Below are 71037 nucleotides of genomic sequence, written 5' to 3' on the forward strand. Positions count from 1 at the left end.
AGGAATCAAAATTCAATATTAGTCTAAGGGATGAATTGATTTGATTTAAAAAAAAAAAAATGCTACAGTGCAATTTCAACTATTTAGTGAACTTTAATGTAATTAAATAGAACCTTGCTAAAAGTTATAGAGAAAACTATGTCACATGCCTATTAAGATAGTTTTATTTTTTCATTTACGTCCCTCACCAAGCTAATATAAATTAACCAAGTACATCCTTTTAACTATTTGGGCTTGAGGAATTTAATTCCTGACAGACAGGAAAATTAGCATTGAGCTAAGGATAAAACCTAAAACCAAGCATTAGGCTAAGTGGAATTGGACCAGGGTCAAAGCCTTAGTCCAAGACGCATGGGGAGAATATTTTCTCCCCAAGGTCGTGTGGTACGAGGGGATTAATTCCCCTCATGGCCGAATCCTAATAGTACTAGGATTCTGTTTTCATACTTCTACCGCTACTCTGAATCCCTATAACACCCCAATGAAATTAACTTCATGGTTCGCTTCCCCGTCTTATTTTAATAAGACCACAGGGATTTCATCATCTCTAAAAAGAGAGTCTTCATCGAAAGATTTTTACTTAACATAAAGATGGCAATTAAAACCCACAATCACATAACAACCAGCGCGAAACGAAAGCATCATAATATAGATAGTCACCAAATGTCATGGGTCAAAAGACCAAACTAGAAATCACTTAAATATTAAAACTTAAAACTAGAAGTCATGAAAACAACATCAAAAGAATCAAGGCCTAGTCTTGATAAGATAAAGCGCATAAATGATCTCCATCATGCTATCTTGGGTTTTCCCATCCGCGTCCCACATAAGCTGAGTTAGGTCCAGCTCCTAGAAAATAACATGGATGAAGTCCTCCAAGCGAACCATTCGTTTCAATGATATGGACATCGAGGTAACTAGCTATAAAACATCACATGTTTCATAGGTGGAGAAGCTACAACTGTAAGTCGACGACTTAATGAGCAATAATACACATGATGCACATGTTATCATGAAGTGAACTAATATATTAAGATGTGAGCCACACACATAAATGCACAATTACAATACTTCCTTTGACAAATGATCATGAATGCAATATAGTATAGTATATGTTGTAGCAAGAGTATCATGTCATAGTTCACTTCTGTTGCGGCTACCCCCAATGGCCTTGGGAGTGATTCAGCCACCCCATTGGCCCAAAGAGCCACCTCTTTTGATTTATTTTTTTTTTTAGTTGTTTATATATTTTTTTTAATATTTTAATATTTTTCTTGATTTTTAAATTTAACTTTTTAAAAACTGAATTTTATTATTTTTTTAATGAAAAATATGGCATGCGACAAGGGTATTATAAGAATGTCATAAAAAGTGGCATTTTTGGCACACTTTGGTAGTTTGATAAGTCACTTTAACACACTTGAAAATTCAGATGGCTATTCTAAAATCGGCTGTTAATTTAGGTGGCTTTTTAATATTAATCCCTTTAAAATATTTTAAAACATAACAAATAGTGAAGTGATAACTACTGAGTTGATAAAAGTAATAAACCATTTAATTTGAAAAATAATGATATTATTTAAAAAATTCTACATGATTTTTATACGTTAAAAATTTCATAGAATTCTGACTCATAATTGGTATGTCAAAATCAATCCAAAGAGAAAGTGAGTCATTTAAGACGGGTTTCTACAAAGCCACCTCAATGTGGTTGGGGTATCCAAGCGGTCACCTCTGTCTTGGTCATGGTTGCTGCGTAGCTAGGGCTGTACACTGCACTATATGGACATATAATACCTATATTTCGCATCTGCACTTTGCAAAGAGTGAATTTTAGTATCCGCATCCGCACTTTGCGAAATCTGCACATAACCGCACATGTGCGGGGTTTTTTTTTTATACTAACTATCTGCATCCGCTTTGTATTTTGGGCTCTTTTTTAGACTTCTTTTGGGCTTATTTAGGTTTTTTTATTATTATTATTAACTATGAACTTAATTTATTGTGACCCTTTTGTTAAAAAAAAAAAAAAAAAAAAAAAAAAAAAAAAAAAAAAAAGCACTTTTTATGGGCTTTTTTAGATGAGGTTAATCCAATTTTTGAACTAATTACACTAGTAAATTGTAATATGAAAATGCAAATTGAATTGTGAAGAGGCAATACAAATATTTATAAATTGAATTCTAATCTGGAAAAAAAAAAAAAAAAATCTATTTTTAAACTTTTGACAATACAAGTAAATTAAAAAATAAAATTATAACACCTCTAGGTTCTACACATGTAGTTTCAATTTGTTAATAAAACTCAGTTGGTACCTTACTCCATTCTCTAAAATGACGTCTTAGTTTAATAAACCAAATTTTTTTTTTTAATATATATGGGTATGCTGAGGTGAATATTTATCCATTTACCCATGTGCGGATTGTGAATATAGTATCCACCCGCTTGGAATTAGAGCCTGAAAATTCGTCCTTAACTCATGCAGACATGCAGATAGTAAAGAGGTGGAATAGAATCACCCGATTGAAGCGTAATAATCATACGTTTTTAATGTATTGTATGTCCGATAATAGGTCTCATTCTTCTACCATTTCCTGGGAGTTAATGACTACTCAATTAACTTGACAACAAAAAAGAGTTCGAACCAATACTTTATTTATGTCCTAGTTGATCCCGATTTGACATTATAAGTATATTGATTTTTAACCAATAACCGAATACTTTTGTTTATAAATACTATATCTTTGATTCTATTTATAAATATATTTACTTTTCTATGAATTTTAGTCTCAATAAGAATGTTAATTCCTACTATTCATATGTTACGGTATGAATATACCACACTAATTCGTTATATATGGATGATAAGATTTTATTGATACAGAGCCAATTTTAATAAACTTATTGGAGGGTCTCATTGGAGTAGGAATTAAACCAACAAATTTGCCAATTATGAGTTAGGTCCTTTAACCATTCAGCCATGTGAAATGATTTTTAATCGCTTATATGAACACACCTCTATGCACAGTTAACTATTATTTGCCGTGGCTTATTTACTCTTATTATTTTTATTTTATTTGGATGAATTATTATCTCTTCAAAAAAAAAAAAAAATGGGTAATTACCTTTTCCCCCATGAACTACCAAAAAATGCGTGATGCCCCCACAAACTACCAACTCGACCAAAATAGAGCATTCAACTACCAAAGATAACCCTTTTCCCCCCTTCCGTCGGTCAAAGGGGTTAAAACAAACGGTCAACGGGTCACATGACCGTCACACGCCGTTTTACCTTCATGTTCTTCCTCTTTTCCCCCCATGAACTACCACCATCTTCCTCTTTTCTCCCCATAAACTACCACCATCTTCCAATATGCCCCCATGTAAAATGGCACATGACCCGTTGACTGTTTCTTTTAACTCCTCTAACTGACAGAATGGGGGAAAATGGTTGTCTTTGGTAGTTGAATGCTCTATTTTGGTCGAGTTGATAGTTCATGGAGGCATCGCGTATTTTTTGGTAGTTCATGGGGGGAAAAGGTAATTACCAAAAAAAAAAAAAAAGAAAATGATGTAAGAGCATTCCTAGTAGCCTCATCAAAATAGTTTTTTAGCTATTTTGGTGAGCCAATTTAATGAAAATCCTGAAAAATCACTCCCAACAGCCTCACCATTTTAACCAAAAAAATTTGATGACTGAAATTACTAACCAAATTAGATGAGGCATTTTCACTCAACAACTCATTCACCAAATTTTGTTTCACCTTTCTCTCTCACATAATTAGCACACTTTTTTCTTTTTTTCTCTCATTTTCTTCTCCTATCTCCCATATCTCACACGATAATGTCTTTATTTTATGGATATGAATGATTTTTTGTAAAAAGATTATATAGAGAAAAAATAAATAAATATGAAAAAATTATTATTTAAATGGAGTAGTGAATATTGACTAGTTAAAATGGTGAGGTTGCTGAGAGAATTTTAATAAAGTGGTTCACCAGAATAGAAAAAAATGATTTTTAGTTATTTTGGTGAGTAAAATTTGGTGAAACTATTAGGAATGCTCTAAAAGACCTGATTCCGCTCCATATAGAATTTAAACTCTTCAAAGTATTTTGATTCTTAACTTTTAAAGCAATCCAAATAGAGAGTGGGCCATTGAAGATTGGTGAGGATTGGGCCTTCTAAGACCCGACCCAGGCCCAGTTGTCGCACCATGCTTACGTGTAAATAGTAAAAAGGTATTGGTGAAAACGTCAACAGAAAACGAAAAAGGAATTATTAACAAACGAAGAGTTTCTTTCCGTGTTCTCGTTGTACTTTCTCTCTCTCTCTCTCTCTCTCTCTCTGTCTGCTCATCATCAGCTGGTGGTGGAGAGATTGGAGCTCTCCGCTCAAAACCAGAAAATCCCAACACCAATAACGTACTTGACCCACAAAACGCTGAAAAGAAGCAAGTGTTTGTTACAATCCCAAAAACCGTGCTCAATTGGGTTCTTCCTTGGCAACACTTAGGTGAGTTTTTTTTATTTTTTTGGTTTCTTTGATCCCATTTTCTGTCTCTGAATCTCAAGAAGTGGGATTCGTTTAGTTTTTCAAAATGGGAAGACTTTGTATTTGGGTGTTCTTTTGGAAACTGAATTTAGAACCGAAGGTTGGGACCGAAATTGTTGTGTTGGGATGGAATTTTGGAATGTTTTGAAACGAAGACTTGGGATTTAAGTGCTTTGACATTTATTTCTTTTTTAGACTTGTTGGGCAATTTTTGTTAAGTGCTGTGAGTGTTACTGTTTGAAGTTACAACGTGTATGTGGAAGCATTTGCGTATTGTTATTGCTTCGGTCAGAGACTTGAATATACTTATGTCTTGATTTTTAAAGCAAAATTTGCTTCGAATTTTGTGTTTTTTGGTAAAATGTATGAAAATTGAAAAGCAGAAAATTTTACCTTTGGAAACTCTGCTGAAAGTATTTGTTAGAGAGTAATAAGAATGAATATTTATATGGAGTTTATGGTTCTGATTCCGTAGGTGTAGAATGCAACCAAATTGGTGGACTTTAAATTGGTTCTGCCAATTTGAATATCAGGATCCCAATAACATGAATGTTATGCAGATTTGAGTGTTTGTCCGTGAATCTATTTTTCTTTGTTCAATAGTTTTCTTTAGAATAATATTGTGCTTTGCCAATGACTTATAGAGGTACATAACGCAGGATGTTTCAACTTTTAGCTATGTATTAACTTTTTCCTCGAGTGGGGTCACCATGGGGAACTATTTGTAGTCCTCCAGAAGACACCGCAACGGTGCTTATATCGTACGGTCAATTGGAATGGATGTTGAAGTAGTAGATGTTGAAGGAGACAGTAGGGAAGATCGTGTTCCTGGAAATGCTGAACCCGACAATGTTGAAAAACAGAATGAAACTGAGAATTCTACAGGGAGAGAAGTAATAAATCAGGAGGATGATGCAACTGCTAAACCACATGTGAGCATGGAGTTTGAGTCCGAAGATGCGGCAAAGACTTTCTATGATGCATATGCCAGGCGTGTGGGTTTTAGCACCCATGTTGGCCAGTTCAGCCGTACAAAGCCTGATGGGCCAATTGTAACTTGGGAATTTGCATGTACCAGAGAGGTTTTTAAAAGGAAGAATGTAGAAAGCTGCAATGCTATGGTTAGGATCGAGAGGAAGGATTCAAACAGTTGGGTTGTGACAAAATTTGTTGAGGACCATAATCATTCCATGGTGTCTCCTAGTAAGTTCCATCACCTTCGACCCCGTAGGCATTTTGCTGGTACTACCAAGAATGTGGTTGAAACGTTGGATGGTACTAGTGATGTTTATGTTTCCATGGATGGCAATAGTGTATCTTATGAACCAAATCGTGTGGTTAGGAGTGCCTCCCCTGTAGAGCCAAATCACCCAGTCAGAAGTATTGGGCATGTGAATTACATTAGACCTTCGAGCAGAAAGAGGACCCTTGGTAGAGATGCTCAAAATCTTCTAAACTATTTCAAGAAGATGCAGGCTGAAAACCCTGGCTTCTATTACGCAATACAGCTTGATGATGATAACCGCATGACTAATGTCTTTTGGGCTGATGCAAGATCAAGGAATGCTTATAACTACTTTGGTGATGCAGTAACTTTTGACACAATGTATAGACCAAATCAGTACCAGGTCCCATTTGCTCCCTTTACAGGTGTAAATCATCATGGTCAGATGGTGTTGTTTGGTTGCTCTTTACTTCTAGATGAATCTGAGTCTTCCTTTACTTGGCTGTTCAAAACATGGCTATCCGCAATGAATGATAGGCCTCCTGTTTCTATAACCACAGACCAAGATAGAGCCATACAAGCAGCGGTTGCTCAGGTTTTTCCAGAAACTCGTCACTGTATTTGCAAATGGCACATCTTAAGAGAAGGCCAAGAAAGATTGGCTCATGTATACCTTGCTCATCCTTCCTTCTATGGTGAGCTGTATAGCTGCATCAACTTTTCTGAGACAATTGAGGATTTTGAGTCATCTTGGGCCATTCTCCTTGATAGATATGATCTACAAAAAAATGAGTGGCTTCAGGCAGTGTATCATGCTCGCAAGCAGTGGGCCCCGGTATATTTTCGTGGCACTTGCTTTGCTGCACTTTCTTCAAACCAAGGTGTTAGCTCCTTTTTTGATGGTTATGTGAATCAGCAGACAACCATACCTCTGTTCTTTAAGCAGTACGAAAGAGCCCTGGAACATTCATTAGAAAAAGAAATAGAAGCAGATTACGATACCATTTGCACTACACCAGTACTGAAGACTCCATCACCAATGGAACAACAAGCAGCAAACCTCTATACCAGAAAAGTTTTTGCAAAGTTTCAGGATGAGTTAGTTGAGACTTTTGTGTACACTGCAAATAATATTGAGGGTGATGGGGTTGTCAGTAAATACAGGGTTGCAAAATATGAACATGATCACAAGGCTTACATAGTCAATTTAGATGTTTCTGAGATGAAAGCCTCCTGCAGCTGTCAGATGTTTGAATACTCTGGCGTACTTTGTAGACATATATTGACTGTCTTCACTGTAACAAATGTTCTTACCCTTCCATCGCATTACATATTGAAGCGATGGACAAGGAATGCCAAAGCTGGGGTTGGACTTGATGAACAAAATGCAGATTCACAAGGTATTGAGACTCTCACCTTGCGCTTCAACAGTTTATGTCAGGAAGCCATTAAATACGCGGAAGAAGGGTCAATTTCTATTGAGACTTATAATGCAGCATTGAGTGCTCTAAGTGAGGGTGGGAGAAAACTTGCTGTTGTGAAGAAAAATGTTGCTAAAGTCACACCTCCTAGTTCTCAGGCTAGCAGAAATGGTCAGGAAGACAGCAACAGGAAAACCTCTACATTAATTCCTGAGATGGGTCCATCATTATGGCCTTGGCAAGAAGCAATTCCACATCACTTTAATCTTAATGACAAGGGAGTTCCTGTTGCTGATTTGAACCAGCCGAGCTTGGCTCCTGTGTCTATTCAACGTGATGGTGGCAATCCTGATAACACGGTATGAATCACTCAAGATCTACCAAATTCTTGTTGATTGGAAGTTTTGAATATACTTTGATGATGGCTCAATTATTTATTTAGGTGGTTATGACTTGTTTCAAGTCCATGACTTGGGTGATAGAAAGTAAGAATTCTACACCACCTGGTAAAGTAGCTGTCATTAATTTGAAGGTATGCATCTGTATTCTCTATATTCTGACAACTTTTGTTTATTTATCTCTCTCACTAGTGGTCTTCAATGTTTTTTGACCAATTTATTTCTGTTTAATATTGAATATCGGAGTTGGGGTAGGTGAACTAGGTCTTAGGTTGAAATCTTACCACATAAAGGAAACGTAGTGAAATATGATGAACTGAAAAGTGGAAATGAATGTATCCTATAGCAAAGAAAGGATTAGTCCTATCCTTGAAGAAACCGTTTAATATTTTTTGCAGTCTCTGTCAGACCTTTAACCTTGTAATAATATTTCATTGTCTTGTTCTCTGTATTCCAAATACATAATAGCTGAGAAAGATTACTAAAATACATTGATCTTAATGTTGTCATCATTCTTTTTGTAATTTCCTTTAACTACACTTTAGCTGCAAGATTATGGCAAGAACCCTTCCGGAGAGACAGAGGTACAATTTAGGGTAACAAGGATCACACTTGAGCCTATGCTGAGATCCATGGCCTACATCAGTCAGCAGCTATCGACACCAGCCAATAGAGTCGCTGTTATAAATCTAAAGGTACAAAATCCCTTTAAGGAATTAAAAAATTGTTATATTGAGTTCTTTCATCACTCTGATCAATTTTTGTAAGAACTCAGACCATTCAGACCATTCAAAATTGCTTCGTTTTGTCTTTTACTTCTGCAAATTTGGTTCCACATAATAGTGTTAACGTTCATTGAAGATGTACATGCTATATGTTATATAGGCAGTGGTTAAAAGCGTATTTTTACTTATCAAAAAAAAAAAAAAAGGTGTATTTTATCTAGAAGGCAGATTACTGTGTTACCTGGAACAGGAATGTTAATGTTGTTAGCCACTTACTCAGCAATGTGGTACAGTGAGGATAGGCTTATTTACAGTTTATGTAGAGTGTTCAATTAGAATTTAGAATGCTGAGGGTGGTCTGTAGTTAGTATAACTCGAGTTATCTTTTTCCGCAAACACTTCATAATCTACAAGAGTCAAAAATTACTTTCTAATGTCTTGCCTTTCAATCAAGGCCAAAAAGGAAAGAAGATAGAAAAAGTTTTGGATGGTCAAATTTAGTGTTTGGGAATGAAGTCTACCACATTTTGGTTAGATAATCCTGATCTGGCTCCTGGCCACAACTTGCTAGGATAGTAGTGAACTGTGGTACCACACCGACATATTGGGAGTCTTAAGCCTTATGAGCTGATGGTTTATTATGCATTGATATAATTAATATTGTCACATGTGAGATTATGTTTGGTCTTGTTTACTGGTTTGCTCCACTCAATGAAATTACGAAAAGGAGAATTTTGTGAATTTTGTGTCTTTAGTCGTTTCTTCAGTGGTGGTGTTATATTTCTTCAAACTTTTGCAGTAGCATTTGATGGTACTTCTTTGTGATCTATATTGATTTCATTTTGACATGGAAAATAGTTTTATCAATCATGGTCCATAATTTTGACTGATGTGTGAAATTGGCAAACCATGTGCAAGTATTTCATGAGTTGCCAAATCTGTAGCATGGCATTCATTTGGTTCCAGAAAACCATCATGAAAGATATGAAATACCAACATGGCAAATCCATGATAACTATGATACAAAAGTCATACATACATTCCAGACCTACCATGAGGTATAGACATTGACAAGGAAAAGACACAGGAAAGACATGAAACGCTAAAATGGCCAATCCGAGAAGAAGGATGAAGTACATGTTCTTTTTCTAACCTTTCGTTATTGGTAATCCTGAAAATTCAAATATATAGTGTAGAACACTCTCTCTCTCTCTCTCTCTCTCTCTCTCTCTCTCTCTCTCTCTCTCTCTCTCCCCATATTTTGAGAGGGCAAAGTTACTAACAACTCCTAATTTTTGTTGAGAAAGATCAATAAATCCTAATATTTTTTCAGCAGACCATTTAGTACAAGTACTCTAATACTAAAATGACTTAAAAGAAAATTTTAACTGTGAAGTAAGCAAATTTTTTTCATCTATATTAAGATGAGTTGCTTTAAATGTTATACTAGCATTATGTTCATGTTTCAAATATATCTAGTATTTTAGCTAACATTATTAGGCTAACCGTTGACTTCCCAAGTTTTTATAATTAATTAATGGGACAAGAATATATTTAGTTAAGTATCAGGAAAAGGATGCAATAGACCTATTTACAATTTATGGGAGTACCCAAACTTAAGAGCTTAGCTAATGTTTTCAAAAGTTATATAGGTGGCTGTTAGGGTGTGCTGTATAAATGCATAGGCAGTTAGGGTGTGCTGTATAAATGCATAGGCATGTTATAAGATCAAAGTATCACTCGCACTTTTCTTTTTCTTTTTCTTTTTCTTTTTTCCCTGAGCAAGATTTTAGACCCGAGACCTACACAAGCCCACCTACCTTTTACCACTTGAGACAATGCCCAGTTGCAAGCTATTATCATCTAATTGGATTCCACAGAAAGGCACTTCTTCAACAGCACACATGTCATGGGGTCTTCACGTGGATGTCATAAATAGTACTTTTACTAAATAAGTCCTGTTTTTATTTCAGCAGTCTCAATATATGATTCTTAGCTAGAAATATTTAATAAGTTCTGTTGCATCATATTTATATAGGAACGTCCTATGGTTGTGATAATATAGCTGTAGCAGCTTAAATGTACAATTTTATTCAGAATATCATTCATTTAACAGTAATTTGACTTTTGTACCCTAGTTCTTATATAATTTTTTCCCAGTTTTACCTTTTTTGTCTGTTGTGAAATATTGCTTTTGCTTGTCTTTTATTGTTTTCCATTCAGTTCCATCATGATACTTTGGCTACATTGCTTAGCAGAAGTTTCTATCAAAAAACATTGCTTAGCGGAAGTCAGTGTCTGTCTCAGACTAAGGACATGTGAGAAACTTGGCACTGAACTAAACATTTTGAAGCAAGAACACTGAGAATTACATGGATATGATCTATCAAACATCTAGGGATGTTTTGACTTTAGACTTCATAATATTTTCAATTTTCAATTTCAGAAAATCCAAGACTATATGAGATTCTAATTTTTGTTTTTTAGAATAGTTGCATGACTTTCAAGTGGTAAGTGGTTCATGAAACTGCCTATGTGTTTGGTCAGCTCCAAGATACAAAGACAATTTCTGGAGAAACGGAGGTGAAATTTCAAGTGTCTAGAGATACATTAGGTTCCATGCTAAGATCAATGGCCTATATCCGGGAGCAGCTTTGATAGCTGTAAGCATACTCTTCCCAGAACTATTCATTGTTCAATATTGTCATTATTTGTAGAATTTCCTATCTTGCTATTCTCTGAGGAGCAGTTCTGTTTAGTCCGTCATATGACTGATTTGGAGTTTGTCTATATGGCTTAATCAATTTTGTTATCCCTTAGTATACATGAACCAAAATGATTAGAGAAAGAATGAATTCCGGACACATAGGATGCGCCATACATAATCTTGGGGATGACTTGATGGACATTATAAAAATTTAATAAGTCTAGTATTCGTGGTTTTAACTAGCAACAGCACTTATGACTACTTATCAAAAAATTAATGCCCTAGGATACATATTGCATATTGTAATTACTATACTACCTGGAGAGTGTGTTCATTTACATTATTGCAGTTTCTTCAATATTCATTTGCTGTCCACCTTGAATAGTGCCAGTCTATGTTACTGTTGGACTTTCACACTTGTTCATGGGGACTATTTCCTTCGAAAGATTGCCATATCCAGCAACTTTCTATTGCAGAAATTTTATTTATTAAAAATTATTGACCCAATGACCTTGTAGCCAAGTCACACTTCCACTCTCTACAAGAATGTGGTGGTGGATGAGTTCACCAGCTGAAGTCTTGTGGAGTATGAAAATCACTAATCAATCAAAAAGTTCAAACTTCTATATGCTTTTTCTTTGAAATTTTTGTATGAAGTTCGACAATGAAGTTATACCTGGTAAGATGATTTATGTTGTGCCATGATTTGATGTTTACTTACAGCGCTTCATTCTAATGGTGATGAAGTCTTCACACGAGTTCCCTTGAGACCAATACTGATTCAGACCTATCATTGTTTGGAAAGGCAATAGCAATAGTGGACATTGTAGGTGTGTCCTGTCCTGGTTTATAAGATTCATGTACCATGTTAATACCATGTTAGTGTTTCATTGACAGAATTTGTCTAGTTGTAGTTAGGTTTGTTAGATCTATTCCATTGACCACATTCAGTTTTAGCATGTTAGTTAGGTTTGGTTAGCAATATTTCTAACTTAATACATTGTTTCCATGTAAACCATGTGTTGGAAACTTATTTGTATATGTAAGCTGTGAACTTCCACTTCTTTGCCTAATGAGCATTACAGATATTCTGTAATTTGGCTACAGGAGACTGGCATTTTCTTTTAGTTGGCCTTGTTATACTTCAACTTCCTTATGCTTAATGATGTTGTTCACTTGTTCATTAGTGTATAAAATTGTCCCAGTCTTAAAAATTTATAAGCATACAGAGTAGAATTCCAATATTTATTGGTAAAGCTAAATTCGACTAATCATATTCATAGTTCAATCCTGTCAGAATAATGCCTACCAGAACACAAGATGATTTTATTGACTGTATATTGCATGACACTTTTCATGGGATTCTGACAAAACTAAGTATCCTCAAGAAAATAGTAAGGCAGCTTTTCCCCCACTTCTCGAGTGATATCAACAAATATAACAAATCTGTGCGGCCACTTTCTTTTATTATTATTATTATTCCTTTAATAATAATAAGTTGGCCCCTTACATCTGATTTTTAAAAAGTATTTTTGTGTACAAAAGATTTTAAAAAGTGTGTTGTGTTTTGCTTTTTAAAAAATATTTTGTTTTTTTGTAAAGTGTTTTGTGCTTATGAAATATTTTGAGAAAAGTGTATTTTTAGTTTTGAAAAGAGAAGACTTTTTGAAAATCGTTAAACCAGTAATAGCCATGGTTACTTCTTGATGCAATTTCCATGATTAAGATTTTAGTAAATCATAGATAGACAAACTACGAAACTTGTGGTCGAGTAATTCTAAACGTTATATTCATTAAAAAAAAAAAGTAACATTTAAATTGATACATAATGTGATCGAGTAATTCTAAACGTTATATTCATGTCTCTCTTGTGTCTTTTTAATAATAATGTAGCTTTTAAAATCACTAAGAAACTTATGATCGATCATTATTGAATTTTAATCAAATGATGATTTTAAAAGTCATATCATTATTAAAGGGACATAAAAAGAACACGGATATGACGTTTATAATTACTCAATACGATCCAACAAATGGATTTACATATTTTAACAAGAATGTGACAAATAAAGAGTCGAGTGACAGTTTTATATTGTCTCCATTTTGTGGGGAGTTTTTTTTTTTTATAATGTTTATGTTAGGTCCAAAATCAGTCATTTTCTGAGTGGGCTGCTCCCCACCAGCAAAAACAAGAAGGGGTCATCAGTAGGCCTTTGGTCCTTCGACCGAAGGCCCTCGGATACCCCAAATCAGTGTCCTAATCTTGAGGCGAGGAAGGGGTGTAGAGAGGGAGAGCTCCTCCAAGTGGGAGAAGTCTCGTGTGTATATGTTGGGGGCGATATGAGAGACATGCCTGAAATGGGGAGAGAAAGGGGCCTTATATTAGGTCTTTTGGGCTTTTATGACTATAGGCCCTATTTGGACTTTTGGGGCCCTTCTTGGGCCTTAGCTGGAGTGGGGCTTGGGCCTTGATAGTTGTAGGCCTTTTATTTGACTGGATCTTTGGTCCGGTCCATACTAGACAAATCTGGATACTCGTATCTTTTTTTCTTTTCTTTTTTTTCTTTTTTTCTTTTTTTTCTTTTCTTATAAGTCGGTTACCCGTATCTTTCTTGATGACCAAAAAATGCATCAATTTTTTTTTTTTTAACCTCTTTTGTTAAGACACGTGTGCTTTTTAGACGATTCTTGATTCTGTCCGTTTAGGTGTTGAAATTTTTTAATAAGAATAATATTCTGAATTTGTTTGCGGATTTCGAGATAATAAAAATGTGTTTGAATGTTTAATAGAATTCATATTCTTTTTGAATTTGTATTTAGGTGTTGAATTTTGAGATTGGAAAAAAGTGTTTTTTAATGGTAGGAAGTGATTGAAAATAATTGGATTGTATGAAAAGTTGTGTATAATGATTGGTGTTAAATTTTTGAGATTAGAAAAAAAAATGTTTCTTAATGATAGAAAATGATTGGATTGTATGAAAAGTTGTGTATAATAATTGGTGTTATAAAAATTAATGTTGATAATGATTGAAATAATCATGGCATTTGAATATTTAAATCCAGGTTTTATTCCGGTTGGATGTGGGTTTTTAGGTTTTTGAATAAAACCCAATTAAAATATTGAAAAAGTTTCGAACCAATCAGACCTAGCAAACAGAACAAATAGAGATAGTCAATCCAACTAGTTGAAAAGGCCAACCTTGCTAGGCTTTACAATATCTCGCAGACAGTTTTCTTTCAAATTGAATTAAAGGACGAAAAGCCGTCTTCCGGCTTTACAATATCGCATAATGTCTTTCAAAGATGGAAACCCGGTAGAAAACCTTCAAATATTCCTTCTATCTAGTCTGTTAAATTGAAACGTATCCAAAATGTGACTCTAACATGCATTATAAAAATATGGCAGATTAATAGACTACATTTAAATAAATAAATAATAAAAATAAAAATCAACCCAGTTTAAAAAAAAAAAAAATTTGTTCTATCTTTCACCCGTATTGAAAAATTTAGTATGAAATTGAGAACTGTTGATTGGTACTTTCTGGTAAAAATTTCTGTATCTATTATATTCTCTGCAGGTTAAGAGAGTTTTAGGGATTTGCAACAATAGTATACCAAGCCGGGAGAAAAATATATCAATAAATATATCTGTAAAAAATAAAAAAATAAAACAAAATCTCATGTGACTTGTTCATTTTGAGAAAATCCACTAAGAGCACTAGTAGTTATTACCCTATATTGGTTCCCTTCCCTATATTTAGAAAAAATTTCATGAAAAACATCAAAAAACCTTCCACAGCAGATGCCTTATATTTAGATGAGGGGTTGGGAATGAATAGTAATTCCCTATGTATACATGTCTACTATTCATTCCCTATGTATTATTTTAATATAAAAGAAGTATAATTAATTGATATAGGGAAGAGAGAAAAAGTAAGAAAGGGAGAAAAAGAATAAAATAAGAGTAAAAAAATAATATTTAATTGATATAGGGAAAAGTAAAGGAATCTATTGTGGGGTATTTTTTTATAGGGAAGCAAAAAGTAGTTTTGTTCCCTAAATATAGAGAAAATAGTTGGGAATCTGCTGTTAGAGCACTAGTAGCAGTTACCTTTATATTGGTTCCCTTCCCTATATTTAGGGAAAATTTCATGAAAAACATCAAAAAACCTCCCACAGCAGATGCCCTATATTTAGATGAGGGAGTTGGGAATGAATAGTGATTCCCTATGTATACATGTCTACTATTCATTCCCTATGTATTATTTTAATATAAAAGAAGTATAATTAATTGATATAGGAAAGAGAGAAAAAGTAGGAAAGAGAGAAAAAGAATAAAATAAGAGCAAATAAATAATATTTAATTGATATAGGGAAAAGTAAGGGAATCTATTGTGGGGTATTTTTTATAGGGAAGTAAAAAGTAGTTTTGTTCCCTAAATATAGGGAAAATGGTTGGGAATCTGCTGCTAGTGCTCTTAGTGCTCTAAGAGCATTCCTAGCAGCTTCTCTTCCCTTCCCATCTATTTTTCCTAAATGTAAGGAATAAAATTACTTTTTGCTTCCCTATGAAAAAATACCCCACCAGCAGCTTCTCTTTACCATTCCCTATATCATTAAAATATTAATTTTTACTTTTCCATTTTGTTTTTTATTCATTTCTTTTTCTTCTCTCTCGTTCTCTCGTCTTCTCCGTCACAGTGTCACACACAATGCCGCCATCCCTTCCGTCACGCAAGCTGCAGAATGGAGAGCGAGGAGGACACCGAGACGGAGGAAACGGAGATCGTCACGCGGCCGGTGTGGGTGAACCCGAATTTCTCGAAAAGGATCATGGGGCGGGTGTCGGAGGTGATGGCCAGGGTTTTGATCTCGGTGGAGCTGTGGGAGAGGAGAAGGAAGCGGAAGGGCAGTTTCGTCATTTTGGTGGTTGGTGTGGAGAGACTGGAGAGGAAATTGGCGTGGTGAAGGGGGCGAAGGGGGAAAATCAAGTGGGAGCGAAGGATGCGAGGCAATGATAAATTGATGATGAGGGTCAAGGGGAAAAGATCGAATTGGATACAATGGATACAATGGGGGATTCGGACGGACGCTGGAATCGGCGCAGGGGATATCGCTTGGTGGGTCAGTGTCAGACTCGGCGGTGGTGATTGCGACGACGTCGTTGGCTGTGGTGATCGGGCTGTTGGTCGTATTGGTGTGGAGGAGATCGTGGGATCGGAGTGGTGACAAGGAGGTGAAGCCGGTGGTGGTGCCCAAGCTGTCGAAATGGATAGAGGCATAAGAAAAAGAGGAGCAGAGATGGCGATCGAAGAGAGAGGAGCGGTGATGTGCACAGAGAGAGAGAGGAAGAACAGATGCTTGGGATTTGCAGAGAGAGAGAGAGGAAGCACAGATCGTGGGCAAGAGGAGAGAGGTTTTTTTTTTTTTATGAATAAACAAATGCTTAGGATTGCTACAGTGCTTCCCAATACATTGAGAAGCACTGTAGCAATCCCAGGAAACATATAAGGAAAGGGAAGCTGCTGTAGGATTGTTTTTTTGACTTTTTTAACATTTTCCCTAAAATGTAGGGAAGGGAACTCATAGGAAAGCTGCTAGTAATGCTCTAAGACCTATTATAATTTTGATCGCAAGAAAAGGCACGCTTCCAATCCATGAAAACGTTTCTAAAGAAAGTCTTCTTTTCACTCAAAAATATATAAATTCCATTCACAAATATCATCTTTTATTTTTGGCGAGACAATCACAAAATCTTTTGAATTGGACTAGATCAACTGAAATCAACACATCCTAGTAGTTCAAATAGGTCATTATTTACCCGATAACATGCCAATTGAAAAACCCTAACGGCCTACAATATGGTAAAATCTGGGAGTGTGTGTTAAGTACTGTAGGTGGAAGTTCAAAACCAAACAAAGCTAATTACTGGTACAAATAGAAGACTACCGGCTCTCAGATTGAAGCCACTCTCAATGTCAATCTAAAAAGAAGATTACTCTCTAATTCGACGGAGAAGCCGAGGCGATCGTGCATTTGGGGAAAAAGGCCAATCTAGTGAGAGAGGCTTTACAAACTCCGATAGTCTATCACGGTGACTTCATCCTCCGGAGCATCCAAATCTTGATAACTGCACCACCACAGACAAGTAAATACCAAGAAACACATTCACAAAATCACAAAATCAGAGAACTTTCATAGAAGCTACAGTTACTAAAAACCCCTACGAAAATTAGAAGCTCAAGTTAACAAAGATATTAACAATGAACTGATGTGAAGAGCTATTATTTACTAGGATAGTCCAATGAACTGATGAGTCCCACCACTGTTTCACCATGTCTACAAAACCTTCTGCTTTAAACCACATGTTCTCGAATTTTAATGATCTAGAACCTCTAAACATACCTGGACTATCAAGCAATAAGGGAAAATGATCCAATAGAGGTCGAGGAAGATGGTGCTTAATCAAGAAAGGGAAATGCTCTTCCGACTCTTGAGACACTAGAAATCTATTAATCCTCGACAAAGAAGGGGGGTCTTGATTGTTAGATCATGTGAAAGAACCTCCCGCCAACGGGATACCATCAACCCCTGCTCTGAAATGAAGTCTGAAAATTCCCACACGGTAGAGGTTAACCAAGACGCCCTAACCTTTCTGGTTCTATATTTGTTCGAATAAAATGAGCTGACAACAGAAAACCCCTGACAACTCCTCCCACAGATTCTGCCTTTCAGAATCAGCGTTGGGACCATAGACTCTTGGAAAAGCCCAAACGAACTGATCCAAAATAGATTTGAATTTGCAAGAGATACACAAAGTTCTCACCGCCTCTTCAATGCATTCCACTGTGTTTATCCCACATTAAGAGAATACGAGTCGATGCCAGTCCACCCCATGAAAGATCCACCCCACATGCCTCGGACTACACTGGCAAAAATCTACTCCATTTTTGTTTCTTGAAAACACATTACGCCAGGCTTCCAGTTTTTCAATAAATTGCTAATACTGACCCTTTTCCCTGCATCATTAAGACCTCTAACATTCCAACTAATAATTTTCAGATTCATAATGGGATAGAAGCTTCACCACAAGACCGAGTAGGACAGGGTTTGGGCGGTTTCTTTTTGGAGTCACAGTTCACTGAGCAAGACAAATTAATTAGTTCCCTAACTCATTTAACACTACTCCCTGTCTCTTTTTTATGGATCCTGGTGTTCCTTTATGACCCTTGCAACTGGATTCAATTGCAGAGAAAAAACTCAGAAACCTCCTTTTCAAAGCCTTAATAAGGAACCCCCAAAAAAATTTCCAACCTATACATGCATTTTTAACTTAGTCCGACTTAACATTTTTACTCACATGAAGGGTTGAGTTAAGAAGGGAATTAACTTAGACGACAAAAGAGGGCACCCTCCTTTTAAGAAGAAAAACCGCAAAAAACTGGACAAGTGGTGTCAAGCTCGGCTATGTTGGTTAGCTGAGAAAAATAAAGCTCATCCCTACAAGAACGAAAAACAGAACCAACCCGATCATCTGATCGAGACAAACTATCACTCTCAACTTTGCCGACAACCCCACTAGAGAAAGCATCCAGTGGACGAAGCCTACTGTCTCCATCCTGGAACGAGAGCAAAATTGTGCAAGAAGATGTGGGCGAGTTGCGACAGAAGGAACAAAACTCAAAGTCCATCTCCAGTGGAGAAGACCCGGCCACCGGCATGACTGTGGCCATACACATGGTCTCTGTCCGATCTCGTCCCAACTTGGAAGTACAATTCCTCAACATTACAAATTCCGGCAAGATGCAGTGAGAAGAGAGACAGAGCATCATTGTGTGGGATCAAGGCAATGAGATTTGGAATGGGGAAGATGGAGAATCCCCTTACCCTTTGAATATTTTACATTCCGACTTGCCCTTGGATTGGGCAATGGATAGTGATGAGGGCGAGGATATGTTTTTGGCAATCATGGATGCCATTGAATGAAGAGGACTTTCATCGGGAAACAATGGTAGCACACCAAAAGACCAAAGGTAGGAGGGAGCTGTTGAATTTGAAAAGCTCTATTAACTACGGCGATGCAAGCGCACCCTCTCACGTTGGAAAGGCAAGATTCACATGATGTAGTGTTCATGTGGGATTTGGGTTTTAGGGTCTAGCGAGTTTGTTGGGTTTTTTTTTTCGGCTGGTTTGGTTGTTCATGTGTACTTAAGGGAGCTTTACGCTTTTTTCAATATATTTTTATTACTTATCAAAAAATAGAGAGACAAAGCATCAACAACTCGCTTAGGTCTAAAAGGACCTAACGCCCGAGAAAGAGCGATGACCCGAGCAACGTAACTCGAGCCACATGCCTATTAACAAATGCAAGTTGTTGCCCTGTATCTGGACCTTCGGGTGACACAGTAGCGAGGCCCAAACCAACACTATATTCTGGGTTGAGGCCCACTCGTCACAAAATGGAAAAGGTGGGCTGCGAAAGCTTGGTTGTGGGCCCATTAATACAGCGGGCTCCTTAAAAGAGGCTGGCTTTAACTGACTTGGTCTTGCAAAAACCACTGGGCCCGAATCATTGGGACAAATAATGGATGATTTACCCCCAACCCAACCTGCTCTAAAGCCTTATAAGAGTTGCTAACACGTGGGATCCATGTGGGAATTGACCAAGCTTTTCCCCATGACACATAATGCTTTCCACTCTCGTCTGCGTAGACTTTCAAACGCATACCAATCCTAGCGCTCGATTTCCTTGAGTACTAAAGACATACCTTTTTGGCCTTATGTAGCTTCCACTCAAGGAAGAACAGTACACCCACCTTTCTGCCCCTCCCATTTTGCTTTGCCATTTTTCGTGCAGAGGTAGAGACAAAGAACGCCAACAACACTAGACAGTTGTGCAACTGTACACTAGGCGTGTCGAGAGGGTCGTACTTTCTAGCTCACCGTTACAGGCCCATCCAGCACCCCTCTTGTTGAAACTAATTGGACTACCACGACCAGCTACCACATAAGTAAACGAGCGGGGACATTTTGAAGCTCCGGGGAGGATTAAACGACGGCTGGAGAAGCTTGGTACACCGGGGTATACGGAACCAGCAAGTACCGCATCACTTCCACATAACCACACCATCCCAATTTTTTCTTGCCTTTAGGAATAAGGACAAATCCCCTTCGCCCGCCACCACTAAACCCTTCGATGGCCATGTAGCACCAATAATGGTAACTGCACAGCTGGCCCAAGAGGACCCACACTAGTCCCTAAACTTACAAAGGAAGCCCACACTGTTTTCAATTTTTGCCATGTCTAAACCACCGAAAGCAGCCAGAAAACTCCTCCCAAAGAAATTGAACAGAGATAACCCTTCCTGCATTCTACTACTCATAACCTGGAGGAGTTTCCCCACGGCTCTAGGATGAACTCAATTGATTTCAATTCAACCCAAAAAAAAAAACACCTCCCCATGGTGGACTTCGTTACGGCAACAGATTCAAAGACAAAAAAAAAACTCAGCAGCTTCACCAAAAATCTTCGACAACATCTCCCCGTAACAGCCAACCAACCAACCAACAAACAGAGAACAAAGAAAACTGAAACACCAACACAGAAGGCTAGCAGGGCACACCTTCACGCGCTGCTGAGAGGGATAGAGAGGGAGAAAGAAATGAATTGCATTCAAACAGGAATAACTGAGCAAAAAAGAAAATTTACAGAAGAATATAATAAAACAAAAGAATTTGCATTCAAACAGGAATAACTGAACAAAAACGTTACTGGTGAGCACTTGAGCAGATTGACAACCCAGAAACATAGAAATATCCATAAGATCACATACCTTCGCATCCGTCGAGGATCGGGTCTAAAAGCTGGGGGAACAATAATTGGTGTCGGCCCCCCAATATTAGGACCAGGTCGCATTTTTCTGCCACTGCCATCATACGATGATGGCCCTCCCTGCTCCCGTATTATCTGCATTGCAACTTCTGGAGGAGCAGGAACAAAGGGTCCCAAAGGCCTGCAATAATCAATACGGGTGAGACTTCAAATAAATTGCAAAATTAACTTTCAAATGTTTCAGAACAAGAAGGTAAAGTATGATATGAAAGGGCAACCAACCCAGCACCAGGAACAGGCATTAAAACTGGTGGAGGAGGTATATCTGAGGGAAATGGGGCAACACCACTCATGGCTTGCCCACTGTATGCATCATACATTGAGTCGTCATGATTCCCTACTTCGAGGACACCAGGTTTAGATTGTCGATCACGGGAAGGGGAATTCTCATTCCTATCAAACCGTTCACCATCATTAATCCTGTCAACACGTTCATGATCCCTCCGGTTGCCACGGTCATCTCTCAATCGATTCTCCATACCCAGTCTCCGCCTCTGTGGCTTGTCCTTCTGAAAATAGGTCATGTAATGCATCATATAAGATACAGAAGTAACACGCATATATTGGATCAATTGTACATGATAAACTAGTAATAGTTTGAGATTTTAAATATTTTTATTATTGCCCCATATGTGTATAACATACAACATGAGCAAAAGATACCTGAGGTTGCTGCATGACAGGTGTTCCACCCGGAGCATCTGGATCACTGCATATATAATAAGGAATTCGTCACCTCATCCATAAAAGACTGCCAATAGTTACAATGAATGAACAAACAAACAAAAGTTAAACTTACTTCATGTAATTTTGGAAATAGAGATCCTCACGCACTTTCGAAGTCAGTTCCATTACAAGGTCTGAGTGTTTAAGCTTCAGATGCTTATGCACAAATTCAGAAGCATGGAAAAGCTTCGTACAGCCCTTGGCTCCACAGCCATACTTCCATCCATACTTTTCATCTCTTATTTTCCTAACAAATGGCTCCACGCCTTCAACAGCAGCTGCATCTATCTTCTCCTTAGCAGTCATTAATTCCAAGGGATCCTGACCTTTCAACCTTTCTTGCCAAAATGAGTCAAGTTTCTTTTCCCAATCAGCCCCAGCTTTACTTTTTTCTTCAAAATTCTTTCCTTCTGGCCTTACATGCCTAAAACCCTTAGCTTCATTAGTTTCAACCATGCCATAGTAATCTAAACCATGGATCCGCCATAGATACGTGATAAGAGTATCCAGAAGCTCGACACCCTCCAGGCCTTTTACAGATGTTAAGCCTCGTATAATTATAATTGGACCAACAGATCCACCATGGGACTTATCACTGTCAGTTTTGTCATGACCAACACTGCATAAAATATTATCTTCAACCCCTTTTTCAGAATCAAGTTTGCGTACCAGGGCCCGAGCTTGTTCAATATCTGCCTGTATTCTTCTAGGCTCAGTACTGACAAGGGAGGCCTTTGGAGCAGCTGAAAAATCATTTTCTTTAACTGGTCCCCTACCATGTCTTCTTCGTTTTCCACCGGCCTCTGCTTCATCATCAGAGTTTTGATCGCTAGCTAACCCCGATTTGTTTGATGACAAGGCATTAACACTAGGATTTCTACATCACAAAAGACGGATGTGTCATACAGCTAGGAAGATGCAAAGTTTCTGTTCTCTATCATTTTATTTTATTTAGAGAGAGAGAGAGAGAGAGAGAGAGTACAGGTCAAGTGTTCCACTCTGCAAATCAAGCAAAAAATCCTTGGCCAAATTTCGAGCTTGTTCATTCCTCCTGCAAAGCATAGAATTAAAGACCAAACAAGATATTAATTAGTATGTCCAACTAACTACCCTCAAAAGTTATTAAGCCCATATATTAATCTAGTATGGTAAATATGCATGTGTATTTATCCGTTTGTGTGTGCACAAAAAAAAAAAAAAAAAGAAGCCCTTCACACAAAATACGTCTTAACCATACAAGATCAATTTATGCAAAAAGGATTTTGTGTTTCTCATTCTTCAGATAGATAACTAAGTCGTACTCACCTTTCAATGACAGTAATTAAATTGGTCGGATGATACTTGTCTTTCAACCTTCATTGACAGATTAATATAATTAGTTAAAAAAAACTATATTTACATAAACAGTTGACATTAGAAAATTAGTTCATTGATGAACCATAACAGTCAAAAAAGAACCAATTAAAATCAACACCACAAAAAGAGAACCTACCACTCCTCATCTTTATGAGCATCAAAGAAAGCACGTTTCTGAGTAGAAATGTACTCTGTTTTATATTCTTGATACCTAAGTAATCAAAAGCACATATCATTCCTTGATCAAAAAAATAAATAAACTATCAATTAATTAGCAAATGATCGGACAAAAAAAAATAGATTCAAACATATTTTACTTCCCAGAATATACCTACGCTCAGCTTCGGCAGGTAAGATATCATCTTCAAGCTCCTGAATGAATTGCTTATAGGACATCAACCCCTCCCTGAAACAATTTGTGTATTGCATCACATTAATATATGCATCTGAACAAATAACATCTTTGGCAGAAGTTAAATGAGGATAAGATACAAGACATTCATCAACTATAATAGAAAAGCCACCACACACAAAAGGGAGGGGGCAAAAGAAAATAGGGAAACTTGAAAAATATGAGAGCAATTAAATTTGTTTCTATAAACAATATTGTCATGTTGAAAGAAGCATAACACAAGTACATAATAGCAAGTATACAAATAGCACTAAAGTGGGTCTGCATCTCAGCATTACAAGACACATAAAATGAAACAAAAAGTCTGTAAAGATCTGATAAAGTCAGAACGGATACCAGAAACATGAAGTATGACTATTATGTGAGTTCTAAAGTTCAATTAAATTCCATCATAACTAAATTCAGACATCACTTCAACACAGCTCAGAGGGAGTCCAGAGAAAGGCATTTTCAGTTATCCAGAAGAATACTATCATGGGAAAATTTCAAAAGATTCAAATTGCACTGCAAGCTTTGGTACTCTAACTGGATCAATTAAAATAATTCACAAATGTTTCTACAAGACAAGAAAAGACAGATTGAGTAAAGTAGTCTTTAGCATCTATATTTCTACTAGTCATGTATAAAAAGTTGTTTGCCTGACTAAGGTTCTGTAGAGAGTGGCCTTTTTTGTTTGGTCGGCAGCCCTATATAAGATCCTTACCAAAGATAACCACAAGAAATGGCATGTCATTGTGGCAGAAAGGTGTCACATGTGTAAAAGGAATGGAGAGTCCGTGAACCATCTTCTTCATTGTGAGGTTGCTTGTGCCATTTGGAATGTTTTCTTCATCATGGGTTATGCCTATACAAGTAGTAAACTTGTATGCTTGTTGGTCGACTACCGGCAACACTCAGAGTGTTGCAGTGTGAAAGATGGTGTCTTTGTGCCTTTTGTAGTGTCTATGAAGGGAAATGAATGACAAAAATTTTGAATACTGTGAGAGGACTATGAAGAAGATTAAATCTTTATTTTATTTTATTTTATTTTAGAAGTAATAAGCCAATCTCATTAAAAGCGTAAGGCGCCCCTTAGTATACTTGGAATATACAAAAGGAGATTAAATCTTTATTGTTTTAATACCTTGTATCTTTGGATAGCTACTTTTGTTTTAGTACACTTGGAATATACAAAAGGAGATTAAATCTTTATTGTTTTAATACCTTGTATCTTTGGATAGCTACTTTTGTTTCTCCTTTAGTGATTAGTTATCATGATTTCCTTGTTCTTTTTACTCCTACTATGCAGGTGGTTTCTCTTGTATATTTATAGTGTACGTTGGGGTGCCTTACGCTTTTAATAATATTTTGATTTCTTATAAAAAAAAAATGTATGAAAAATTATATACCAACAATATTGTTAAAAGCTCACGGTAAAACTCAAGCACAAAGACCTCAAGGCACACTTAAAACACAAAGGCCTCATAGTGCCTAGGTGCAAAGCACAAAGTACAGGGAAAGTATAACAAGGACTTCTACAAGTTAAAAGCAGAAGCGTCTGACTAGAAGAAACTTGAATTGCTCAACAAAGAGAACCTGTTTTTGATAAGTAATAAACCAATCACATTGAAAGCGTAAGGCGCTCCTAAGAACACAAGAAGAAACTGATTATAATGACTTCTTCCTCTCTCTCCCCACCCCTTTCTCCCATTATATGAGGAGCCTTCTTCCTCTCTCCCAACCCCTCGCCTCTCTTCCTCTCTCCCCACCCTAGCGGTGGCACATGGAGGCGCGTCACGCTAGGGCTTTTGCTTCCTTCAGTCTTTTCGGTGCTCGACGCCCAGTGTCTCCTTCACATCTGCCTGTGAAGACAGCTCCTGTTCTGCAAAAACAACAGAACACGCAACATCACTTGGGACAAAGCAAAGACGGTCCTTACCCTGCAGACCATCAGACGAAAAACCCAACAATCTAACACTATCCACGTGTTCTTTGCCCAGCGGATTCCCCCGCCTTGACGACGTAAACAATGCCGTTGCAGCTGAGCACGATTCCGCCCACACCACCTCCACAATCGAAGAACTATTACAATTCAAAACCTTCCCCGTCCTTGGCTCCACCTTCCCACCTACCTTCTCTGCCGGCAAAGAAGACCCAAAACCACGCTTCCCTAGCCTTTCGCAGCTCACCAACAAACTTGAGCCAACCCCATCCTCCACGCCCCTCAAGAACAAGAAGGAACCCTCTCTGTCCGCGCACTCCATAGGCCGCTGCCTCTAAAAACCGACCATTTTTGTTCTCAACTCTACAAACAATTGACACCTTTGACCCCTCCCTGAAAGATTTAACAAAATCTGAATCTCCAGGGAAACCCATCAGCTCCTCCATCATCGACACCAGCCACTTAGTGCACTAGTTGCTTAGGAGTACCTCAGTGGAAATATCTTTCATCTTTCTTCCACCCGCAACACCGACTCTGTTATGGGCCTGGTTTAGGGAATGTGTTTGGGATCGAGTGAGTGGTTTGGAAAGGGGCAGAGCCGCCGGGTTGGTCTTCTTAGGATTGCCTATGATGAAAATTGGGAATGGAATATGGGGTATTCGAGGTACCCCTGCCTCCTACAACTGAGAAGTTGTTTGTTGGTTAATTTCTGCATGTCTTATTCCTCCTCAATAATCCCTATAAATAGGATACAAATGATTATAGAAAGAATACAGAATTAGCCTATTCTAGGGAAAGTATAATTCCCTTATTTACTCTCCTACAATTCTGCTGTCAATCCGGTACTAACTGGGAATATAATCCCTTATTCTTAGACTTACTCTTAGACTGCTAATGGGCATCTCATCCCTTATTCCTAGTCCTTCCAAACTTGAAACCGTGTTCCCCAAGTCCACGATCTCCTCCCTTACATTCCATACATATCTCAGCCGCCACCCTGATTTGCTGCTAGGGTTTTGTTCCGTCTAGTATAGGTGCGTAACACTCCTCCGCGCTTAAAATGACCCTTGTCCTCAAGGGCAAAAGTGGGAAAGCGAAGCTTGAAGTCTGAGAGAAGTTCCCACGTGGCATCTGCGGGGGAAAGCTCCTTCCAATGTACCAATATCTCTGAATTTCCCTGCTGGAGTCGCTGATCCAGGATGGCTTGTGGAGTTAACTGTCGGTCTTCGGAAATGAGGGGAAGATCATCTTGGACTGGAACCCCAACACCTATCCACTTCTTGAGAACGGAAACATGAAAGACATCATGGATTTTGGCCTTGGGAGGAAGTGCAAGACGATAGGCGACAGGGCTAATTTTCTTGACAATTCGGTAAGGTCCGTAGAACTTAGGAGCAAGCTTCGGGTGCTGGCGCTTCTGTACTGAGTTTTGCCGGTACCCCTGGAGCTTCAAATAGACCCACTCCCCTTCGGAAAATTCCCGCTCCGTATGGTTCTTATCATACACCTGTTTCATCCGGTTCTGTGCTTCCAACAGCTGCTGCCGTACCTCCTTGAGAATGACATCTCGAGCCTTTAAGGTCTCTTCAACAGCGGCAGACCTGGTGGTACCCGGAGTGTAAGGCAGTAAGGGGGGAGGGAGACGTCCGTAAACAAGCTCAAACGGGGTTTTCTTAGTGGCCGAATGATATCCCGTGTTGTAACAGTACTCGACCCAGGGAAGCCACTTAGCCCACTGTTTTGGTGAAGAACTTGTGAAGCACCGTAAGTACATTTCAATGGTGCGGTTTACGACCTCTGTTTGCCCATCTGTTTGGGGATGATAGGCGGAACTAAAATTGAACTTAGTTCCATGGAGACGAAAGAGTTCACGCCAGAAAGTCCCCGTGAATACTGGATCCCGATCACAAACAATGGAAGAAGGAATACCATGAAGACGGAAGATGGTCTCAAAGAAGACCTGCGCCACTTGTGCTGCCGTATAGGGGTGCTTCAGGGGAGTGAAGTGTCCATATTTGGAAAGGCGATCGACAACCACAAAAATAGTGGTTCGGCCATAGGAAGCAGGGAGTCCATCGATGAAATCCATGGAGATATCTGACCAAACTAGTTCTGGAATGGGCAGGGGTTGCAGCAGCCCGGCTGGTCTGGTATTATCCGCTTTGTGGCGCTGGCAGACATCGCAATTCTTGATAAAGTGCCGGAGTTGTGGCTTCATCTTCGACCAATAGAAAACCGACCTGATTCTCTTGAGCCCCTTTTGGTAACCCTCATGGGTTCTGTTGTGGAACTCACTGAGGATGGCTGCTGTGAGGGGCGAGGTGGAGTTGAGGTAGATCCGGTCCTTGAAGTATATAAGCCCATTCTGCAAGTGCCACGGTCCTTCGAGCTCCTGCTGCTGGATCCTTTCTGCCAAGGCTTTCAGCTCAGGGTTTTGTTGGACTTCCTGCTGAATAGGTTCCACCCAGCGGGGCACCGGGACGGAAAGCGCTGAGAGGGTTCCTTCCGCTTGCCGAGAGAGTGCGTCCGCTGCTCTGTTGTCCTGTCCCTTCTTATACTCAATGAGGAAATCATACCCCATGAGCTTGAGAAGCCATTTCTGCTGGGCCTCCGTGGCTATGGCCTGGTCCCATAGGAATTTAAGACTGCGATGGTCCGTCCGAATCACAAAACGATGACCCAAAAGATAGGGTCGCCATTTTTTTACTGAGGTAACCAGGGCTAACATTTCTTTCTCATATGCCGAGAGGGTAAGATTCCGACCGTGTAGTGCTTGGCTGAAATAGGCGATGGGTCGTTTTCCTTGCATCAATACCGCCCCAATGCCCAAGCCGGAAGCGTCGCACTCGATGATGAATTGCTGAGAGAAATCCGGTAGGGCCAAAACCGGGGCCTTGGTCATTGCTTCCTTAAGCCGAGAGAAGGATTCTTCGGCCTCGACATTCCATCCCCAGGCGTCTTTTTTGAGGAGCTGGGTTAGCGGCCTGGCTATGGTGCCATAATTTTGAATAAACTTCCGGTAGTATCCGGTGAGGCCTAGGAAGCCCCGAAGTGCCTTCAACGTTTGTGGTTTTGGCCAGGCCAGCATTACCTGAATTTTGTCCAGGTCTACTGCCACTCCCTCCCGATCAATAACATGACCAAGGTACTTCACCCGCTGCTGCCCGAAGCTGCACTTGTCTTGTCTCACATAGAGTTTGTTAGCCCTCAGAACCTCAAAAACTGCTGTTAGATGCTGCAAGTGGTCCTCCCAAGAACGACTATAGATAAGTATATCATCAAAAAAAACAAGGACAAACTTACGTAAGAAGTTTCCAAAGATGTCGTTCATTAGCGATTGAAAGGTCGAGGGTGCATTTGTGAGCCCAAACGGCATGACCAGGAACTCAAAGTGCCCATGATGCGTGCGAAACGCTGTTTTCTCTATGTCTTCCTCCCGCATTCGGATTTGGTGATAGCCTGAGCGGAGATCCAATTTGGAAAAGTATTGGGCTCCCCGCAGCTCATCCAGCAGCTCGTCGATCACTGGAATTGGGAACTTGTCCTTGATGGTCACTCGATTGAGGGCTCGGTAGTCCACACATAGTCTCCAAGACCCATCTTGTTTCTTTACCAACAGTACCGGAGAAGAATACGGGCTGGTACTGGCTCGGATCATCCCTGTGTTCAACATTCCCACGACAAGTTTCTCTATTTCATTTTTCTGATAATGGGGATACCGGTAGGGACGTACCTTTACTGGAGAAGAGCCCTGGATTAAGGGAATGTGATGGTCATGGCTGCGAACCGGTGGGAGGTCGCGTGGCTCATCAAACACTTGCCGGAATTCACCCAAGACTCGCTGTAAGTCAGGGTTACCTACACCCGGACACTGCTGTTCCACCCCCAACTCTACTGCCATAAGTTGGAGTAATATACCCTCCGGACATCGACGGATTTCCCTTTGCATCTTGGGTCCCTCCAGCACCCTATTCCTAGGTGAGTTGACTCCTACCAGTGTCACCTTCCGGCCTTGCCACATGAAACTCATGTGCAGAGAAGCAAAATTCCAGAGAATTGGGCCAAGGGTCTTCAGCCATTGAGCCCCGAGAACTGCGTCATACCCCTGGAGGTCGATGAAGACAAATTCCAGAGTGAATAAGGTGCCTTCCAGTAGCACTGGCACCGCCGAACACTTCCCCCTGCTGGACAGTCGCTCTCCGTTGGCCACCATTACCTCAAAAGCCGTGTGCTTGTCCGGTACCAAGCCCAATTTTTCGGCCAGCTTCGTGTTGAGGAAATTGTGCGTGCTCCCAGTGTCAGCCAACAGGATCACTCGAGCCTCTTTGATCATACCCGAGATGCGCATAGTTTGAGGGTTGGGCACCCCTGAGATGGCGTGGAGTGATATTTCTGGAATTTCGAAATCATCCTCTTCTCCTGCTTCCCGTTCCTCTTCCTGGTTTGACTCCTCAACCTCCCCTTCATAAACTCCTTCAATCAAGAAAAGTTTCTTACACCTGTGCCCAGGAGAAAACTTGTCATCGCAATTAAAGCAGAGACCCTTATCCCGTCGTTCCTTCAATTCGGCCGGGCTTAATTTCCGGATTGCTGGGCCTCGATTTCGCACCAAATTTGCGGATGGCAGGGGTGGCGCATTGGGTGGTCCTATGCCTTTTCTAGAGTCGAACAGATTTGGTCCTCTCCGCTGAGACAGTAGTCGTGCCTCATATAATCTTGCAAGACCTACGGCAGCAGTGAGGGTGCTAGGCCTGGAGGCTTGAACTTCTGGCCGAATATTCTCCTTGAGGCCGCTGATGAACCCTCCAACTTGTTGGGCTATTGACAGTCTTCCAGCCCTGCTTAGCAAGCGCTCATATTGTCCCTGGTATTCTCGAACAGTCCCTGTTTGCCGTAATTTGGTGAGGTCCCCAAAGAAGTCATCAAACTGCGTAGGACCATATCTCACATGGAGCCCCTCCTTCAATTGTTCCCACGAAGCGCCCTCCTCAGTCTCTTTAAAGAGCTGGTACCACAGCTGCGCCTCCCCCTCAAGATGGTAGGCCGCCAGGGCTACTTTGTCTTCCTCTGCCGTCTCTTGAAACTCGAAGAACTGCTCTACCCGACATACCCAACTGGTTGGGTCTTCCGTGCCGTCAAACTTTGGGAAGTTCAGTTTAGCCACCTTTGGGAAGGAATTGCTTGATTCCGAACGGCCCGCTGTCTTGCTCGTCCCCGAGGAACTCGCGGATTTGTCATGATCTTCTGTTCTGTTTGCCTGGAGCCGATCGACCAGGACCGCCATCATCTCCTCCATTTGCTTTTTGAGTCTCTCCTCCATTGATCCCAGTTCCTTCTCCAATCTTTCGATTCGGTTATCCGACATCTCGCAACTTGGCTCTGATACCAAGCTGTTATGGGCCTGGTTTAGGGAATGTGTTTGGGATCGAGTGAGTGGTTTGGAAAGGGGCAAAGCCGCCGGGTTGGTCTTCTTAGGATTGCCTATGATGAAAATTGGGAATGGAATATGGGGTATTCGAGGTACCCCTGCCTCCTACAACTGAGAAGTTGTTTGTTGGTTAATTTCTGCATGTCTTATTCCTCCTCAATAATCCCTATAAATAGGATACAAATGATTATAGAAAGAATACAGAATTAGCCTATTCTAGGGAAAGTATAATTCCCTTATTTACTCTCCTACAATTCTGCTGTCAATCCGGTACTAACTGGGAATATAATCCCTTATTCTTAGACTTACTCTTAGACTGCTAATGGGCATCTCATCCCTTATTCCTAGTCCTTCCAAACTTGAAACCGTGTTCCCCAAGTCCACGATCTCCTCCCTTACATTCCATACATATCTCAGCCGCCACCCTGATTTGCTGCTAGGGTTTTGTTCCGTCTAGTATAGGTGCGTAACAGACTCCCCATCAAGAACCGAGAATACAAACGATTTTGCCTCTACCAAAAATCATCTTTCCATCTCTATGCTCGCCAATCGGAACCAACGAATCACCAAAGATCAGTTTCCATCGTCGAGAACACTCCAAACACCATTGATGACTTCACATAACTACTAGTCATCAATAGTCTTTGCATCCAATATGGGTACGTGAGTGCATGTACTATCCCTTCTAGAACCTTTGAATTAAAACTAATCATTCCAGTGCCAAATTTGAATCCTAATAAAACACAAACATTCCTAAACCTTTCAACATCAAAACATAACCAATTTGTCCTAATATAGTGTTGGGTTGAAGATCATGCATCAAAGTAAGAAATATAAATCTATCCTTTTTGAGAGCCAAATGGCTACTCACCGTCCTCTACTTTTTAATTCCAGTGTCGTTAAACTCGCCAGGGTCACTAAATGCAAAGGCCTCATGGAGCCTAGGTGCAAAGCGCAAGTGCACACCTAATCAAAGTAAAGCACAGCTTTTTTTTTAACACAAGTCAAGTCAATTTTTGTTCCTCAGATTTGCTATATAAGAGTATTACCTAGCAGAATCTGTTATTTGAATCCTCAGTGTACATAATGTAATATAACTAAACTATTAAATACTTATATGTTCAGTATAAACAACCAAATTCTTGGGATAACTATATTGTTAAACTACTAAACAATTAAACAATAACGATAATCATTTAAACTGAATGAATGATCCCAACACTTCCCATTTTCATTTAAATGGCATCTCCTGTTTGTTTTCATATACATTCTGATTTAAACCTTATATCACTTTTAGAGTATTTTCTCTTTGTTTTGCTCTGAAAAAAATTCGTAGAAAAGAATAAAAAAAGAAATTTTGCGCAGAAAAGGGGGCAGATGATTTGTTCCGCCTTTTGATGCCTTCTTCTTCTAAGCTTTTTTTTTTTATGAATATATAAATAAAAACATAATTGTGACTGTTGTAGTAGACTTTTAAAACAGAGTGGATATAACTAATCAACAATAAATTTTGATTGGCTTCACATCCAATGGCTATTTATAATTTATTACATAACTATTAAATTAAAAACAAAGAGCATGCATTTTAATGCTTGGCTCTTTGCAAAAAAGGGCATGCTTTTTCTGCTTTAGATGCGCTTATTTACAGGCACTTCACTTTAGAAGTAAGAATCGCTTTTCCTCTAGCACTTTGCACTTGATGCATACCTAGGCACGCTTTCAACAAAACTGCTTACTTTTTTTTTCCCAATAAGTAAATCTTTTCTTTATTAATTTGATTTTGAACATTCTTGATGGTTAAATATAATCACTCAGAAAGTCCTTTGTTTATTTCAGGGTGAGGAGATGCCGTTTCCATGCGAAAAAAAAAAAAAAAAAAAGGAAAAGCACAAGGTAAACTATGCACTTTTTTATCTACGATCAAGAGAGTTGATACATAAAGATCTAACCTTTGTGTGCTCGCTGTGTTTGATGAATCTGCATAACCACCACGGTTTGATTCAAAGTCTGCCAAAAAAAAAAGGCAACAGAAAAAATCAGCCCCAAAAAAAGAAAATAAACAAATTAACACACAATATAAGGACGCCTGCAGGGTGGAGGGTGTTGTTCCTCTTTTTTCTTTTGCATGAGATTGTTGGCGTAAGTTACTAGGGAGAGGCGGGGTTGAAATTTTATATTACATAAGTATGCTTTCCAAATCTCCCCATGTTAAAGCACTAGACTAAGTAGTCCTACAGTTGTAAGAAAAAAACATGAAAAACATTTTCTTGAGTTCTTGAGTTCGAATTTCATTATCATCCCAAAAAAACATGAAAAAAAAGGTTCAATAATATAAATAAATAATTGATTTTCCAACTACTATTGTAGGAGCAATAAACTTCTTTGGTTGCAAAACATTTTCACTATATTTTGGTTCACATTGGACTGGAAGGGAAAAGAATATTTTCAATAACCTTTTTTTTCCAAGCCCAAGCATCAATTCAAAAAAAATTCCAATAGATCCAACTTTTTCAAGTTCTTTCAGTTAATAAAATCTATATAGTAAGATCTCTATTGATTATAAAAACGCAAAATGCACCTACACCACCGTGGTTTAGGTCAATCATATTTACAACCCAAAAGTTTTCAATTTTTTTAATCAAACTTGTAGTAGCAAATTTTTCTTATCAATCACTTCCATCCCTCTCCCGTTAAATCATTGACACCAATTTTTTTTTCTAGCCCATTATGCCCACACTTGAAACCAACATTTACAATTTTCTAGATTTAGGGTTGGCCCGAGAGAGAAAAGGACTTAAAGAAAGAGAGGGAGAGAGGAATTTTGGCAACACAACTGAGGATTTCTTGACGTGCACCAAGACAACCCAAAGCTAGTCCAACCCCACACGACCTCCCACTCCTCCGCCACCACCACCACCATGTTCATCATCGCCGCTACCCATAAAAGCTAGCCGGTTCTTTGTTTGGCCCAGTGGACACAAGAAAACAAGAGTCAAGTCGTGCTTCAAGCAAACAAAGGTCCTGGATGCCAAATTCAGATGCAGAATCACTTCCAAACCAGAGGAACAGGGATCTGGCACAAAAATCAAGGAAGGATATCCAGCTTGGCAATCAATGGCAGCGAGGACAGCTCAGTTGAAAGGAGGTTGAGGTAGAGAGGGAATGGGGTCCAGCAGACAAAAGGTGACAAATGGGGGGAGATAGTTGTGGGAGATTGGGGGCAAAGCACAGATGTGCTAAAGAGAGAGGGAGTCCAGAACAAATAGGAAGCTACTAGAAGGCCAGCCGGCAGGTGGGGCTAAGGTCCGCCAAACCGAAGTAGTGGCTTTGTGGCCTGCGAGCATGCAATCCCATGAGTCCTCAACTGAGAACTGCTGGTGCTGGTCTTGGGCTCAAAATTGCTGCTTTTTATGTCGTTGAAATTCCAGTTGTACAGAGAAAGAGAGATCCTCGTCTTGACCTGTCTGGTGGGTTTCATTTAGCCTATATATAAGAATTTTCACTAACTTTTCTCTACTCAGTGCAAGTTAGAAGGTACGGAAATATAAGGTGGTTGCAAGAAACCTTTAGTTTGATCACTTACTTGGATCTTAAACAGTTGGTTTTTTTATAAACAGTTGGCTTTTGGTTAGTGAAATAACTCACTTAGACAAAACAGAGCTCGCTTGCAAGTGTTCTGGTTTTGGGTGCGCTTGCGTGCAGTTGGCATGTGGCAGCGAATTTGGTGGTGATGTTGCCTTGGAGGTAAAGGACCCCAAAGTAGAAAATTGAAAACGTTGAATTTGGGTGGGCATAATTAGAAAAGGCAAAAATTGCAGCTAATGCTTTAAGAGGAGGGGGAGGTACCAGGCTGAATAGAAAAACTTGATTCCCGCAATGAGTGTGAATAGAAAAATTGAAAATCCATGGGGTGCCAAAGAATCAACCCAAATCATAGGTGGTGTAGGTGCATTTTACCCTTATAACAAATACATGTGTCTTTTCCAAACTTTCCTAATTCAAGTCTATCAATGAACCTATATTTCTAAGATCTAGAAACGTTTTTATTCATATTTTGATGGGTCCCCTCCAAAAAAGGTTTGTTTGATGTTAGATCCTTCTACAGTGTCATGGCTTGTAATGATGGCTTTCTTTTCCCTTGAAAGAATGTTTGGCGGACTAAGATTCCTTTGAGGGCAGCCTTTTTTGCTTGGTCGGTGGCCCTAAGAAAAATCCTCACCATAAACAACCTTAAAAAGTAGCATGTCATCATGGTCAACAGGTGTTATATGTGTAAAAGGAATGGGGACTCCATGGATCATCTTCTTCTCTATTGTGCAGTTGCCTATGCCTCATGAGAAGTTTTCTTCAACCGATTTGAGTTGTCTAGGGTTATACCTAACGAGTAGTTGACTTGTATGCATGTTGATGGACTGCTGGCAGCGCTCGAAATGCTGTTGTGTGGAAGATGGTGTCTTCGTGCCTTTTGTGGTGTCTATAAAGGGAAAGGAATTACAAAAGTTTTCAAACCATGAGAGAACATTGGAGGAGATTAAGTTCTTTTTTTCAATACTCTATATTTTTAGACAATTGCTTTTATTTCTCATTTGGTGACTGGTTACCATGATTCCCTTGTTCTTTTCTTTTTTTTCCTTCAAGCTAGGTGTTTTCTTATATATATTTCATGTGTACCTGGGACACCTTACGCTTATAATGATCTCGATTAAAAAAAAAATTTAAAATTAAAAAAAAAAAAAAAAAAAAAAAAAAATGTGTTCTCACGATATTGTTTTTTAACCCAAGAATCACCCTCATGCTTGCCAATGGTCTAAGGCAAACTGGTTGTTAAATTACTGATGAGGACAAAAAACATTTTACAACAATGGGAAAATTTTCTCTAACTATCTAATATATACCGTTTCTACAATAATATCACATTTAAAGATGTAGTTTTTTTTAGGCAATGAAAATCAATTCAGTAGCACAAATACTGAACTAATTTTCATTGCCACATACTGTTATATTTGTTCACATTGTATCTGGTAAGCAATATGATTTGCTCCATCAATTATCCTAATGCTTAACAGGGCATAAAGGCAACATAAAACAAATAAATCAATGAAAGAGTATAATTCTATGTATAAACACATGAAAAAGATGCAGACACATAGACAATGGTTATTGCATCAGACTTCCATTAATCTAGATCAGCTTCTTGTTTTTGAAACCTTTCATTGGTTTTCTTTTCGTGCTTGAAACTTTAGACACGCTGCACATATTGCATATTTAATTTTTAACTTAATATATGAAACATGGAGAGATTTTGCTTCCAAAAAAGACACATAAACTACATTAGCATGTGATTATCATCCAAGAGCTTCCACGCATGCAAACGCAAAGCAAAACCAAAAACATACATACCAGAAGGTCCATTTTGATATGCACCTGCTGAACGATTCATAAACCGACCATGAGACTTTTCATCGGTAAATCCAGGTCTTCCCCCCATCCCACGCTCATATCCACCAGGATAATCATAGCCAAACCTGAACAATCATTAACATAAGGTAAAAGTAACCAAACAAATTATGCAAAACATTGATCCACTTTTTAAAAAAATAATAATAATTAGTTAGCGAATTTATTAAAAACTAATCAAAACAATAAGCTTGTCAAATAAAATAAAAATAAAAATAAAAAACCATAACACAGGGACAATAAGCATAATCTACCCTCTCTGTTTCTTTATCTTTTGAAAAAGGATGTGCTAACTTATCATGTTGACTTCCTACTCCACTTTTTAAAATAAATAAAATAATAATAATAATAATTAGTAAGCTAAATTATTAAAAACTAATCAAAACCACAAGCTCATCAAATAAATAAGAAAAAAAATTAAATGAAAAAGAAAAAAAGCCATAATACAGGAACTATAAGCATAATCTACCCCCCTCTGTTTCTTTATCTTTTAAAAAAGGATATGCTAACTTATCATGTTGACTTCGTACTACAAACACATTCTATTGCAGAAAACAACTCAAGGCCGCCATGTAAAACACATCAACTTTCTCAGCAACCTCAAACAAATACCTAAAGACAAAGGGCAACAGAGAAGAAAGGGGGAGGGAACTACTGTGGAGGTCAAAACTAATTTATATCAGCAACAGCGCAATATAAAACTATTGATATTCCCACCCCTCCAAAAAAAAAAAAAAAAACTGATTTCCATATTATTGTACCCCATCAAACAATTTCCTCCTCTATAAACAACGCAGACAATACAACAGAACAGCGGAAAGCATTGGGCTATTCTCAAAATAAACAGGCACATTATGATGGTTCCCAGCTGGCCAGCTCTCCCGAACCAAAGATAACATTATGATGGTTCCCAGTCACGAACCATAAAACAAAAATACATTGTACTGCTACTATGTCCCAAATGGACCATAACCTAATATCAATAGCACCATCAGTGGCAAACCATTTCCAACAATTTCAAGAACCACATGCCCTAAAAACCATCCATTCAGCCACAACCTGGTTCCACAAGCAGCAAACTAGCATCTTTTCTACATGGATTGGGGCCAAAATGGCCCTTTCACTCCCTTAAAACCGTATGATGATACGAACTCTATGTAAGAATATTTTTTTTGTAATTGGTCTTCCATTGATTGTGCGTGTTAATTTGCTAAAACGGGTTGTGATATAGTAATAGGCCTAATATTATTGAGTGATCACAATGTTAGTGGGTTTTTTGCAACTAGTGATGAGGTGAGCTGTACGTAGGCCTGATACATTCTAATCAAATGCATAGTGACAGAGGAAATAAACTAAATGCAAATTAACAACGAAAAAGAATCCATCATCAATCACAATCAAAAAACCCAACATGCATAAACAAATTGCACCAACTAATCACTCAAACGTTGCCAAAAATCACCTATCCTCCGGTCCGTAGCCGCCTCGGGGGCTCCCCCGCCTGGACCGCTTGAAAGGCGGGGGCGAGCGGCGTGCAGGTGGGGAGTAGCGGCGGTCACGGTACGGTGGGGGACTGGGACTGCGGCGGCGCTTGTAGTCCCTCTCTCTATCCCTCGGTTGCGGCGACGCGTTCCGCTCGTAGTAATCACGGCGGGCCGGTGGCCGATCCACGTCCCGCTCGTCCCTCCTGTCCCTCCTGCGCGGCGGCGGCGCGGGCGCAGGCACAGGCGGCGGCGCGTCGTCGTTGGCGGAGGGCTTGGGAGACTGGTCGACAGCGTCGGGAGGCATGTTCATCACCTCTGCCATGAACGAAGCCCTAGGGTAGAATTGGATTTAGGAGTTTGTGAGGGTTTCTGATTTGATAGGCATGGAAATAGAGAATTAGAATGCGGGGCGACAGGACATGTGATGCGATAAAATGAGAATGGGATTTGAGCACTTCTCGGTTATGGGAAATTATTGCCACTCACGTGGATACACGTGTCCAAAAATATTTTTCACTCGTCAAAACCTACTGTTAGCCACAAAATATTGGTGCAAAAAAAGTACTGTTTTATGCGTCCAATGCAACCGTCTTCTTTATAGTAGGCATGTACAAACAGGCGACCGGTGCCTCCCAGTTGAAAATTAATTGGAAAGAAACCCGTTATTTATATGGAAAGGAATTTTTATAATTTTACATCATAACCACTTTTAAAGGCAATTATAAATAATTACTAACCGCCTAGAACGAAATGGTTAGCAATTTTAGAGGTAGGCGGTTAATAACCGCCTACTGTTATATATAAATAATATAAATATTTATATTATATATTTAATATAAAAAAATAACTTTGATACACAAAGTGATGTATTTAATTTTATTAAAAAAAAAATCTTTCATCTGCTCTAAAAATTTCATTCTATTTGATAATAAGCAAATATTATATTTGGGATCACAATTTATTATCAATATCTTAAAATCTGCAAAAAGTTTAAATCACTACCTTTGAGCCTTTAAATCTAAAAATTCTGGTGCCTTATTCAATTTTTTTCAATGTCCTACCGTTCATCTTTAAGGTAACAAATTAAGGGGGTTTGATGGAAATCTCATCGGCCAAATAGGTATTTGAATTGGTAAGCTTGCTTCAACTTATACCGTTTTCTTTGTTCAAGTTCATTTATGTATATAGATATAATTCTTTACACTTTTCTTGAATTCTTGGTATATATTGTTTAATTTTATAGGGAATTTAGGATTACAGTATCTTTGTCGATGAATACGACATGGACTCTTTCGATTACTTATTTGATAAGTCCTTTACACTTTTCTTGGTATATATTATTTAATTTTACAGGGAATTGAGGATTACAGTACCTTTGTCAATGTATATGACATAGACTCATTCGATTACTTATTTGATAAGTATTTTTTAAAATAATAATAAGTAAAACAAGCCCATAAATTGGCCCAAAAGTCCACGTATAAAAAGCGGTTATCAACCACCGGTTATAGGTTTTAATAACTGCTAACCGCCGATTATAAAATAACTACTAATCGCCTAAGTAGAGCGGTTGTGGTTGTTAAAATTCAATAACCGCCTCAGGTGGTTGCGGTTAGCGGTTATAGCCAATGACTGCTAACCGCAACCACTTGTATAGCCCTACTTGCTGGTGTTTTTTTTATGTGCAGGGGAATAAGGTTAGATGTGTGTGTCAATATTGACTTCATATACACTGTTAAATGCATAAATTTCAAATTCTGATATTTCATTTGAAATAGATAATATCCATTTCATTTAATGAAATAAAGAAGATCATATTCTTTGCATCGGAAGTAGGACCATCCAATTCCTCTAGGTTGGAATAGCATCTTTAAGGTTGGGTCTTGACTAGCATGAACCAAGCTCATGCCAGCAGCCCAAGTCCTGCCTCGTGCAAGGCTGAATTGTGAGAGTGTTTTCGGTTTGAGTAATGTTACACATATTTTCACTTCCACATTTTTGTTATCGCACTCTTTAACGTGACTTTTAAAATTACTATTTAATCAAAATTTAATAATGAATCATTCCATACTCGATGATGATTTTAAAAGTCACGTCAAAAAATGTGAGATTGAAGATGTTGAACTGTGTGTAGCATTACTGTTTTAGTTCATGAAATTAGACCTTATGGAGGGCTCAATATTTTAAATTTTTTGGTTCTTAAACTTGTTTTGGAGAAAAAAAAAATGTTTGACAAAATATTTGGTAAACACGAAGCAAAAAATTGTCTTCAAGTATGAAAAAAAAATGAAATTATGCTTAGATGCATGATTGAGAACAAGTGTAATGTTATATAATACATTTTTATCTCATAATTATTCCACAACACTAACGTGACAATTCCAACTAACCCTTTAATTTTTATTTTTATTTAAAAAAAAAAAAAACAATGACCGATCCATAAGTTAGTTGGAATGGCCACATCAGTGCCATAGGATAATTGTGAGATAAAAATGTGGTTTTTAGCATTATTCTTAAGAATAAACATCAATTGTAATGGAATGATAGAATAAATATCATATGGAACTACACATATGTGAACCCGTGGGGTCGAAATCCCTTGAACCTACAATCAAATTAAAACTTACCCAAAAAAGCCAAGAATCAAATCAAAATGATCTAGACCAGTTGAAATATTGTTTCAATAACCTAGATTCAGTGAGAATGCCACAAAGGGTTTGACTTTGATAAGTTCTTAATTCAATCAATAACAAGTAGATAAAACTGAAAAGTCTCTATGAAGAAAACTCCATTCACGTTCAACCTCCTAGAAAATGCGACTACAAGTCTTTTTAAAACCCCTCCATGAAACCCTAGGACCTACTAAGGTTTACACCAATTAAAAGACATGGGCTAAACATCTTCAAGCCCAAAACATTCTAAACTACACTTTTATAGCTAATAAAAGATGTCCACTTAATGAATTAAATAGGCTCAAACGCCTACAACCATAGAAATATAAAAATAGACCCACACACCCATACTTAATGAAATAAAGAGTCTCCACTAAACCATTAGGCAATGCCGCCCCCCTCTGTAGTTTGTATCACATGGATTAAAATTGATTCTTCTTCGTTCAAGCCCATCTTGAATGTTGGGGTCTTGTTCGATAAATTTGCAAACTCGACCCAAGTGGATTGCATCAATCCTTGCATTGCTTCCTTAATCTTCTTAGCTCTTGACCTTGTGATTGGCCCATCTAGAACTTGCAATGGGTCTTTAAGATTCGGTCCACCATGGTGCCCATCATTCCCCCTCTCTTCAAAAGAATTCGACCTCGAATCATCACCTGCATCAAAGGGAGAAATATCAGAAACATTGAAAGTAGTAAAGACATTATACTCACCTGGAAGATCTACTTTATAAGCATTATCATTAATTTTCTCAAGGATTTGGAAAGGTCCATTTCCTCGAGGATACAATTTAATCCTTCTATGGGCCGAGAATCTTTCTTTGCGCATGCGAACCCAAACATAATCTCCTAACTCAAAGATGACACGCCTTCACCCTTTATTGGCTTGGGAAGAAAACTTTTCATTCTTCTGCGCAATTTGAAGCCGTACCCTTTCATGAATTGACTTCACCAATTCGGCCTTCCTTTGTCCATCCAGACTCTATAAATGGTAAACAGTCTTCCCAAGTTTTTAAATTCTTTTAAATGACAGTGTGTACGAATTGAGTTAAAGTCATGTTGACTACTTCAGTCTGTGGATGACAAGTGGTGGAAAATAAAAGTTTGTCACCTAGTTTTTCCCACAAAACCTTCCAAAAGTAGTTAAGGAATTTACCATCCCTATTAGAAACAATACTCCTACGTACACCATGGAGTCGCATTATTTCATTGAAAAACAAATCAATTATATTTGTAGCATCATCTATTTTATGGCATGGAATGAAATGTGTCAGTTTACTAAATTTGTTTACTACTACAAAAATAGAATCTCTACCTTTTTTTTGTCCTAAGCAGCCCCAAAACAAAGTTCATGGATATGTCTACCCATGGCTCACTAGGAACGAGTAAGGGTATATACAACCCATGTGGTAAAACCTTGGATTTGGCCTTTCTACATATAATGCACTTACCACATATTCGAGTGACATCTCTTCTCATCCTAGGCCAAAAAAAATGTTCATGTAAAATTTCTAAGGTTTTCCTGACACCCAAGTGTCCCATTAATCCCCACCATGTGCCTCAAGCACCAATAATTCACGCATTGAAGAATTTGGCACACACAATTTGCTTTCTTTATACAAATAACCATCATGCTTGTAAAACTTACCAAATGTTGCTTAATCACACGCCATATACACATCAAAAAGATCAACGTCATTGGCACACACGTCTTTCACATATTCAAACCCAAGCATTTTAGCACTCATAGAAGTAAGAAGTACATACCTTCGCAATAAAGCATCAGCAACAATGTTCTCTTTACCTTGCTTGTAACAGATGACTAGGTCTCGATGTATTCCATCCATCTAGCATGTCTCTTATTTAATTTACCTTGACCATTGAGATGCTTCAATGACTCATGATCAGTGTGGATCACAAACTCCTTAGGCCAAAGGTAGTGCTGCCACATCTCTAGAGCACGAACAAGAGTATAAAGTTCTTTATTATAAGTGGAGTAATTCAGGGTCGCCCCACTTAGCTTCTTACTGAAGAAGGCTGTGGGCCGCCTAGCTTGCATCAAAACGGCTCCAATTCTTATTTTTGAGGCATCACATTCAATCTCAAAAGTTTTGTTAAAGTCAAGTAATGCTAACATAAGTGTAGAACATAACATTTCTTTAATAGTAGCAAATGCATTCACTTGATCAATCCCCCAATGAAATCAAACATTCTTTTTAATTATTTTAGTTAGTGGTGCAGCAATGGTGCTAAAATCCTTAACAAAACGCCTATAAAAGCTAGCTAAACCATGAAAGCTTCTTACCTCAATGATGCCTTTAGACATTGACCATTTATTGATGGCCTTGACTTTCTCTTCATCTACCTCAATATATTTTGTACTAACAACATAACCAAGAAAAACAACTTTTTCCATACAAAAGGTATATTTCTTAAAATTAGGACACAACTTTGCAAATTTCAACACATCGAACACACATCTCAAATGCTTAATATGTTCATCTAAGTTCTTGTTGTACATTAGGATATCATCAAAGTACACGACTACAAATTTGCCTATGAACACACATAATACATGGTTCATTAATCTCATAAAAGTACTAGGCGCATTTGTAACTTCAAATGGCATAACCAACCATTCATAAAAGTCAATATTTAGTCTTAAAAGCAGTTTTTCATTCATCTCACTCTTTCATTCTAATTTTGATGGTATCCACTTTTAAGATCTATTTTATTGAAAATATATGAACCATGTAATTTATCAAGTATATCATCTAATCTAGGAATGAGATGACAATACTTTACCGTAATATTGTTTACCACTCTACAATCAACGCACATCCTCCAAGTCCCATAATTCTTTGACACTTGTAGTACTAGTACTGCAAATGGGCTCATGCTCTCTCTCACGTATTCCTTGCTCATCAAATCTTCAACTTGCCTTTGAATCTCTTTGGTCTCCTCCGGATTACTTCTATAGGCTGGTCGGTTTGGAATAACGGCTCCAGGTACGAAATCAATTTAATGCTCAATGCCTCTAATGGGTGGCAACCCACTCGGCATCTCCTTCGAAAATACATCCTCAAACTCCTGCAACAAAGAAACAACCAAACTAAGAAGATATTGGATAGTTTCATCAAGAGATTAAGATAAAATTCTTTGTAAACAAGAAAGATCATAGGCTAATCTACTAAGAAGACCCTCTTAACCTCACTTTCCTTTGCACAAAAACTTATATTTGCCTTTCCTTTTCTCTCTCGAGGTTCTCTTTTTGTTTTCTCTCGTGGCTCCACTCTCTTTTCTTTATTCTCAGCCACCTCTCTATTTTCTTTTTCACTATCTCTTTTTCATGAGGTTTCGGCCTCACCCTTTCTTTTTTACTCAATCTCATTTTTCAGCTTCAGTTGGTCCTCATAGACTTGTTTTGAGGTTAAAGGAGCAAGCTTGATTGTGTTTTCATCCTTTACAAAGCTGTACTTGTTCCTAAACCCGTCATGTATCACCCTCATTTCCTACTGCCACGGCCTCCCCAACAAAATATGGCCAACATGCATAAGAACTACATCACATAGCACCTCATCATTATACTTCATAATGGTAAAAGCCATCAAAACCTACTTATTGACCTTGACCTCCCCACATTCATTCAACTACTAAAACTTATAAGGTCTAGGATGCTTCAATAAGGGTAAGCTCAACTTCTCAACTAGGGTGGTACTAACTACATTAGTGCAACTTCCCCTATCTATAATCATTCTACACACCTTGTTGTTTACATAATATCTAGTATGAAATATGTTCTCTCTCTGCTACTCCATATCATCTATCTTAATTTGTGTATTGAGAACACGCTTGGCAATAAGAGACTCACCTTCTACGGGGTATTCCACTCCATCATCATCACTAGGATCGATCAACTCGGGCATCTTATCACTATCATCCTCACTATTAGTCATTACCTCCCCATTGTCACGCATAACCATCACCCGCTTGTTTGGACATTGAGACACGATGTGCCTTGAACCCAAACATTTAAAATATTTAATATCTCTATTCCTTGAAGATTGAAATCTACCTTGGGTTTGTTCTTGCTAGTTCCCTCATCTTTTCCCTTAGGTGGCTCAGCCTTCCCCTTTACTACAACTCGATTATATATATTTTGGGTTGGAACACCACACACACATAAGTCAGGACCGGATGTGTTTTACATCTACTTCTTTTCTTTTCTTTTAATTTATTTATTTTTCTTTCTTTTATTCCATTTCGTTCTTTCTTCTTCTTGTTTTGCTTTCTTCTATTTTCTTTGAGAGAAGCCAAAAGAGTCAGAGAAGAGGGAGATGAGAGAACGTAAGAGAGAAAATAGGAGAAGGAAGAGAGAAGGGGAAGGGAGGGGAAATTTTCGGCAGATTTGCGTCCGCTAGGAAGGACGCCGACGCTGATGGGTCACAGCCGGCGCCAGCAACGCCGAAAATGGAGTTTTTCCGGCGATTTTTCCGACACCCATATTGTAGAACCCTCATTTTCTTCATGGGTAAATGAAAATCCTAGTTCTTTTACCATTTGGGTTGATTTTCTGAAGGATTTTGGAGGCAATTTCCTTGGGTAAATCGTATGAGTAGAGAGGTAAATTTCTAAGTTTAAGAGAAGTTTTGGTTTGGTGATTTTGGATGATTTTGAGTTCTTGATTTTTCTATTTTATGATTTTTGGGTAATCTTTGTAACTAGAATTCAGTGGGTATTTTGTTAGGAATTTTGTCATTGATTTCTAGTATAGACCGAATGGGTTTTGGCAGAAATTATTTTGTACAAACGGTTGGGTTCTTGAGAAAATTATGATTATGAAGATAACACTTTAAAGTATATGGATTATTCTACTTAATAGCTTTGTTGGGTGTTTGGACGGTCAATTGGATGTTTTTCCTATTTTCTGTATGTGTGTGTGAACTCTTGATTGATTGGTTGTAGTGATATTTTGTTTTAGGCCGAATACTTTTTGTAATTGTTTTCATGATGTTTTGGGAGAACCCGTGAGTATTGGTGTTAGGTGATCATTAACAAAATTCTTCATATGTCTCAAGCTTCACATATATGATTTTTCTATGATTATTTAGTTTTGAAGGCAAGATTTTTATGTGTTACGTAGGGAATTATATATATATATATATAAGAACTGTATTTACAAGCTCTAATTTGGATAAAAAAATTTATACATGTAGGAATTTACTAAATTTTAAGATTTATAGTTATTTGTTATAAATGATATATTATATATGGGGTACTTTTATTTAAACTTCTATCTAAAATTCAGAATACCCCTATAAATTTACCCTTGTGATTTGTATAAGTAGAATGACATTCCAAACTTTTGTTCATCAAGGTAAGGGGATACAACACCGAAAAACCCCTAACAAGATTTTATTACAAATCTTTTGAAAAAGTGTTGGGAAATTTTACAAAACATTTACTTATGTGATTTTTAATGTCAAGCTTTTATTACTCATATGTTATTATTCAAGAATTTTGCGTATAAACTGCAGTTATTGTTGGAGAAATAATTAACACCAAAGACATGTGGGCCTAAGGTAGTATCAGGGGCCGAGCCTATCGGGTTGGCCCGGCCAAATCAGACCCAAGTACAAGACCATTCGTTATCTCCAAAAAGACAGATATTCAGAATATATCAAAATAGGCTTCTATCCCATCAAATATGGGATAAGGTACATAATAGAATGACATTAGCTAAAGAGGTAGTGTCCTATCCAGTTTGGACTCTACTACCCAATTTGAATTCTGTGAAGATAAGACTCAAGACTATGTGATCTAGGACTCAGACTCTTAATCAGAAAGATAAAATTCAAGACTATGTGATCTAGGACTTAGACTCCTAATTAAATTATGCTTCAAGCACTCTAGCGGTTTTATAACTGTGAACTGTGAGTCTATAAATAAGACTACGGCGTCAGGTATTAAAAAAACAAGCAGATTCTCTGAGCTTTTGAGATTACAAATATTCTCCAGAAAATTAGTTTGAACTGACTTAGGCATCGGAGTGGGGGTCCGGTCGGCACCCCCATAGTCCGACAAGCCGTTTATTATTTTGCAGATTACGAGGAGAGCGAAGATTAAGGAAGGCAACGAATCACAAGGCAACACGTCACCGTACCGGAAACTGTACCAATAGTTTGGCGCCATCTGTGGGAACGATTATTTGTTTCTTGCAACAACAAAAAATCCGCAACGGTGACCAGGCAAAAAAAAAAAATCACGGTTAAAACCAGCCGATGGTTTCTTTCTTCAAGATCTTCACGAGTCTAGTCAAATCTATATTCACTTAGAACTGATCCGCATCCATCTATAATCGGGCATGTTTTAACGCATATAAATCCGGATGAAACACCTTAGAGAAAAAAGAAAGCTTCAGGTCGATTGGCTTAGGCTTGGGGAATTGGGCCTAGTCCAACTCTTTCCAATGAGTTGGCCCAGACAAACAAAAAATACAAAGAGAAGAAAAGAGGAGTTGGCCCAAAAAGAAGGATAAGCCAACCCGTCTAGTTCCTAGCTTCTTCTCCAAAGAATATCTGGATTTCCACTAAAGTTCAGAAGAGACTCTCGTCAATGGGAGATCCAACAGGAGTTAAAATTGGCGGAGAGCGAAACCAGAATCTGCTCGATCTCAAAGTCTTTGACGCGGCGCTGAACCCAGAGGTCTGAGTTCGACAAAACCCAGAATGTCTCCACCTCGGATCAGCCTTCGAATTGGGTGCGAATCGGGTCGTTGTCTCGGAGATTTGGTCTCCCCAGCCGCCCAGATGGTTGTTGAAAGCATGTTGTTCGTTTCAGTCCGAGCTCCAGATGAAGATTCACGCTGGCTCATCTCGGGTCAAGTTCAGATCCTCCATTCACGGGGTTATGAATTAGAACCCCTTCTAATCAATTCCAGTGGGGCGGATGAAGAATTGCGGTGTTATAACGGAGGGACCAACCCAGTTTGACAAGCTACGTGACGAGAGCTCGGGGTCTCTACCATGTGACCGAGGAGGATTCAATTCCAGTAACTTCAATCATCAAATCCGATTATAGCCGAGCCTCTTGCCGATACACCATGCAAACCTTTACGAGAAAGGCCTGGGCTACGATCTGTTCATCCTCGACAACCATGTTTCGGTAGCTAGGAAAGTCCTGGCTGCAATCTGGTTCCACTATGAGCTCTAGAAAACCGTGTGGTGAGGTGTTCTAATTCCATCTCCGGCAGTCCAGCGGGTCATAGTCAGGGCCCGATTATCTCCATGACTGGGTGTTAACTATGAAACTTTGAGTATGGGCTATGAGAGTGAAGTCCTCGGTCACATGCTAGGACATTGCCGAAATTCCCAGAAGCTCTGGGCTCAGTCTTGAATCTTATGCCCGAGCCAAAATTCAGAAGTGGATCCGAGAGACCATAAAAAAAAAAAAAAAAAAAAAAAAAAAAAAAAAAAAAAACATAGATGCTTCTGGATACTTCAAGAAGTTCCAGAAGCCTCATCCTTGAAGCCCTCTCGTCTGCAGAGCACCACGTCGAGTTCGGGTCTGGTAGGTGTGACGTCGAGGAGCGTGGTGTCGCCTCGGTGGTCCAGGAGAAGTCTCTGGTTTGTTTTCTTGTTTACAGATTCTCGGTGGGTTCTGAGTGGAATGGAATGTCGGTGTCACCTCGGTGGTCCAGGTCTTTGCATGGGCTTCTGGTGACTAGTTCACCTCGGAGGAAGAAGATGGAGACACGATGCTGTGGACACAAACAGAATCAAAGTGTGGATTGTGGATACATGGCGCCGTCAAGGAAGACCCGAATCAAATAAACAATCACGTGCCAAGAGCTCGGGTCACTGCCAAATGACCGAGACATGACTTGCCAATTCGGTCGTACTTCTGTTCAAAAGCCAGTTAAACCGGTCTTGTTTGGTAATGTTCCAAGTGTTCAGCACATGAATTCTAGATACATCAAAAAAAAAAAAAAAAAAAAGAAAGAAAGAAAGAAAGAAAAAAGAAGAAGAGAAAGGAAAAAGAAGGAGAAAAAGGGAGTATGTATAGAGGTTAGTATACTCCGAGGAGTTTTATCCTGAGGTGGCAACCTTCTAAGAAGTTAGTTCCGAGGTGTTCTACACAAGTGAAAAGTTAGATCCAAGATGTTTTACCGAGGCGGAAAGTTAGTTCCGAGGTGTTCTACACAAGTGAAAAGTTAGATCCGAGGTGTTTTACCGAGGTGAAAAGTTATTTCCGAGGTGTTTTACCGAGGCGAAAAGTTAGATCCGATGTGTTTTACTGAGGTGAAAAGTTAGATCCGAGGTGATTTATTGAGGCGGAAAGTTAGATCCGAGGTGTTTTACCGAGGCAAAAAGTTAGATTCGAGATGATATACCGAGAAGAAAGTTAGATCCGAGGTGTTTTACCGAGGCGAAAAGTTAGATCCATGGTGATATACCGAGAAGAAAGTATAATCCGAGAAGTTTGATCCGAGGGTATTCTACCGAGGCGAAAAGTATGTACCGAGATGACACATACCGAGAGTATTATTCCGAGGGTACTATCCCGAGGAGACTATGCCCGAGCTCCTAGTTCCAAATGTCACACTTTGAGGACCCCTCTAGATTTGCCATCCTCCTAAGTGCACAGTCACGTGCCGAGGGACAAATCCGAGCCGAGGGTCCAGTTTGAGGAACTCTCCCAAAGAGCACCATATCGAGTGGCGTGCAGGATAAGGAGCTCCAAGTAAGACGGTCCATCTTCATTGAATTCACCAAATAAGTTCATACTCTTCTTTTACAACTATGATTTATGTTAAAGTAAGGATAAATGTTGGTTTTTATCAACCAGGAAAAAATATATATATTTTTTTGATAAAATAGACTCGTGTGTTGAGGCCTTACTCCTGCCGTGAGTGAAAGGATCACAAAATCATCCCGACAGATGAGAAGGATATATAGTGCTACTGTGCATTCTGCTATTTTGTTTTAGTATATGCAGTGCTTTGTTAACCCTTTTTGCAGAAAAGATACGGGGAGACAACCCCTACAACAAATTAAACAAGGAAAGTCTCTCGGTTAGTCCAACACCGAGAGCCAGGGAGACAACCCTGTAGAAAAAACAAGGAAAGTCTCTCGGTTAGTCCAACACTGAGAGCCGGGGAGACAACCCTGCAGAAAAAACAAGGAAAGTCTCTCAGTTAGTCCAACACCGAGAGCAAGGAAGAACAGACAGTCCCCAGGTATCGATTGATCTCTGCTAAGAATAAAGTAGCAGTCCGAGACAAAATGGAAGCACTTCTTCATCAAACTTCTCCAAAGATGATCAAGCTACATCAGCATCCATCTGACTCCCCACCTCGAACGACTCGAAAGAGTTATGGTGGGGATGTTCGGGAAAGAAACCCGCCCGAATCCTTTCCTCGAACAACCCGAAAGGGTCAGGGAAAGGATACAAAGGGTTTAAACCTCCCGGTTGGAGGTTTCCGAAGGATGAGGACTAGAATCCGCCCGAATCCTTTCCTCGAACAGCCCGAAAGGGCCAGGGAAAGGATACAAAAGGTTGAAACCCCTCGGTTGGGGGTTTCCGAAGGATAAGGCTAAGGATATCCAAAGAAGAATCCACCCGAATCCTTTCCTCGAATAGCCTGAAAGGGCCAGGGAAAGGATACAAAGGGTTGAAACCTCCCGGTTGGAGGTTTCCGAAGGATAAGATGATGGATATCCCGATTAGAATCCGCCCTAGTCCTTTCCTCGAACAACCCGAAAGGGTCATGGAAAGGATACAAAGGGTTGAAACCTCCCGGTTGGAGGTTTCCGAAGGATAAGGTTAAAGATATCCCGAATCCTTTCCTCGAACGACCCGAAAGGGTTATGGAAAGGATACGACGGCGGGATTGCAAGTTTTCGGAAGGACAAGAACATCCAAGATAGAATCGGCCCGAGTCCTTTCCTTTGACGACCCGAAATGGTTATGGAAAGGACACCAAGACAAGAAAACCTCTCGGTTGGAGGTCTCCAGACGTTAAAAGATTGGAGCATTCAGAGATAAAGAAATTAAAAGGTAAAGATTTCAAGTTATGATTTCATTTCAGTAATATATAAAGTCTTTTACAGGTCACAAAGATTTCAGAAAGGAAGGTAAAGCTCAGCGACCTGACTACCCACCTCGAACGACTTAACCTGCGGTCGTAGACTAAAGTTATGGGGGGTAGCTCATTAAGGTAAACAGGAAGGTAAAACTTCAGAATGATAAAGATTCAGGGAGAAAAAGCTCCAGTATGACAGAGCTTCAGGAAAGATTCAGTATGACAGAGCTTTAGGAAGGATCCAGGGAGATAAAAATTCAGGAAGATAAAGCTTCAGAAAGGTAAACAGGATGAAAAAGCTTCAGGATGATAGAACTTCAGGAAAGATTCAGAAAGATAAAGATTCAGAAAGATAAAGCATAAAAAAGATAAAGCTTCAGAAAGAGTTTCAGTAAAGATTCAGGAAGATAAAGCTTCAAGGATGACAAAGCTTCAGGATGACAAAGGTTCAGGATGGTAAAGGTTTAAGGAGATAAGGCTTCAGGATGATAAAGCTTCAGGAAAACAAACAGGAAGGTAAAGGTTTAGAAAGACAGATCTTCAGGAAGGAAAAGGTTCAGGGAGATAAAGTTTCAGAATGACAAAGCTTTAGGATGACAAAGTTGTAGAATGATAAAGTTTCAGGAAGGAAAAGCTTCAGGAAGGTATGAGGATAAAACCTCTTTAAAAAAATCATCAAGTAAGACTCAACACTTTGATGCAAATAGTTTTTTTATTCTCCTCTGTAAAATTTTTCAACAAACCGATTGTTTGTTCAAAATATTTGGGGTAGCTTAAATTTCAAAAAATTAGACCAGTTCTTCCCTCGAAAAAAACTGACACAAACCGATTGTTTGTTCGAGTTTTGGAGGTAACTCTAGTATAAAAAGTAAGATTTATAAGAAACCGAGATATGTCTCGGAAGAACTTTTTGAGTGAGAAACTTTAAACTTTTTTCCAGGTAAAGATGTTCAATTCAGTTTGAAAAATTATGAGGTTCTACGACTAATAAGATAAGGAAAGTGAAAGTCAAAAAATTCAAGACTTCCATTCATTAACATTGAAATTTTGTTCATTACAAAAAAAATTTTACATGAAAAAGAAAAGATACATTTGAAAAGGAAAGTTCAAGTATTTACAGGTTGAAGCCCTAAGACTCACTCCGAACTCCGAGATCTCTTTTACACCATCGTCCAGGATACCAAGAGGACTTGACTATCCGCCTCGAACGACTTAGCCCGCGGTCGCGGACTAAAGCTATGGGGGGTAGCTCAACTAAGTTAAAGCTTTTACAAAGGGAAAATCACCGAAGCTACACCAAACTCTCAAATTAAGATCTCTCAGGAGTAACTCGAACAAAGATACGGGGAGACAACCCCTATAACAAACCATACGAGGATATTACCTCTACAAAAAATAACCAAGTAAGTTCATCACTTCTAAAAGATTTTTTTCATATCCTCCTCGGTCATAACTTACACAAACCGATTGTTTGTTTAAGTTAAGGAGGATAACTCAAAACAAAAGATTTTTCCCTCTTCAGCTCGGAGGTTAAAACAAAAGATTTTTTCTCTCCTAGTCACGGAGTTCAAAACAAAAAGATTTTTGAAACAAAAGATTTTTCTTACCCTCCTCGGAGTTAACTTACGCAAACCGATTGTTTGTTCAAGTTATTAGAAGATAAGTGAGAATTGATTTGTCATGGAAAGTTTTTCCATAACAAAGAATTCAAACATTACAAAGTTCAAAAATAAAGATATTCACAGGTGAGACCAAGCTAGATGGTGTTCAGATTAGAAGATTCGGTACGCCAAACACAAAACCTCGGGCCAGCAGAAGCCCCTAGTCGTTATAAGTCTCGGACAACCAAAGCCTCAGCGCTAGTCTGGGCTTCCGAAGCCCCCAAGAGAGATTTTTGTGGAAGAGGTCTACGAAGCGCTACCGATGAAGAAGCTTCGGGTATGTTAAGCCTTTTTCTTCAACGGTTTACCATTTTTTGCCAGACAGAACCTTGATCTCAGGAAAGTTGTACTCAAAGTGTTCTCTCAGAGTGGCATTTCACCACAATCTTGGTGAAATCAACTCCATCAGTCCGATCCATCTCCTACCGAGAGTAGAAAATCATCTTCACAACTTTGGCCCGACCGACAATATTATGTAGAGGCATTTATGAAGAAGATATCTATGAGAAGTTGCTATTAGTACTATGACAGATCACAAGTTGGATCTACTCAACCCGATCCAAGGAGAAGATAAACATTTAGCAACTACTTCAGGGAAATCAGGTATCAGTTATCCCTGGTAGAATTGGGATAGGACTTATGGTCCAATCAGATAAGAAGAATGATCAGATCAGAAGTCTAAGAAGATATCAGATTAGAAGTCTAATAAAGGATCAGAGTCCAATTAGAACTCTGACAGCAGTTCTAGATCGACAAGGAGCAGGAATTCCAATACTTCCAGAGATTCGAGGCATTATTCGTCATAATTACTTTGAAAGAGGCGGCAATTGTTAGATACAGATTATGGAAGATCCAGATTCAGAAATTGAGGTATTTAATTCTTTTACATTCTAAATTCAAATAAGAGAATTAGGGGGGTAACTGTTGGAGAAATAATTAACACCAAAGACATGTGGGCCTAAGGTAGTATCGGGGGCCGAGCCCATCGGGTTGGCCCGGCCAGATCAGACCCAAGTACAAGACCATTCGTTATCTCTAAAAAGACAGATATTCAGAATATATCAAAATAGGCTTCTATCCCATCAAATATGGGATAAGGTACCTAATAGAATGACATTAGCTAAAGGGGTAGTGTCCTATCCAGTTTGGACTCTACTACCCCATTTGAATTCTGTGAAGATAAGACTCAAGACTATGTGATCTAGGACTCAGACTCCTAATCAGAAAGATAAGATTCAAGACTATGTGATCTAGGACTCAGACTCCTAATTAAATTATGCTCCAAGCACTCTAGCGGTTTTATAACTGTGAACTGCGAGTCTATAAATAAGACTACGGCGTCAGGTATTAAAAAAACAAGCAGATTCTCTGAGCTTTTGAGATTACAAATATTATTCAGAAAATTAGTTTGAACTGACTTAGGCATCGGATTGGGGGTCCGATCGGCACCCCCATAGTCCGACGAGCCGTTTATTATTTTGCAGATTACGAGGAGAGCGAAGATTAAGGAAGGCAACGAATCACAAGGCAACACGTCACCGTACCGGAAACTGTACCAACAGTTATGATTAAGAGCATTTTAAAGTATTGGTTTATGCATAATTACAGTTGTGAATAAGAGTATTTCAAAGTTATTACAGTTATGATTAAGAGCATTTCAAAGTTATGATTCATTTATAATTACAGTTATGAATAGAGCATTCCAAAGTGTATGATTTATACATTAATACAGTTTGAAATGAAAAGAACATCTAAAGTTTAAAATCTGCACATGACTACAGTTATGAAAACAGCTCTTACAGTTTTAAAGTAAAGTGTACAGTTATAGCAGAGTCTACAGAATTACAGAAAACATTCATGTACAGTAATTGTTTAACCCTGAGGCACTATTACAGTTATAATCGGTACTATATAGGGTAGCATGACAAGCACACCGAATGACGGTTATGCGAAGGTGTGTGCTACTGGCCGGGGTTGGCCTTCACCTAGGGAAGTTTCCCAATCCGGCGACTCTCCCTTGTGACGACAGGCTGAGTCTATAGGTCATTTGGACAAAAACCAACGTGTTCTGCTCACGGGTAATAGCGGTGTAAAGTCTATAAAGGGGTAAACTACATTTACAGTTTTTAAAGAGAAAATAAATGAAAATGATTTACTTGATCATTTATAAATTTCTTATGCTATTATTCATGTTCTTGTTCATTTATTTTAACTGTTAGTTATATTATAACATGTTTTATTTCCTTGGTGTTGTGATTTCCTTACTGAGTTGTCGAACTCACCCATTTTCCTTATAACCATTTTCAGATGAAGGTTTATATCATTGTCATGAGAGGGGGAGTTCCGGTGGGACTCCTCGTTATTAGTGATCCACAGATATGGCCGTATTAGTGGGAAACTTGGACCCACTGCTCAGTTGATTAGCAGAAGATGTAGCCATCCGTAAATAGTAGCAGTTTAGTTCCTGGAAATTCCACCGTTGACATGGACTGTAGAGCTAAAAGATTAAAGTAGTATAGTTTTATTTTGTTATGGTAACTGTACACATTACCGTCCTTTAAGTAGTTAGGAGGTTATCCAGCAATTATGACTGTTAGCTTTTGTAATTTCCTCCTTACTTTTGAGATGTAATAAACTATTAACCCCAGTGTAACATTTTTGATACTGCTAATAATGATAGTATGATTAGTTCTATTACTTATGTCTTGGGACTCTTTGTCTTTATTTTAGCGTTTCCCCTTATATCCCAAGATGGGGGCGTGATATTTCTAGTGTTCGATAAAATCAGGAAAATCATTTGCCTGTGATATTTAGTCGGGTGGAAGTTGTACTCTTGATCTCCCCTCAATCATACTTTTGGTAGGGATTGACTCATGGCTGACCTAGAATCTTACTCTTGTTTTCTGAGGGTCTGGTTAATGGATTTGTTGATAAATATTTTTAGTTACTCAAAGAACTAAGAGTCAAATATTGACTCCAATGGGGCCTTGTACAAAAAGCCATGGTGTATTGTTATAGGTTATAAATATCCCAATAGAATGTCTAAACAACATACTCATGTCTTTCTTTTTTTTATAAGTAGTAAATTGATCTCATTAAAAGCATAAGGCGCCCCTTAGTTCACTAAGACTATACAAAGGACACACCTAAGTAGAAGAAGAAAAACGATCAAGAAAGACATCAAAGCTAAAAGACAAATGATACACATAGGTCGAAGACCACACGTACAACGTGTGGTAGAAAGAGGATAAAATATTTTTCAAGGACCTTTCCAAAGCTTCAAAGCTTCTATTGTTCCTTTTACTCCATAAGCACCAAAAGAGACAAATAGACGTCATTTTCTACACCACAATACTCCTCGGCCATCCAGAGGATCACCAAGAAGCAAGCAAGTCTATAACCCGTCTGGGCATAACCCAGGACAACCCGAAGTGACTGAATAGAGAACTCTACAAAGCAAAAGCCACATCGTAGTGAAGAAGAAGATGATCCACAAACTCACCAGTCTTCTTACACATGTAGCATCTGTCTAGCACAATAACAAGCTGTTTCCTGAGATTATCTAGTTCATGTCTTTCTCATATACAACTTGTTTAAAAATCAACATTTTTTTTTTACAACTGCTGATTGATTTTTTTTTTTAATAAAATTGTATGCAAAAAAGACAAGAGTATGCCAAATAGCAGTTCTCATATCCAAATCCCATGCACACAACAATTTCAAACTCTTGTTTTTTTGATCTTGTTGGATAGAAATTTCCTACAAACTAATTTGTAGAAAATTTCATACAAACCATCTTCTAATAGTGACATGTGTTCCTTACATGTGAGAATCACATTTTTTTTTTAATTGCACGTGCTTCTTGCATGCTTTTTAATAACTTAAATGGCACATGTCGTTTTTAAAAAATGGTTTGTATGAGTTTCCTACTAACTGGATTTTTGTCCGTTCTTGCCCTTCATAAAACTGGTACCGACCTCATATTGCAGTACTTCCACGATAGGGGCTAACTGTCCTTGTACCCAAATAGCTACTAGAATAAAATATAACTCGAGCCGAAATTATGCTATTTGAAAATCGAAATTTGAATATTCTATTCTTATTACAAGACATCTCAATTCATCTATTGCTTTGGTCTTAGGCCTCAATTAAAAAGGGGAAAAAAAATCATTTCTTGGTTCGAGAGGACCTAACTTTTGCCTTTGAGGCTTTTTATTTCATTAAAAAAAAAAAAAAAAAATTCATTACTTGGTTGAAGTGGACCTAACTTTTGCCTAAACATTGAAGAGAAAACACCTAAACAAAACCTTACAATTCAAAAGTTCAATACAATGCCCATATGACTCTCTATTGGTCTTTGGATGCAAAAGTGGAATTTCGATTCCATTCAACTTTTTGTTACAATATTTGTTTTTTTTTTTTTTTTTAAATAAATTATATATATTTTTTTTGAAGGGAATAAATTATATTTTATTTAACTTTTTTTTTTTTTTTTTTAATTTTATCTCAAATTACAAAATTTACGAACCAAATAAATATTAAATTTTAATTTCAAAAATAGAAATCCAGTTGATGTACAAGGCCCTCAATCAACCTTGCAAAGTTCTGCGTGTTGTCTCTCTCTCTCTCTCTCTCGCAAGCTCATTCCTCTTTCTTCCTCTTCTCTCTGGGTCGATTGATTGAAGGTGGTGTTTGGGGTCTCCATTGAAGCCACGATTCCACTCTCTCGCTCGCTCGCTCGGTTGAAGGTGGGTTGCTTTCCTTTCTATTTGTTTCCATTGCTGAGCTTGTTTGTTTTGTTTGTCTTGTCTCCATCGAAGCCAATATTTGCACTGTGATGGTGGGTAGTGTGAAATGTGTGAAATTTGAGTAGTGGGTTTGGATCCCCTCAGTTCAGCAGCCCCGAAGCGATTTCCCTCTTCAAACTGTTCATGACCCGTGTTGTTCCATCTAATGGAGGATGTGGATTAAATCACCGCCAGATTACGTCCATTCCAAGAAAATCTGAACCCTCTATGGGAAAACCTGCTCGAAAATTTGTTTTGTTTTGTTTTTTTTTTTTTTTTGTTAAATAAACCTGCTCGACATTTAACGTCGTGGAAACTGTATATAAAGGGTCTGAAGTGCGCCATTTTCCATTTTCATCCTCATTTTTTCTCAGTGCTGCATCGTTGTCATTTGCATTCATAGCTTCCATATATAGTGCAATGCCTAGTGAAGCCCTTATTTTTAACCCATTTTGTGACCGAAGCTTAGGGTTTTGTTGATTGTATTGGTGCCCAATCTTAGGTGATTCATTGGGGTTAATTTTTTACTCTGATACCTTACAGTTTCACTATGCGTCAGTGTTGAATTATTATTGTATTGTGAATGATTAGAGATTTGGGTTGTTGTTTAGGTGTACTTTTTCTGTTGGGCTGTGGATTTGGATGCTTGAAATTTGGGATGGGTGGATGTGAGAATTGTTTAAAGCCTGAGTTTGGACTAACTCTATTGTTCTCTTTCTTTGTATTATGCTCGTAGATGATTTATTGTCTTAGGTGCTCGGAGATGATTTATTGTCTTAGATGTGAAATTTTACTGTATAATAAAATCTGTTTGTTTTTTAATGTCTGTTTATTACACAAGTTATGTATACTAGCAAAATGTTATCTGCTAAGAAAGAACTGTTGCACACTTTTGGGAAGGAATGTGAAAGAAATTGTCCCAACTATGAATTAAGTAAATTGTCTATTCTTCCTTTTTGTAGTACAGGTTGTCTATCTTTTGGCAGAATATATCTTAATTAATTGTCATTAATTTTCTAGATACACAGCGTTCAAGCAAAGTAGATTTTTGAGATGTTTGATGTTGAAGTGGTTGATGTTTGATTTTCAATTTTGGTTTCATGACAGATGAAAGTGGTTGGAAGTGGTTGCTTTAAAACCAATAAAAATAGTATTTATTTAAAGTACAGAATATTTAGAGAGTTTGACATTTGATGCTTTTAAAAAGTGGATAGCTAAAATAACAAAAGTATAACTTTTAGCCAAAAATTGACTAAACTTTGAGGAGTTGACTAGGAATGCTCTGACTCAGCTGCACAGAGAAACAATGCTAGCAATAGAGAGAGCAATTCGAACGATCCACACTGCTATAGATGCTCCACGCCTCACCAGATTCGCTCTTCATGCCCCTAAATTGGTAAGCTCTTTCTCGTCGTCTTCTTTTTTCTCAGTCCTCTTTTTTCCCAATCCCATATCATGGATTAGCTCTATTTGGGAAATTGCTTTACTCTCAATTTTAATTTTTTAGATTTTTTTTTTTTAAATTTTAAATTTTTAATATTTTATTTATTTATTATTATTATTTTTTATGTCCTTGACATTTACATAGATATATTACACACATACTTTGAGGGCTGATGATTGTTTAATGGAGAAAAAATATAATTGTAAATTTACTTCAGTGCTAGGTTTCCCATTGTACATTTTACTAAACGTTTTGGGGAATTTGATGGTATCCAGAATGATAAGCTTGGTTTGGCTATGTTGAATTCTGTTATGTGTTGGGTATATTTAGTTTTCTGAACTTTTCATTTCAGGTGGAGGTGGGATTTGCTGATGGTAGCGCGTTTAACTTGTCTGCAGAATTTCTTAGAGTACACAGCCCAGCTGTTGACGGCAAGGTCAGGTCTATTGGGGGTGAGAAGGTGATTGTCAGAACAATTTTTCATCTCTGTACTTTCAAAAGATTTGTGGTTTCTTATATTGGGTTGCGCTTTTAATGATATTTCGATTACTTATATATATAAAGATTTGAGGTTTCTCGACTCACTAGAAAAAGAGAAAAGAATTGTTGTTCCTCTATTGGTCTTTCACTGTGTTATTGGATTTTTCCATAAAATGAAATTAATGATTATCTTTGGCTTTAATTTTCCTTACTAATTCAAAACATCTGTTATGTATTAGATAATGGGATAAGCTATGATAGAATTAATGAGGCATCCCATCAAACATGAGGAGGTCTCATCCATTTTCACCTATATGGATAGAATTTTGTGATAATTAGGATATTAAATAGATTAAATGTTATTATACGAGTTCTTGCATAGTGGAAACTGTGTATTAAATAGTTTATTTCTATAAAAAAATAAAAGTAGATGCTCTATTTTTGTCCTTGTATGTACTGTTATCCACCATTCAATATCAAGTATAGAAGTAAATCATTTGGCTCCACTATTTTTATTGTTTATAAATTTATTTGAATGGTTTTCTTCCATAATTAGTCTGACCAATATACACAAAAATGGTTGAAGTCCCATCAAGATTAATGGGCTGCCATTCCATCCTACTGTATCCCTTGAATAATTTGTTTTGGTAGAGTAGTCACGAAAACTTGAGTAATGTTAGAAGTCATACCTACGTCTCTCTTATGTCCCTCTAAAACTTAAAATCACAATTGGATTTGTAGTAGATTACTATTGAATTTTGATCTAATGGTGATTTTGAAAGCCATATTAGTTTTGAAGAGACACAAGGGGGACATGGGTATGACGTCTAGAATTACTCCTAAAACTTACTTATAAAAAAAAAAAAAAATTTACTCTGAAAACTTGCTTTCTTGAAACACATTTCCTGCAAGAAGGTTCCTTTTATTGCTGGAAATTATAAGAAACAGAGTAATATTTTCTTATTGGTATGAAGCTAGTAACAGCCAAATTTAGATTGTTTTCTGGGAATGCACCACTGCATTGGAGTTTTTTTAGTTGATCTTGATCTTTCAACACTCACATTAGTCTATAAAACTTCCAAATGAACTGGTTATCACAGTTTAAGTTTTGTTCATGAATACTGTTTGACCTGAACCAGGTGATATCTGGAAGGCGTCATGTCGGAATCATGTCTGCAGAACCTGTAGGAAACTATGGGGTAAGGTACTTTAAGCTTTAACCTAGTCTGGGCATCACTGTTATAAATTTCATCTTAAAAACTATCTGTTAACAAAATTTTCCCATTGATGCTGTGATGCTGTGATCATTGGATCAATGTTTCAGGATGGTTTTCGATGACTTGCATAAAACTGGCATATATTCATGGGATTATTTCTATCATCTTGGGAGCAATAGATTTACCCTCATGAGAAATTACATCAAAACATTAAAGAAGCATGGACTCAGCCGGGATCCGCTTAGAAGAAAATAGTGGACTTATGTGAAATCATCCTATCTTTTTATTCTTCAAGTGATGTCTCATTAGGTTTGCAGTGCCAATCAACTTTGTCTTAGCTAGGAAAATTTCATTATTCCTATCAAGCGGGAAAGCGTGATATCTCGGGATATTGTGGATAAAGTTTTACTGCTCTTGTTGTTGATTACTGATCCAGATCAATTGCTGAAGAATATCGGTTCGAGTAGATTGAAGTTCAAAGATGATAGCAGAGGTCTGTAACTAACCATTGCAAAAGCCAGCATCAGCAGCAATGCTTCACAATATGAGTCTTTACTTTGGAGCTCCATGTTACAGAATAAGTTTTTTCCTTTTCATTTCCAGCTTTTCTATTTTTAGCTTTCTGTGATGAAGTAGTCGAGGAGCAATTTGTACTAGATTCTTATATGATCAGAGAGAAGGGAAAAACAAAGGAGATGAGAGTAGTTGAGGTGATAAATTAGATTTTATTTCAGAAACTTGATTGTGATAATTAGAATTAGTGTACCTGATAAAATTTCATCGAAGTATCTAATGTATGCAGTCTTTCAAGACAAGAAAATGAAAATTCCATATGATGGATGGGCATATGCATGATGCACTTATTTATTTGTTTTTTTTATAAGTAAGAAACTAATCTTATAAAAAAAAATGTTAGGCGCCTCCTAGTACACCGGGAGTATATAAGGAAAACATCTAGTTAGAAAAAGAAAAGCGAGTGAGAAAGTTAGGAAAATAAAAAGACAAATGGTGGATATAAGCCATAGTTCAAAAATACAAAGAATGGTAGAACAAGGAAAGAATCTCTTCTAAGGTACTTTCTAAGTCCTTAAAAGCTCTTATTGTTTCTTTCCCCCCATAAGCACCAAAAGAGGCAAATAGACGCCTTTTTTCAAACTGCAGCGCTCCTTGACCTTCTAAAGGACCATCAACACGCAAGCAAGTCGATGATCCGTCTGGGCATAACTCAAGACATCCTGTAGCGACTGAAGAGAGAACTTCATAAAGCAGAAACCACATCGCAGTGAAGAAGGAGATGATCCATGCACTTATTGCATAGATGAGCCCGGAGATGGAATCCCTTCTCCCTTCTCACCCAAAGTAAAGCTTCATTGTAACACCCTGGTTTTATATTGGGATTTCATATTGGGAAGAGATGAATAGTTCACATAGAGTGAGTGATTTATAAAGATACTCATGGATGTTAAGTTTCATATTGCCTAGTTACTAAGTGAAACTGGACTTTATAAGAAATTTTAGAAAAACTTCAAATTGACTAGTTATTTTGGTGTGATAGAGCAAATGTGGCTAATACTTTTTCTTGGATCATTATAAATGGTATCAGAGTCACCTAGTAACACCGGGTCATGTGGTACTGGAACACTGCATGATGTGGTCTTGATGAGGACGTCAGAGGTTTAAGGGAGGAGTTTCACCTCAATCACATATTGGGAAGAGATGTATAGCTAACATAGAGTGAGTGGTTTATAAAGATACTGATGGATGCTAAGTCCTACATTACCTAGTTATTAGGTGAAAATGAGTTTTATAAGGAATTTTAGGGAAATTCTAAATTGACTGGTCTTTTTAGTGTGATAGTGCAAATGTAGTTAGTATTTTTCTCTGGATCATTACATTCATAGTCCTAGTTGGTAGCTTCTCTCTCTCGGTAAAATCCAAAAATGGACCCTTTTCAATTTTTTTTTAAGGGATATTCTATATGACAAATATGAATGTGGTAATGTTTTATAGGTCTTACATGACTATTTTTTTTTTTTTTTTTATAGGCGACAAACGGGCTGTCAGATTTAAAGATACTAGGTGAAGGGAAGCACTAATCTTATAAAGATTGAAAGCCTAAGGACTAATTTTATTAGTTTCTAAAACCCAAAAAGTGTTCTTGATAAACCTGAAAACCCATGGACCATTTTTAGACCTAAATCTCACATTTACAAAGAAATAACATGAACTTGTTAAGGTTTAATTTTCTATTTTTAGGGAAAAAAATTTCATATTCGACATATTTGAAGTCTACAAATTTGTGAACTTCAAGTAATTACTAATTCAAAGAAAAGTCTTTGTTTGGTAAAATCTTTGTTTTCTATTTTCAAAACAAAAATATTAACAAACAACTAAACACGCAATGCTAATCAAATTTTCATTTTTACTCCACGTTCAACACATTTTGAAACTAAAAATAAAAAATACCGTTCAAAACACATTACCAAACCCTAATCAAATATTTCTTACAAAAACAACTCTCCTCTTACTCCTGGTCGATATTGAACTTAAAATACTAATTTTTCATTTTTATATTTTTCTAAATAAGAAATTTCGACATGTTAAGATTATTTTACTTATTAGTTATGTTTTCTATTATATATATATATATAAAAAAAAAAAATGAAAAGAAGTAAAAAAAAAAAAAAAAAAAAAAAAAAAAAACTTTTTCCCAAATCACGTGAAACGAAACGAGACGAAACGGCCCCAGAGCAGTTTTGTGGAGCGAAACTATACTGTTTTCGCCTAGGGCGTACTCTCAAGCCGATACGATTTGCCGACACGCTTTTTGGTTGTTATAAAACCTCGAAATTTCGCTCACCTCTGAAGAAACCAGCACCGATTTCGCCGATCGGATCCCCCGAAAACCGTTCTATTCCGATCCTTCTCTGCACTAATTCGGACCCTTTGCTGCTCGGACCTCCGGTCATTTCGTATTCGAGCTCCGGACCTGATGTCTCGGACGAGGATCACGATATTTCGGAACTTGAGAGTTCTGTACCGGAATTCGGAAGTTTTCCGAGTAAGATCTTGCATTTAATTTTAGTTCATAAAAAGAAATTAAATTCCTTAATTTAGTTTAGATGAATCAGATTAACGCAAATCAGAGTTTTCATTTTCTGAAGAATTTATTTTTTTCCCGCCTTGTTGGTTGCTGAGAAAATGTAGGGAAAAATGAAAGAATTAAACGTTGAAATTTGGATTTTCTTGTTTCTTTGGACTGTACAAAACTAGGACTCTTCTAAGTTGTGCTTAACAAAACATTTGGTCTGTCTTGGGTTTTTGTTTTCTTTTGTTTCTGGTTTTTAGCATTTGGGTTTGCTTTTCTTTGAAATTTCTTGCATCGACTAATGAACAGAAGCTGAATTTAGCTTTGTTATGTATGGTTTGTAGTATTCTTATATGTTTAAGTATAGGAAGTAAAGATATGGATTTGATAAAGCCATATTTCTGGTGGGTGGGTTTTTCCTGATTAAGCTTCATTTGATTTTTTATGGTTTATTTTTGACCCATTTCCGCCTAATACCATGACTTTGTACATGTGTTTTTGACGCTGTTTTGAAACCAAACTAATGTCAACATAACACTGGAACATCCAAGTTTGCAGATTCAGAAACTATTGATATCACAAAGCTGCATATTCTAGAATGTTGATATATGGATTTTACTAACAAGTCTAGTCAAATGATATGGACTTATTTCCATTCCTACCTGCATGTGATTTCATGTGCATGACATACTACTGATATGGGTAATTACCTAGCTTCCTTTTGGGGAGGGCTAAAGATTGAATAACTTTATGGTTTTGGAATGGTGCATCAAAGAATGTAGGGTTTGTACATTGATTTGTGATGAAGTATTTGAAGGTTTTTAAGCAAAAGGCCACTGATTTAAAGGAAAATTGTTGGAAAATTGCACTTTGCCCCCCAAACTTCCACTTTAATTGTACTTATACTTTTAAACTACAACTCACTGCAATCCAAATCTATAAACTATCAAAATGTTTCGACTTATCCAATTTGTCAAATTTGACTGTTCTTTTGGATGGAAAACGTCATACTTGCTAGTCACGTATGCATGAGTTTTATTTATTTATTTATTTTTTAAGTAAATCAAATTCATTAAAAGCGCAAGGGACGCAACCCAACTACATAGGAAGTATATAAGAAAAGAAAACACCCAACAATATCAAGAACGAGGAAAGAGATTACAAGAAATTTACAGAGTTAGAGATATTGAGAAGGGCATTAACGGAGATCCACTCAGATGCAGATTTAAGAAAACTAAGCTGGAGATCCGAATTCATCTTCTCGCAATCATCGAAACTTCGAGAGATCTACTCATGTGTGCATGAGTTGTTTCTTCTACCAAAAATGCCCCCAGTATGAGGGACAAAAAAGCATTTTTAAGGAGCTATTCCAGTTATGTGAATGGTTACCCAAGAGTGGTGGATATAGAAGAATAGAAAGAGAGAAAGGAGAAGATACAATACGAGGCATGCCTTCAATAAAACATAAACCAATTTCAAATTTTTGGAGTTTGAATTTGTTTGACTAAGTGAAGCATTTTCATAGATTCTTCAACTTGACTTTATCGTGCCAGGAATAGAACTCTTAATATCAAGCGTACTTAATAAACAAGTTAAAATAATAACTTAAAAACCCAAGAAAAGATGCATAGAATTTTTAGAAATCAGTCACACTAGTCCTATATTTAATATCTAAAACACTTCAAAACTAAATATGAGATCCTGCACGAGGTTTGGATAAAACAACAATTCTGCCACTGAGGACAAAAATGCCTGTAACTTATAAACTGGTCTTAAATGAAAAGATGTTTGTAACCCTAGACTGCTAGAGATTCAAAAACTTTTATAAACGGAAACTAATTCTCTCCATCTGATGCGGCATGTAGACTTCATATTATAAAACCCAAAAGTTGCCAAAAGAGAAGTTAGAAACAAAAGAGTACCTAAATCCTTGTGTCATGGCTGATCGGTGCGTTGTTGGTAAATACATATTTTTTTCCCTTGTTGGAGTTTTAATGAATTCTGTTGGGGTGACCTTACAAGTTAGAACATCATATAGAAACACTTTGTTGAGACAATGTTACAGTGGTGGAAATACTTGCAAAAAAAATTATTACGGTGGTGGAAATATTCTGGGACTCACCAAATTGAGCCAAAAAATTATTGAATATGTGGATTCTTTGTGTTGGTTTATTAAAGAAATGAAACATTTTGTGCATTACGTTGAAAAAGAAATACTTGGGTGTACTACATTGGGTCCAGCTTTAGATGGTGCTTTTGGTTATTGATGTTCATGACCTTACAGCTCCAACTTGGTTTGTTCTGTTTGAACTAGAGATTATTAAGGAATAAACCATGACTCACACACAGTTATAATATTATCATGCTTAACAAATGGTCTATCTTTTCTTCTGAATGTCCGGAGTGAATGGCTTAGAAAAACATCAACAATTACTTCAAGTCATTGTAATAAAAATTGAAGTGTTATTGAAAATGGTGAAAGGCTCATGAATGAATCAAAGAGTCAGACACTGGCTAAGGCGCAAGTGCCCTTGGAAGCGCATGGATAATGAACACGGTTATGCCAAGTCATAATTCTGCAGTCAAAGCATAGCCCTGCAATGGTATTGTGGTCGATTGCCTGGCTTAGTGCTGTACATATGGATCTAGATATAATTCTGTAGTTTATCTCTACTTGTATTGACAAAATGTTTCTAGTTTTCTGGTTTGGACTGAGTCTCCTGTATGCTCCCTTCTCATTAATGTTGTTATAAATTCCATTCTTTTAAACTTTTGCAACTCTATTGCCTCTAGTATCATTGTTGAGTCCTTAAATTTAATTTAGGTGTTCTTATGTTCTGTTCACATTGATTATAATTTTCATTTTGTTGTGTTTCTTTGACTCGAAAGTATAGTATTAACAGCTGATGGTGGAATCTGGAGTCTTTTGATGCTTTCCCAGCTATGCAACTCAAGGATAATCAGGTACGCAATATATATGTACGCTCTTTTCCAGTTTTTGACTTTTCCATTCTAGAACTTTTGAACTTGAAGTCCAAGTGTTTGTCTTTTATCATTTTATTTCATCTATGTATCTGAATGGAAGTCTTCCGGTAGATATAAATCTGTTGCGTTTAACTGTTGACTGTGCATATCTCCTACTAGGGTTTGGCACCTCCCCGAGCTTCTGATCCTGGTTGGGCCCATGGAATTATGGTGAATGGGGGTCGCCAAAAGATTAAGTGCAAATACTGTCATAAAATTATGCTCGGTGGTGGGATTTCTAGACTGAAGCAACATTTAGCTGGGGAAAGAGGAAATGTAGCTCCATGTGAGGAAGTACCTGAAGAAGTTAAAGTGCAGATGCAACAACATCTAGGTTTTAAAGTTTTGGAAAGATTAAAGAGGCAGAAAGGAATGAAAAGTAGCAAGGATTCCATGTCATATATTCAAGGTAGGGAAGAAGGAGATGATGGCGATGTGATGCAGATTAAGAACATGGTTTCTGCTCGAGGCACTAGCAAGAGAAGGGGAAAAGAGGTTGTGGGAAGAATTTCCAATCGCTCTAAGAGACAGAAGAAGCAATATTTTTCATCTGTTGTGCCTATTGTTGCTGAACCAATACACCAGAGTTTTGCTTCCCAGGAGAGCATGGATCAAGCTGACATGGCTGTTGCGAGATTTTTGTATGAAGCGGGCATACAATTCACTGCTGCCAATTCACAGTATTTTCAAGAGATGGCTGATGCTATAGCTGCTGTAGGCCCCGGTTATAAGATGCCTTCTTATCATTCTTTGAGGGGTAAATTGCTGAACAGGAGTGTTCACGATGTGAGAGAATATGTTGAAGAACTAAGAAAGTCTTGGGATGTGACTGGGTGTTCGGTAATGGTTGATAGGTGGATGGACAGAACTGGTCGTACAGTGATAAACTTCTTTGTTTATTGTCCGAAGGGTACCATGTTCCTAAAATCTGTTGATGCATCAGAAATCACATCTCCTGAGGCACTTCTTAACTTATTTGATGGTGTTGTTCAGGAAGTCGGGCAAAAGAATATTGTCAATTTTTTGACAGATACTTCACCCAGTTATAAAGCTGCAGGAAAACTTTTAATGGAGAAATACAAGACCCTTTTCTGCACTGCCGGTGGAGTACATTGTATTGACTTAATGCTTGAGGACATTGGAAAAATGGATGGAATAAAAGAGGTTTTGGCAAAGGCTAAACAGGTAACACAGTTTATATACAACAATGATTGGGTCCTCATTTTAATGAGGAAGAAAACAGGTGGAAGAGATATTATCCAACTCGCAACCACCAGGTTTGCTTCCATCTTTCTGACGCTGCAGAACATGTTATCTTTGAAGGGCAATCTCCATCAGATGTTTACTGGAGGTGCTTGGATGCATTCAACTTTCTCTAAGCAAAGGGCAGGACTTGAGGTGGCAGAGGTTATTGTGGACCCGTTCTTCTGGTCAATGTGTGACCAGACTCTGAAGGTGACAAAGCCCTTGCTATCAGTTTTACAGCTTATGGAATGTGGAGAGAAGCCATCTGTCGGATACATATATGATGCGATGGAAAAAGCAAAGAAAAGCATCATTGATGCATTGAACAAGGAATCTGCCTACTTGCCCTATTTGGAGGTTATTGATCATATTTGGCAGGAGGAATTTCATAGCTCGCTTCATGCAGCTGCATACTACCTGAACCCCTCCATATTTTACAACCCCAGTTTCTCCTCTAACAAAGTCATCCAAAAGGGCTTACTTGATTGCATCGAAACCTTAGAGCCTGATTTAACAGCTCAGGTTATGATTACAAGTAATGTAAATTTCTATGAGGAAGCTGTAGGGGATTTTGGTCGACCTGTGGCGTTACGTAGTCGAGATTCATTGACTCCAGGTTACCATCTTATTGTTTGTTCTTTCCAAGTTCCCAATCCGTTTTCATACATGGTAAAGTAATTCTTATGATGTCTTATTTTGCAGCTACTTGGTGGTCACTGTATGCAGCTGATTACCCAGATTTACAACGCTTAGCTGTCAGGATATTAAGTCAAACTTGCAGTATCACCCGATGTGACAGGAGTTGGAGCATGTTTGAACGTATCCATTTGAAGAAGAGGAACCGGTTGGAGCATCAGAGGTTGAACGATCTCATATTTGTTCACTATAACTTACGTCTTCAAGAGAGGTATTTTGTCTATCCTCAATAATTTTTTGACAATTATATTCGTAATACCATAGGAGTTGAAGCAGCAGTGGATTTCAAACAGCTCATTGGTCCTTCTGTTCAATCTTCTACATTCATGGAATGAACTTTATGTGACAAAGAGCCATGATTAAGTTATCGTCATATTTTTTTTTTTAATTTTTTTTATTATCATCAGATTAAGTCATTAAGCAAGTCTTGATTTGACTGATCCAAATGATGTCCACAATAATCACTGCATTTAATCATGCATTGTTTCTGGTCTTCTGCCTCTCTCCCTTTCACTTAGAAGTTGCCTCTACTGAGGCATTTCAGACTCATGAATTACTTAGACTCCTATTCTCGTGTGCTGGAAAGACTTTGCCATTCATTGGGGTTGTAATGAAACGAGACTGAAGAAATTGAAATGGAAATAAAACTATGAAATAGAATGGAGCTCCTGATTTAGCGTAGCTCCTTCCTCCTCATTCATTCATTTATAGAAGGACAAAATACAAGAATATTCTGTACTATGTCCGCTAATTTGAAAGTTTTGTTTCTAAAGTTTTTCTCCACTGCAGTGTATTTGAATTATGACTGGCTAATTGTTTGGGTTGGTCCAATGGTAGTTTCAAATGGTGTTAGAGGCTTGTAAAGGTGATGAAGGACTGGAGTTTCTACCTTAGTTTCCTATTCTTACACTAAGTTTTTGGTGGTGGTGATGATAGAATGGCATGTTCACTATAAAGAGTTGAAGCTTGAGTTTAGATCTTATTATTGGGTATTGAGAGGAGGTTTCGGTAAGAAGAAATGAAGACAGGAGATCAAAGGTCTGAAATGTTACTTCCTCCCTAGAAAATGGGGTGGAGGGCAAGGTCATAGGTTCAAGACCCATGTGGTGCAAATGTAACTCATTGGAAAAAAAGAAGGAAAAGAAAAGAAAAAAAGTCTGAAAGCCGGCTAAACCAACTCTCCAAACTCATACAAATTGGACGTCATCATCTAATTGCATATCATCCTCTTCCTTCTTGGGTTGTTTTGGATCCTTATGACTTCTAGAAATTTAATTTGAATGACAGTCCACTGCAATTTATTCACATTATTATAAAGGGGAAGCAAACCTATGGTATGTCTTTTTTCTGGTTGCCAAAAAATGGCCATTGATTTCATTCTCTTCCTCCCTACATTAACCTCCCCCCCCAAGTAGAAGTAAAATTTTAAATGAAATAAAAAAAGTTGATTGAAAAGATGGAATATCTGATACGATAGACAGTTCTTTTTTGTCATCCTATATTAAGTGTATATTTTCTTCTGTAATTCTCCAATCCTGATACAGCACTTTCCATTTTATTTTCTGAACATGTTATGCTGCAAATGCTTACAACTTGCGCCTTGGCCTTTTTCTGTGCAAACAGGAGACCCGAAGTAAGTAAAACTAGGATTAGAAGAGGTACACTTGACCCTCTATGCTTGGAAGCTATAGATGCCAACATGGGAGATTGGGTGGAGGACCCAGGAGTATTGGAGGGTGAGGACGTGAGCTGGATTGATGTAACAGTCCCCAGTGAGCCTACTTTTGTGAGTCACAAGGTAAAAGATCTGGATGATTGTAATGACAGTGCAGATGACAGAGGCAGTGATGACATGAGAGGTATGGATGAGAATGATGATTGTAGTGCCTAGATATTGTTCCAATCTACAAATTGGCATGTTTACTGATAATTAATATTAAATTCAAATTGAATTTTTGGTGGTTCTACTGTCTTTTCTATATAATTAGTATGCTCTGCTAATATTTGGTAGTCTTGTAATGTTTAGCAGAATTGTAAAACTTAAAGCTTAATTTTGCATGTTTGTGTTTTGACATGGGAGAGCTGGCTAATGCAGCGATAGCTGCCATTCCAATATGACTATACCCTTTTCATCCATGAAGTCTCCATTTTTTTCCTGGAACACAACCCACTATACCATATGTAACTCTACCCCCTACTGGAGTTCCACAGCTTATATCAATCAAAAAGGAAAAGTAGAATAAAATTTAAAAGAAGGTAGGGAAGGAAAGAAAGGAAGAAAGTTAATTTTTAATACTGTCTTTGTAATAAACACTTATTTCGCAACTAGTTTTTAGGACCTTTCTTCAATGGAATCTCTATAGCAACAAAACATCCAAAGAGAGATTTACATGTGGTTCTTCCTTTCCTTAGACTTGACTTGCATTGGCATTCTGATGCTAGTAGTTAACAGGAAAATGAGGAATTTTTTCACCATTAAAATTTGAGTAATGATTCACTACCACCTAAATATACAACTTTCCACCACCTTGTCTATGTGGCAAGGTGGTCCCCCACTTTAATTTATTTTTAAAAAATAAAAAAACTCAAAAAGTAGTGGGGGACCACCTTGCCACATAGGCAAGGTGGTGAAAAGTTGTATATTTAGGTGGCATTGAATCATTATTCTTAAAATTTTGAACTTGAAGTTTTGGTTTTAAGAAAATCAAATACAATAAAAAATTACTCAACACTATTAATATAGTAGATTATATTTAAATTGATTACTCATGAAATTGACATTTTTGATCTGATTCATCTCTTTTTATAAGTGATGTATTTCAGTTGGTTGGCCATGGTTTCCATTAGCGATTTTGCATATAGTGATGTACCTGTCCTGTGAGGCTGTGAACACGGGTCTGTTTTTTTCAGTTCTTTTTGGTTAGTTAGTTTGA

At 37.9% G+C, this 71037-nt stretch overlaps 4 protein-coding genes across 12 annotated transcripts; 3 read left to right on the forward strand and 1 right to left on the reverse strand.

Annotated features, from left to right (window-relative positions):
• The first annotated feature begins 4280 nt into the window (after positions 1-4280).
• On the forward strand, positions 4281-12127 carry LOC133879717 (protein FAR1-RELATED SEQUENCE 3-like). 4 transcript variants are annotated; one of them, XM_062318418.1, is made up of 6 exons: positions 4282-4516; positions 5215-7560; positions 7644-7733; positions 8145-8294; positions 10872-10987; positions 11755-12127. In XM_062318418.1, exons 2-5 carry the CDS (start codon positions 5332-5334, stop codon positions 10980-10982), a joined length of 2580 nt encoding a protein of 859 aa, XP_062174402.1. In that variant the 5' UTR covers positions 4282-4516; positions 5215-5331; the 3' UTR covers positions 10983-10987; positions 11755-12127. The 4 variants fall into 4 exon arrangements, with proteins under 4 accessions (XP_062174404.1, XP_062174405.1, XP_062174402.1 ...); XM_062318419.1 differs by having other exon boundaries at positions 5232-7560; XM_062318420.1 differs by lacking the exon at positions 11755-12127 and having other exon boundaries at positions 4281-4516; positions 10817-10943.
• Positions 12128-16757: 4630 nt separating this feature from the next.
• Positions 16758-38162, reverse strand: LOC133879568 (serrate RNA effector molecule-like). 2 transcript variants are annotated; one of them, XM_062318182.1, is made up of 12 exons: positions 37686-38162; positions 36191-36291; positions 32716-32773; positions 23337-23411; positions 23142-23216; positions 22955-23002; positions 22632-22700; positions 21723-22526; positions 21587-21632; positions 21146-21432; positions 20865-21044; positions 16758-17161 (listed from the first exon to the last, which is right to left on the reverse strand). In XM_062318182.1, exons 1-12 carry the CDS (start codon positions 38027-38029, stop codon positions 17101-17103), a joined length of 2148 nt encoding a protein of 715 aa, XP_062174166.1. In that variant the 5' UTR covers positions 38030-38162; the 3' UTR covers positions 16758-17100. The 2 variants fall into 2 exon arrangements, with proteins under 2 accessions (XP_062174166.1, XP_062174165.1); XM_062318181.1 differs by having other exon boundaries at positions 36167-36291; positions 37686-38159.
• An 18489-nt stretch (positions 38163-56651) lies between these two features.
• LOC133879320 (uncharacterized) lies at positions 56652-60848 on the forward strand. Of its 3 annotated transcripts, none has more exons than XM_062317847.1 (5): positions 56652-56871; positions 58202-58306; positions 58707-58814; positions 59974-60038; positions 60159-60848. In XM_062317847.1, the coding sequence occupies exons 2-5, from the start codon at positions 58217-58219 to the stop codon at positions 60304-60306; spliced, it is 411 nt and encodes a 136-aa protein (XP_062173831.1). In that variant the 5' UTR covers positions 56652-56871; positions 58202-58216; the 3' UTR covers positions 60307-60848. The 3 variants fall into 3 exon arrangements, with proteins under 3 accessions (XP_062173831.1, XP_062173830.1, XP_062173832.1); XM_062317846.1 differs by having other exon boundaries at positions 56660-56871; positions 58186-58306; XM_062317848.1 differs by having other exon boundaries at positions 56663-56871; positions 58186-58306; positions 59974-60033; positions 60159-60321.
• A 1954-nt stretch (positions 60849-62802) lies between these two features.
• Positions 62803-70069, forward strand: LOC133880059 (uncharacterized). 3 transcript variants are annotated; one of them, XM_062318933.1, is made up of 5 exons: positions 62803-63112; positions 66029-66103; positions 66284-68024; positions 68111-68315; positions 69728-70069. In XM_062318933.1, exons 2-5 carry the CDS (start codon positions 66083-66085, stop codon positions 69993-69995), a joined length of 2235 nt encoding a protein of 744 aa, XP_062174917.1. In that variant the 5' UTR covers positions 62803-63112; positions 66029-66082; the 3' UTR covers positions 69996-70069. The 3 variants fall into 3 exon arrangements, with proteins under 3 accessions (XP_062174917.1, XP_062174916.1, XP_062174918.1); XM_062318932.1 differs by having other exon boundaries at positions 66034-66103; XM_062318934.1 differs by having other exon boundaries at positions 66043-66103.
• Positions 70070-71037: the final 968 nt, after the last annotated feature.

This window comes from Alnus glutinosa, chromosome 10 (genome assembly GCF_958979055.1).
Source record: "Alnus glutinosa chromosome 10, dhAlnGlut1.1, whole genome shotgun sequence".
NCBI lineage: Eukaryota > Viridiplantae > Streptophyta > Magnoliopsida > Fagales > Betulaceae > Alnus > Alnus glutinosa.

Coding starts and splice junctions, on each gene's coding strand:
- LOC133879320 (XM_062317847.1), top strand. CDS start 58,217: ATGCTAGCAATAGAGAGAGCAATTCGAACGATCCACACTGCTATAGAT. Junction 58,307..58,706: donor CTCTTCATGCCCCTAAATTG/GTAAGCTCTTTC, acceptor TTTTCATTTCAG/GTGGAGGTGGGATTTGCTGA. Junction 58,815..59,973: donor GGTCTATTGGGGGTGAGAAG/GTGATTGTCAGA, acceptor GACCTGAACCAG/GTGATATCTGGAAGGCGTCA.
- LOC133880059 (XM_062318933.1), top strand. CDS start 66,083: ATGCAACTCAAGGATAATCAG. Junction 66,104..66,283: donor TGCAACTCAAGGATAATCAG/GTACGCAATATA, acceptor ATCTCCTACTAG/GGTTTGGCACCTCCCCGAGC. Junction 68,316..69,727: donor AACTTACGTCTTCAAGAGAG/GTATTTTGTCTA, acceptor CTGTGCAAACAG/GAGACCCGAAGTAAGTAAAA.
- LOC133879568 (XM_062318181.1), bottom strand. CDS start 38,029: ATGGCAGAGGTGATGAACATGCCTCCCGACGCTGTCGACCAGTCTCCC. Junction 23,003..23,141: donor GCTCATAAAGATGAGGAGTG/GTAGGTTCTCTT, acceptor CTGTCAATGAAG/GTTGAAAGACAAGTATCATC. Junction 21,045..21,145: donor ATGCCTGTTCCTGGTGCTGG/GTTGGTTGCCCT, acceptor TGATTATTGCAG/GCCTTTGGGACCCTTTGTTC.
- LOC133879717 (XM_062318418.1), top strand. CDS start 5,332: ATGGATGTTGAAGTAGTAGATGTTGAAGGAGACAGTAGGGAAGATCGT. Junction 7,734..8,144: donor TAGCTGTCATTAATTTGAAG/GTATGCATCTGT, acceptor ACTACACTTTAG/CTGCAAGATTATGGCAAGAA. Junction 8,295..10,871: donor TCGCTGTTATAAATCTAAAG/GTACAAAATCCC, acceptor GTGTTTGGTCAG/CTCCAAGATACAAAGACAAT.